The following is a 72089-nucleotide window of genomic DNA, read 5'->3' on the forward strand; positions in this document are numbered from 1 at the left end:
TTACACACATGCGTGCATGCTGAGAATCAAATTCCCTGGCCTGCTAGGGGGGCTGAGTTGCATGGTCGCCCTGTGTCAGTGGGAGGCCCCCTTGAGTGCCACTGGTTGTGTGGGCCCTATGCCTCTGCAGCAAGCTGGCTGGGAGAGGGATGTGGTCTGTGATTCACAGACATCTGTAGCTGGGATGTCTGGAGTCTCGGTGTTCGTGGGTCTGCAGCTATGGTAGCAGGTCTTTGTCCAGAGTGGCTGTAGGGTTCCAGTTTGCATCTGAGGCCAGTCAGGGTGGTGGTGAGCCTCAGTGTATTTTTTACAAAGTATGTTACTGAGAAGAAGGCTGTATATTTTTTCTTATCTGCCTCCATCAATTAAAAGCACTAGGCTTGGGTATCTTGCAGGTGCCAGCAACCTGGGAACATGTCCTGCCTTGGCAAAGGGCCATCACCAGACACAGGAGAGTGGATCGAATCACCAACAAGTGCGCAAAGACTGATTTTTTAACTCTTGTGACAAGCCTAGTAGAACACTAGGAGCCAATATCTGAATATATGTAGGTTAAGAAGTAAATTGAAGGTGACGAATTGGAGACATCAAATATTAACTGTCTTAAAGAAGTGTAGTTACACAGGTCTATACTGAATGTTCAAAATGTTTACTGATAGCCTGAGTTATTAAAACTCAATATGGAAGTTCCTGAAAAAATTACCATAAGATCCAGTAATCACACTTCTGAATATATATATCCAAAATAGTTGAAATTAGAAACTCTAAGAGCTATCTGCAAGCCCATGTTCATTGTAGCATTATTCACAATAGCCAAAACAGGGAAGCAACCTAAATGTTCATTAATGGATGAATAGATTTTTTAAGTGTTGTATATAAATACAATGTAATGTTATTAACCCTTTAAAAGAAGGAAATTCTGCCACTTACAACAATATGGATGAACCTGGAGGACATTATGTTAAGTTAAATAAACCATTCATAGAAGGACAAATACTGCATAATTCTACTTACATGAAAAATAGAATATAGTGAAACTCAGAAACAGAGAGTAGATAATGATTGTCAGGGACTGGGGAAGGGGGGAACAGAGAATATTAGTCAAAGGGTAGAAAGTTTTGGTTATACAAGATGAGTAAGTCCTAGAGATCTACTGTAGACCATTTAGAGCTCTAGTTAACAATACTTTATTGTATACTTAACAATTTGCTATGAGGGTAAATCTTTTGTTAAATTTTCTTATACAAAATAATAATGATTATAATAAAAAGAGCAGGAGAAAACTTTTGGATGTAATGATATGTTTATGACAGATTATGATAATGGTTTCACAAGTATATGCTTATCTCTAAACTCATCAATTTGTATACATTAAATATGTAAAATTTTATGTCAATAACTAGTAGCCCTGTGCATGAATCCGTGTGCCAGTAGCTCTCTGTGGGGCCTGGCCACTCCGTGTCTGCTGCCCAGAGGCTCTCCGTGGCCCAGAGGCCCATCTGCAGCCAGGCATGTAATGCTTGCCTCATTGCCAGGGCAACAACGCAAGCATTCCCCCCCACCCCAGCCGTTCCGTGCCCGCTGTCCAGAGACCCTCCACGGACGGGGTAGAACACTTGCCTCATCACCACAGCAACGAAGCAAGCATTCCACCAGGCTGTTCACACTGCCCACTCTCAGTGGCCGCCTCCCCAGAACTGGGGGACTCCGGTGGGGCTGAGAGGACTGGGCACCACCATCTTGTGGCTATGGGCGCCACTATCTTTGTGACGAAGTGATGGTTAATTTGCATATCACCCTTTTATTAGATAGGATACCTCAATAAAGTGGTTTTAAAACTCTAAAAACTAAAAAGAAGTGTGGTTATAAAATAATGAAGCAATTATAGCTTAAGGAGTAAAGAGGAAAAATACAAAGTTTGGTGTCTGTCAAACAGTCAGACTGGAAAACATTTGCAAACTGTAAGAAAAGGTAAGAAGAGATAAAATTGAGTTCAGTGATACAGGAGAGGAGAAGAAAAAGGATGAATGACCACAGAGACATTGGATGAGGAAAAAGGAGAGAACTGTTACTTGGTAGCATTTTTTAGTGAAATAGAAAAGTAGCTCATCTGCTCAAAGAGAGAAAGCCAAAAGTGGGACTTGAGAAGAGAAATTAAGTTTTGAAACAGCTGTAGTGGGAAATGAAAGTAGGAGCCAACTACAGATGAGAAAAAGATTAAGGATGAGAGTTGAAGGTCCAGCTGAAGTTGAAAAGCACACATTTGCAGTGGAGCCAATGTGCATGGACATACAATTTTCCCCAGATGGCTCTTCAACACTCTGGGAACTATAACAGGCAGAGGGGGACACTGAACTGAGCCAGGACTGAGTAAGGATTGTCCAATTTATGAGATAGAAGGTGAAGGGGTCGAAGAATGGAAAATGCTTGTGCAAGTGTTATTGAAATGGTATCCAGAATAAGAAGAAAGGAAGGGAAGTGACAGGATGTGGTAGCTAGCCAAAGAGAATAAGAGAGAAGGGAATGGAGGTCACAATAAAGAACAATTTTATTAATCCAACAAGGCCATTCCTCAGTGTTTCACATACAAGTTTGGGTAACTACTGCCTCTGTGACCAAATCTTTGAACCCTTTTATTTGGACAGCTATTGATTTTCCAACAACTATGGCATAAATGAAACTCAAATGACTGTTTCCACCATGAGTTACTTCACTATGGTGATCTTTATTCCAGTCTTCCAGTTGTTTTTCAGGTATTTTTTTCAACTAATCTTAATCAATTCAGGGTGGATGGGGGAGGGGCTCAGGCACAATGAGGTGGCATATATCTTTAATAATGTTCTTTTGTGTGTAGCTGTAGGTTTAGCTTTGCTTCAGAGATGTTTATTGTAGGAAATGCAAAGAACATTTGGAAGTTATCAATTTTCTGAAGGTCCCTAAGTGTGGCCTGCAATAAACAGAAATCCTGGTTAATCACGTTTTCAGTCCTCCTCTAGAGGGCAGCTACTTCCCTTATCATTTTGAAAGCACATCTCCTTGCTCATAAAGCTGTTTACCATTTGCAGGTCCTAATTTTATAGTAGTAGGGAAGTGGGGTGTTGGAGGTGGTGTTTGTTCACCATAAAATGCAGAGAACTAAAGACCTATCAATTCCCAACCCATGAATCCTCCTCCAGCCTTCTGGACTATGTTACCAGAATTTCCAAAACAAAAACAAAAACAAAAAACCCTTTTATTTTTACCCACAAAGCTGTGGAGGATTCATACATATTTGCATTATTAGTAATTGCCCCCAGACTAGTAAAAAGAGTAGGAGTGACTTGTTCAACCTTCCTCTAGTTATAAGAAAGTATCTCATACACATACCCATGACTCTATTTCTTCATTATTAAATTGTTTACGTAAAATAAATATTTTTTGGAGAAAAATGCTTTTAATTATTTTAAGATCACTACAACTGTGGTGTATGGTGACACAATATTTAATAAATGTACTTTACATTTATTGAGACAAAAGTTTATGCTCATAAAATCTATAACATAATTACAGTCCACCATATTGTTCTCCTGCTCCTTAGTATTAGAAAACAGGAACTTACTAGGGTTACTCAAATAGCTACTAGATTATCTGTGTTACTGAACATCATTTGTCAAATTAAAATCTCCACAAATTGATACTCTATCATTTCCCTCAGCACAATCCTGCTCTGTTTTTATGCACAAAGACATAAAAACGCTAAATGTCTGTCTAGCTATTCAATTCCCATTGAAGACTTCTTATTAGTTCTAAATATTGCAGTGTGATCATTATTCTATCTAATAATAGAGTAACATGTAAATTACTATCACTCCGCTATGCCCACGATTGGGCGGCGGGAGGCTGGGGGGCGGGACTCGGGGTGGCCTATCCAGCCATTGAGAGGCACGGATCTGCTGCCACTGAGGGGGGCTACCCTGCTGTTGAGAGGCGCAGGGGGCGGGACTCCCACCCCCTGTGCCTCTCAACGGCCAGATCCGCGGCCGCGGAGGGGTCCTGCCGTGGACACCCAGCTGCGCCTCTCAACGGCAGGGTAGGCAGGTGTCCGCGGCAGCCCCCCTCAGCGGCTGTTGAGAGGCACAGGGGGCGCCTCTCAAAAGCAGGGTAGCCCCCTTCAGCGGCTGCGGACCATCAAAAGTGGAGGAGCTGGGTGCCTGTCTGCCGGAGGCTTCTGGAAGGCCTGGTGCACCAGCGGACAGGCACCAAGCTTCACCGCAAAAAGCGAAAGCGTGTAGGGGACCCTACACGTGCATGATTCAATCATGCACTGGGCCTCTAGTCAAATTATAAATAAAATCCAATGAGAGAGACTTAAAAGGCCAATTTCAATTGTTCATAGAACATATGGTCAAGAGCTGTATAAAAGTATTGTTAAAGAAACAGGCAGGCTAACATAGCTTTGACTATAATTCTTCTCCATCTTTGGAATACAAAGAGCCAATTTTGGGAGAAGCGAGGGAAAAAGATGGCGACCGGCAGGAAGGTAGGGAGAGAGAGAGTGTGAGTGAGGAACCCATAGAGGAGAGTGTAGATGTGTGGTGTGTGTGTGTGTGTGTGTATGAGATAGGGTCAGTTAGATTCTGCAGGTCTTCCAAGGGGCTCCCGAACAGGGCAGCCCTAGACTGCGGAGCCCCGCGCACAAAGCGGACACTTCTCGGCGGCTGGTGCGGACGCAGAGACCACGCCATCTTGGGAAACAGAGCTGCCCGAGACTCGGATCCTGGCTTCTGACACAAACCAGGACCCTGAAGCCACTGGGGACAGAGAACTGCTATCACAGCTTCAGACAAACAAACAAGAATCCAGACTTCCCGGCAGATTTCCGTGAGTCAAAGAGCCTATCCCCCTCCTCGCAGGCGCGCGAGCTCCATAGTAACTGATAGACCCGCCCCTCCCCCAAGCTGCTGAGCGCCCACAGGCGTGCGGAAAGCGCCATAGTAACTGATAGACGCGCCCCTCGCCCAAGCTGCTCACAGGCGCGCGCACAGACAGCGTCATAGTAACTGATAGACCCGCCCCTGGCCCAAGCTGCCGAGCTTTGCACAGGGACTCGCTCCCTCTTAGGGAATTTGGCGCGCGCTCGCGCACGGGACAGAAGCAGCTCCCCGTCGGGGAAATCTGTCAGTGCGCACAGAGGGCTCCCCTTCGGGGAATTTGGGGGAATTTGGCTCGCGGGGCACAGCTCCCCCTTCGGAGATTCTTAAAAGCGTGCACAGAGGGGCTTCCCTTTGGGGAATTTGGCGTGCAGGACGGACTCCGCCCCCCTTCTGGGACTTTGGGAGAGTGCACTGAGCCGGCTCACCTTCAGGTTTTTAAGAATGTGCGCTCTAGCCGGTTTGGCTCAGTAGAGAGAGCACACACAGGACGCAGCCCCACTTCAGGGAATTTGGCACGCCGGACACAGCTGCCTGGGATCCCTGACTCACAGAGCATTCACACTAAGAGCCAGCGACCCCAATTGTTGGTGCGTGCACACACAGGGACCCTGATTCTCAACGAGAAACCGCACAAGGCAACAGAGACTTTGACACTCGAGTCTTGGTGCAGACACAGGGAAACTCTGACTCCTGGCACATGCTAAGGATCTCATTCTCGGCACATACCAACAGTGTGGTGCAGACAGGGCCCCTGATTCTAAATGTGCACACGAGACCACACGGAACACTGGGGACACTGATCCTGGGCAAGTTTGGTTCCCACCAACCAAAGACAGTCACACGTCCTAGTGTCAGAGCACTTCAGTGAAACTAGGGTGGAGCGAAGTCCCCACAGCACACGACCCAGTTCCACGCAAACAGAAGCTTGAGCTTTCTGGTAATAGCCAGAATGGGGAAACGAAATAACTCACAGAGGAAAGAAAATGTGGAGTCGCCAAGAAAGGAAATTAGTGAAAATGAAGCTTGCAACATGACCGAAAAGGAGTTCAGAGTAATGGTCATGGAATTTATACATCGGATGGATGAGAAAATCAACAACTTATGCAAGAATCAGGAAGAAATGAAAAGTGATATAGCTACAATCAAAAACACCATGGAAAGTTTCAACAGTAGATTACAAGAAGCAGAGGACCGAATTAGTGAGTTAGAAGATCAGGTACAGAAACAAGCTCAAGCTGAACAGCAATTGGAGAAAAAAATTAAAAAGCAGGAGGAAAGCCTAAGGGAGCTTCGGGACAACATGAAACGAAGTAACATGCGTATAATAGGGCTGCCAGAAGGACAAGAAGAGCAGCAGGGATTAGAAAATCTATTTGAAGAAATAATGACAGAAAACTTCCCGGATATGGGAAAGATAAAAGTTACGCAAGTAAAGAGAGTCCCAAGCAGGATCAACCCCAAAAGACCCACACCAAGACATGTCATAATTTCAATGGCAAATATAAATGATAAAGAGAGAATCCTAAAGGCGGCAAGAGAGAGACAGAGAGTTACCTACAAAGGAACACCCATCAGATTGTCAAATGATTACTCATCAGAAACACAACAAGCTAGAAGTGAATGGAAGGAGGTATACAAAGTGTTGCAAAGCAAAGGACTGAATCCAAGAATACTATATCCAGCAAGACTATCAATCAAAATTGAAGGGGAAATCAGGAGCTTTGCAGACAAAAAAAGCCTCAGAGAGTTTATCACCACCAAACCAGCAATGCAAGAATTGCTAAAGGGAATACTGTAAAAAGAAGAAATAAACAGGTAAGAAGGAATACAGACACAAAAATAGATATGACTGCAAACAAATACCTTTCAGTAATAACTTTAAATGTAAACGGACTAAATGCTCCAATCAAAAGACATCGAGTAGCTGAATGGATAAAAAAACACGACCCATATATATGCTGTCTACAAGAGACCCACCTCAGAACAAGAGACTCACACAGATTGAAAGTGAAGGGATGGAAAAATATCTTTCAGGCAAATGGAAATGAAAAAAAAGCTGGGGTAGCAATACTTATATCTGACAAAATAGACCTCAAAGTAAATGCCATAACAAGAGATAAGGAAGGCCACTTCATAATACTAAAGGGAGAAATCCAACAAGAAGAAATAATTCTGGTAAACATATACGCTCCCAATATAGGAGCACCCAAATACATAAAAAAACTCCTGGAGGATATCAAGGGAGAGATTAATAGCAACACAATCATAGTAGGAGACTTTAATACCCCACTATCACCACTGAACAAATCCTCTAAACAAAAAATCAGCAAAGAAACAGCAATCCTAAATGACTCACTAGACCAGATGGAATTAATTGACATCTTCAGAACATTTCACCCCAAAGCCACAGAATATACATTCTTCTCAAGTGCACATGGGTCATTTTCAAAGATAGACCATATGCTGGGTCACAGGCAAAGTCTCTTCAAATTCAAGAAGATAGAAATTATATCAAGCATCTTCTCAGATCACAGTGGCATAAAACTGGAAATCAACTACAATAAAAACAATCCAAAGAAATCAAACACATGGAGACTAAACAGCATGCTATTAAACAAGGACTGGGTCACCAGAGAGATCAAGGAAGAAATAAAAAACATCATGGCAACAAATGACAATGAAAACACAACAATCCAAAGTCTATGGGACACAGCGAAAGCAGTCTTGAGAGGGAAGTTCATAGCTCTACAGGCCTATTGCAAAAAACAAGAAACAATGGTAATAAATTACTTAACCCTACAACTCAAAGAGCTAGAAAAAGAGCAGCAAGAAAAGCCCAGTGTAACCAGAAGGAAGGAAATAACAAAGATCAGAGCAGAGATAAATGACATAGAGACCAAAGAAACAATACATAAGATCAACAAAACCAAGAGCTGGTTCTTTGAAAGGATAAACAAGATTGATGGACCTCTAGCCAGGCTCACCAAGAAGCAAAGAGAGAGGACCCAAATAAACAAAATCAGAAATGAAAGAGGTGAAATAACAACAGACCCCGCTGAGATACAAAGGATTGTTACAAAATACTACGAACAACTCTATTCCAACAAACTGGACAATCTGGAGGAAATGGACATATTCCTAGAAAAATATAACCTTCCAAAAATCAATCAAGAAGAATCTAAACAGCTCAATAGGCCAATAACTATGGACGAAATTGAAGCAGTCATCAAAAAGCTTCCGGCAAACAAAAGCCCGGGGCCAGTTGGCTTCACAGGAGAGTTTTACCAAACATTCAAGGAAGAACTAAAACCTATCCTCCTCAGACTATTCCAAAAAATTCAAGTGGAAGGAACACTTCCAAGCTCCTTCTATGAAGCCAGCATCACCCTAATACCAAAACCAGATAAAGACAACACAATGAAAGAGAATTACAGACCAATATCCCTCATGAACATAGATGCCAAAATCCTCAACAAAATTCTAGCAAATCGGCTCCAGCAGTACATCAGAAAGATCATACACCATGACCAAGTAGGATTTATCCCAGGAATGCAAGGATGGTACAATATCCGCAAATCAATAAACGTGATACATCACATAAACAAATTGAAAGATAAAAATCACATAGTCATATCAATTGATGCAGAAAAAGCATTTGACAAAATCCAACACCCTTTCTTGATAAAAGCTCTCAACAAGGTGGGAATAGATGGCTCATACCTCAACATAATAAAAGCTATATATGATAAACCCACAGCAAACATCATACTCAATGGACAAAAACTAAAGACATTTCCCCTAAGAACAGGAACAAGACAGGGATGCCCACTCTCACCACTCCTGTTTGACATAGTACTGGAAGTATTAGCCATTGCAATTAGACAAGAAGAAGAAATAAAAGGCATCCAGATTGGAAAAGAACAAGTAAAGCTGTCTTTATTTGCAGACGACATGATATTGTACATAAAAAATCCGAAAGACTCCGTCAAAAAACTCATAGACTTAATAAATGAATTCGGCAATGTAGCAGGATACAAAATTAACGCCAAGAAATCTATGGCCTTTCTATACACCAATAGTGAACTTACAGACAGAGAGACTAAAAAGGCAATCCCATTTACCATCGCACCAAAAAAATTAAGATACCTAGGAATAAACTTAACTAAGGAGGTAAAAGACCTATACACGGAAAACTACAGGACACTGAAAAAAGAGATAGAGGAAGACGTAAACAGATGGAAGAACATACCATGTTCATGGATTGGTAGAATCAACATCATTAAAATGTCCATACTACCCAAAGCAATCTATAGATTCAATGCACTCCCCATTAAAATACCAACGGCATATTTCACAGACCTTGAAAGAACTCTCCAAAAATTCATCTGGAATAAAAAAAGACCCCGAATAGCCACAGCAATCCTGAGAAAGAAGAATAAAGTAGGAGGGATCTCAATACCAGATTTCAAGCTGTATTACAAAGCCACTGTTCTCAAAACAGCCTGGTACTGGCACAAGAACAGACATATAGATCAATGGAACAGAATAGAGAATCCAGATATTGACCCAAACCACTATGCTCAATTAATATTTGACAAAGGAGGCATGAACATACAATGGAATAAAGACAGTCTCTTCAATAAATGGTGTTGGGAAAATTGGACAGATACATGCAAAAAAATGAAGCTTGATCACCAACTTACGCCATACACAAAAATAAACTCAAAATGGATACAGGACTTAAACATAAGACGGGAAACCATAAAAATACTAGAGCAATCCACAGGCAGCAAAATGTCAGACATATGCCAAAAGAAATTCTTCACTGACACTGCCCCTAGGGCAATGGAAGCTAAAGAGAAAATTAACAAATGGGACTACATCAAAATAAAAAGCTTTTTCACAGCAAAAGAAACCATCAACAAAACAACAAGAAGGCCCACTGCATGGGAGAACATATTTGCAAATGGCATCACTGATAAAGGTTTAATCTCCAACATCTACAGGCAGCTTATACAACTTAATAAAAGGAAGATAAATGATCCAATAAAAAAATGGGCAACAGACCTAAACAGAATCTTTTCAAAAGAAGACAGAAGGAAGGCCAAGAGACACATGAAAACATGCTCAACGTCACTAATTATCCGAGAGATGCAAATCAAAACAACAATGCGGTACCATCTCACACCTGTCAGAATGGCTATCATCAACAAATCAACAAACGACAAGTGTTGGCGAGGATGCGGAGAAAAAGGAACCCTCGTGCACTGCTGGTGGGATTGCAGACTGGTGCAGCCACTGTGGAGAACAGTATGGAGTTTCCTCAAAAAACTGAAAATGGAACTCCCATTTGACCCAGTAATCCCACTCCTGGGAATATATCCGAAGAAACTAGAAACACCAATTAGAAAGGATATATGCACCCCTATGTTCATAGCAGCGCAATTCACCATAGCTAAGATTTGGAAACAGCCTAGGTGCCCGTCAGCAGATGACTGGATCAGAAAACTGTGGTACATCTACACAATGGAATACTATGCTGCCATAAAAAAGAAGGAATTCTCATCATTTGCAGCAACCTGGGAGGAATTGGAGAACATTATGTTAAGTGAAATAAGTCAGTCAATGAAAGAAAAATACCACATGATCTCACTCATTTATGGATAATAAAGAACATTATAAACTTGAACAAAAAGATAGATACAGAGACAGTAAAGCATCAAACAGACTGTCAAATTACAAGGGGAAGGTTAGGGAGAGGTGGGGGAGATAAGAGATCAATCAAAGGACTTGTATGCATGCATATAAGCATAACCAATGGATGCAAAACTCTGGGGGGTGGGGGCATATATGGGAGTGGGGTGTGGGGAGGGCAATGGTAAGATATGTACACATATAATACCTTAATAAAAAAATTGAAAAAAATAAAAAATAAAAAATAAAAAAATAAAAAAAAAACAAAAAACAAAGAGCCAATTTTGGTACCAATACATCAGTTTTATTGGTGGAGAAAACTATCATGGAAAATTCTGTAAGAGTAATGTAGCTGTCATCCATAGATTGTCTAGGCATTTTTAAGAATCTGTAATTAAAGGAGCAGAGAATTGCATGGGGGTAATTTCTCTTATGCTAATGAGAGTGAGGTTCTTATGTATCTTGAAAAAAATAATTTTCTAAGACTCACATGGGAGAATGAGATGTAGTAAAAAGGTTTATTAATGTGAAATTAAATTCCTTGGTTTATAAAATCCCATTACCCTTAAATCAGTCCTGGAAAAGGTGCAGCTGGGTGTTCAGCAAAGCTAAAAGCAAAGACAGTGTCCAGAGTTACCATTCCATGGTGGATCTGGGTCCATCACAGCATCAGGCTAATTTTAGTCCATCAGTTCATTATGTGTGTGGTCCACATGGTTGTGAATCATGTGGCGAATGTAGGAGACATACTCCCTGCAACAAGAGACCCAGGAGTGCAAGAGAGCCAAAAGAGAGAACTCCCTTTGTTCAGGAGTTTATGTATCTCAGATTTTGCCCCCTTGCAGTGGCCACCCCTATTCTAGACAATGCCCTGTTCCCAGGTATGACTGACAGGCAAGAACCTTCTTTACATTACCCAGACTTTACTGGGCATGCCTGTAATATTCAGCCTTTCCTTTTCACCTTTCCAGTTAATTAATAACTGGGTTAATTACAACAATATCATAAATATGCATAAAAGTGGCAATATTTGAAGTTTTATAAGTTCAAACAAAACCAAAATAATCTAGTTTTGTATAAAATGAAAAAGGTCTTTAGTTTACCTTGGAACTAAATTTTTTCTTGCTGAAAAAGCCCTTTAAAGATCTAATTGAATATTTCCTCAGGAGAGAAATCAAGACTACATTTACACTTTTATTCAAAATGTGTAAAGAACTCATGCATCTCAATAGCAAGAAATCCCAATTTTTTTAATTTAAAAATTAGCATTTCTGAAAAGACGTTTTCAGATGGCCAACAGGATCATGAAAAGATGCTCAACATCACTAATCATCAGATAAATGCAAATCAAAACCACAATGAGATATCAACTCACAGATGTTAGAAAGACTATTGTCATAAATACAAAAAAAAAGTGTTGGCAAGGATATAAGAAGACAGAAAACCTTAGTACACTGATGGTGGGAATGTAAATTGGTGTAGCCACTATGGAAAACAGTTATAAAAGTTCTTCAAAAATTACAAATAGAACTACCATGTAATCCAACTATTCCACTGCTGGGCATTTATTCCAAGAAACTGAGAACATTAATTCAAAAAGATATATGCACTCTATGTTCATTGCAGCATTATTTAAGGTAGCCAAGATATTTCAACATCCTAAGTGTCCAACAATGGATAAATGGATAAAGAAGCTGTAGTATATATATACACAATAGAATACTATTTGGCTATAAAAGAGAATTAAATATTGTTATTTGCAACAACATTAATGGATCTTGAGGGCCTTATGTTAAGTGAAATAAGTCAGACAGAGAAAGATAAATACCAAATGTGGAATTTTTTTAAAAAATCAAGCTCATAGATACAGAGAACAAATTGGTGGTTGCCAGAGGAGTGGGGGTGAGGGGTTGAAAGGTTGGCAAAATGGGTGAAAGGGGTCAAAGAATACAAACTTACTGTTATAACATAAATATGTTATAGGAATGTAATATGCAGCATGTGGCTATAGTTAATAATACTGTATTGCATATTTGAAAGTTGCTAGGAGTCAATTATAAAAGTCCTTATTGCAAGAAAATAGTTTTTGTAATTATGTACGGTAACAAATAGTAACTACACTTATTGTGATGATCATTTTTGCAATGTATGCAAATATTGAATCATGTATTACACCTGAAACTAATATAATGTTATATGTCAAATATATTTCAATTCAAATACATTATATATGCAAATGACTTAGCCTGTTAGCTATATATTTGCTAATTTTAAATTTGTATTCATTTTGTAACCTCACTCTCACTGTGTAAGAAATGATTGCGCAAACTATGTTTGATTAAGCTGCACTGCATGTTGTTTTCCTTTAGGTTTGAGATGGAGGAAAAACATGTGCTTTTGCAATCCCTCTGGAATATTCTGGCTCAGACTTTAAATGAACTCAGCCCACTAAAACTATTCACAGCAACTTTCATTTCACTTTTGACTCTTATATCCTGTTACTTCTTTCAGGTAAATGTTTGTGACCTTGGCATCTCTTTTCATACCAGAACCTTTGGTTTATTGACTTTTATTCTTCAAAGTACAGGACACCAAGAAGAAAAAGATCTTTCAAAATCTGATGCTTACTGTTTGACCAGAGAGAGACACATTCTAGGACACAGAAATTTTTAAAAAATCTTCTCTTGCAATTAACCACAATATATTCTCAGTTGGTGATGGGTGGGAGAATCTACTCAGATGCAATTTTTTATAACTGAAGAAAAAGAGATTGCAGTCACTTTCAGACACATTTGTGTATGTCACAGTTTTTGTCAGGCTGACTTGGCAGCTCAAAAGTTAAACAATTCTAATACGTTAGGGGGGAGTTACAAGACTACTATATTTTAAAATGTTTATAAGTTAGTTTTGAAGAAAGAAAGAACAGCTTCATATAATGGATCAAAGACATTTATTGCAAAGGAAGCCAAGAAATCTGTTTCTCAAAAATATTTGCCATAGGAAAAAGTACCCAAAAGACAGCCCTTTTGGTATAAAGGCTGGAAACCTTTTCTGGGTCATTTAAACAGCTCTCCAGTGAAACATGGCCAATTTATGATTAAAACCAGAAATAAAAACTAAAATATAACTGCAAACTGTCCTTTGGGTAGGGTTCTCTTTTTCAGAAATCTATAATAGGTCTGATTAATGTCTTATCCAGATTCAATATGCTGGTAAGTAACTAAAATTTTCTTTAAAGAGGCAAATTATTATTAAGGATTCAGGCCCTAACTATGAGACCACAGTAAACATGAATACAAAATAACAGCCAGTACAGTTGATAGCAGGCCATTTTAATAACTTGAAATTAGAGAAAACAGTGTATTTTTTTCTCTTTTTTAATCTTTATTGTTGAAAGTATTATAGTTGTCCCATTTTTTCTCCCCATTGACCACCCTCCATACTGCTCTTGCCCCTTCCCCAAGCCTACTCCACACTATTGTTTGTCTTGGGGCTATGCATATATATATATATATATATATATATATATATATATATATATATGCCTAAGCGACCATTATGACTGAATGACTGGAATGACTGGAATGACCAGTCGACCAGTTGCTATTATGAGCACTGACCACCAGGGGATGGATGCTCAATGCAGGAGCCGCCCCCTGGTTATCAGTGCGCTCCCACAGGGGGAGTGCTGCTCAGCTAGAAGCCAGGCTCATGGCTGGCAAGCACAGCTGCATTGTCAGGAGCCTCTCCCGAATCTGCAGCAGCACTACTGAGCAGTGGTGGCAGGCGCAGTAGGCCAGGATGAGCATGGCCAGCGCAATGCCTCTGCTCCGGCTCGAGCTCCTCCCTGGCCACCTGCAGCTTGGTGCACTGCTACGTCCCTTGGGAGCTGTCTGACTGTCAGTTTAGGCCTGATCCCCACCTGGCCTACAGGGATCAGGCCTAAACTGGCAGTCAGACATCCCCCAAGGGGTCTCAGATTACAAGAGGGTGCAGGCCAGGCTGAGGGACACCCACACACACACACACAAATGCATCCACCAGGCCTCAAGTATGTATATAAGTTCTTTGTTTAATCTCTTCCCACTCCCCCACAAGTGTATCTTAACAAAGGGCAACTCATTCCTTCAGGCAAGTAAGTACTCATACACATGGTATGCTTTAGAGAAACCTAAAAAGATCATGCTTCCCTCAGAAGCCTGATTTGTTTATTGAAATTTATCCCATGACAGTTTCCTTTTATGTTACAGATGCTATCACAGTAGGTCTATGCTTGAGAGGTAACATACAAATTACCGTGAACAAATTAATGTGGCTTCATTATCTATTTCCTAGCATAGTCAAGAGCTCTGGAAATGATGGAGAAAGACTAAGGATGTGCATGTAAAATAAAAGAATGGATAAGAGAAAGGTCTGAGTTTGTTGTTGGATTCCACTTGGAAGGGGAGCCTGAGGATTGAAGAGACTCTAAAAGTAAACATGGAACACCATAAACACCATTATGTGATGAAAAGACCACTGGCCTATCAGTTGAAACATGCAGTTCTAGTGTATTTGCTAAAAATTATATCCTATGACCTTGGATAAATCCTTTTCCTCCCTAGATTCAAATTACTCCCTCCATCAAAAGGGGATAAGGATTATGAATTAACTAGAGGCTTGGTGCATGAAAATTTATGCACTCGGGAGGGGGGATCCCTCAGCCTGGCCTGCACCCTCTCACAGTCCAGGAGCCCTGAGGGGATGTCCTACTGATGGCTTAGGCCTGCTTCCTGTGGGGAATAGGCCTAAGCTGCAGTCTGGCCTCCGTCTGTGAGAGGTGACCAGGCCTGTCGATCAGGGGATGGCGTTGCCCCCATCACCCTGCTACTGCCACCGCTGCTGGCCTCCTTCTGTGGGAGGCAACCAGGCGGCTGATCAGGGGACAGCACCGGTGGGCATGGCCCTGCCCCCTCCCCCATCACCCCTCTGCAGCTGCTGGTCACTTTCACCTTTGCCCCCCTCATCACCGTCCCCTCCCTCTGCCCGCTGGCACATGCCTTGGCTGGCCTGGCACTGCCTCCTTGCCAGCCCCGCCCCCTGTCGACTGGTCATTCTGCAGTTTGGTCAATTTACATATTATGCTTTTATTATATAGGATAATTTCTGAAGTCCTATTTAGCACTCTTCAAATGAGAAAAGGTGTGGACAGGATGCTGCTGAAGGCAAACTGGTTATTTAACTATTTTGCCTAGCCCCACTCTTAATTTCTGGGATCCAAATAAACTTCTGTGGAGACACTTTAGAAACAATAAGAAGCAAAATGGATTACTCTTTAAAGGAACACAGTCCAATGAGTAACAACAGTCCTATTAAATAAATAATTATTTTTCTCCCCTTGCACATTCTATTCTGTCATTGTTTTAATTACTAAAACGAATTGGTTTTCTATTAACAAAGCCCATGCCAGTTTTCTCTATCTGACACAACAAATTCATGACACATTTTTTTCCTATCTTTATTTTACCACATTTAATTTACTGAAGACCTAAGGCTTACCAATCCAAAATCTCCTGTTTTCCAACCTGGCCTTTCAAATATGTGTTATAGAAAAACAATATAAAAACATAAAAGTGATCATAGAGTAAAACACCAAATGGAGAGATATGAAACATTTAGAGCTTCTTGCCAGTATAAGATTGCTTTGTATAATTAGCCTTCAAAAGTATTGCACAATACATGTTGAAGTGCCCTGAGGCTGTCACATCTCCCTGGATACTATGCCTTAGTCTAAAAAGATTTTACTAACAATAAAATTTTATCTGGTACTAAGCCCAAACCCTCCTCTAACTTTTTCTCCTGTGCTTTCTCATTAAACTTCAGGCAAAAGGGAAAAGGAAGTCCCCCACCTTATTTTCAATAATTTCCACAGTTCTCAATCAAAACATCACAGTTAAACCTACTTTATTTAGCCTATATTCTTCCAGTTCTTAACATAATTTTATATGGACCAACTTGCTCTTCTTAAATGTGCTTGGGCCTCTTCTCACAAGGATAATAAGGGATTTCTGGGTTCATCCACACTCATTACTAGTTCCTTTTGCCAATAGAAACTGTAGCTTGGTTTCAGCAAAGGCTTTCCTAAGGTGAAACTGCTAACTACTGCATTCTAATTGACCAAATTACATAGGAAAGGCACCTATAATGTTCCCTTTATCAGAATAGAGGTGCAATGTTTATGAAAAGACACATCTTTTAAAATTGTTCCACCCTTGAAATCTTACTGTCCATTTAATGCAGTGGTACTTTTAGCTAATTTGAAATATTGATTAATTGCTCAATTTGGTCTAGTTACATCTGCTCAACAAACTAGAAAATTGTGTTGAAAGTGGTATTTGTATGAAGTGCAAAACACTTACAAAATGTTTGTTCTACTAAATGTGGAGTCATAAGAAAAGTATTTACCAAGGATTCTGGCTGTGTTTGATACAGTGACCCTCGTGTATATTCTGAAAATAATAAATTTGGAACAAGGAAAATTGGGAAGTTCTGGAGATTCTCAAGGGTCTCAGGGAACATTAAAATTTATGTGCCAAGAAAAATAACAAAAAATGGCTTCCAAATAGGCAGATGTGTCCTGCTCCTTGTCAGAGAGCAGAGAAAAGGAAGAACTAAATTGAATAACATCCACCTGGAATTGGCAAATTGGACACAGCTGGTGAGACTATCTGCAGCCAGAAAAGGCAGAGGCCACCTGGAGAACAAGTTATATTTTGTGCTGTTTGGTCAACATGGTAGAGAGCAAGCCACATAACCATACCCCCTGAGAGGAGACTCCATCCACAAATAGGACAATAACACTCAAGACCCAACTTCACCAAGAGAACTCAAATATCACATGTAGGGGGCATTCCTAGAATACCCAGCCCAGAAGACCTGAGAGATGGCACCACTGGGTCCCACAAAATATCTAATATACAAAAAAAAATTAAAAATATCTGGATGACATAGAAGTTTGATCAAATACATAGAAACAATCACAAAGAAACAGCAAAAATGGGGAGGCAGAGAAACAACTCCCATATGAAAGAAAAGGAAGAATCACCAGAAAAGGAAATAAACAACATAGAGGCAAGAAATTTTCAGAGAAAGACTTCAAAGCAATGGTTATAAGGACACTGAAAAGGATGGAAGACAAATTCAATATGTGTACAAATCAAGAGGAAATGAAGAATGACATAGGTTCAATAAAGAACACAATGGGAAGTTTCAACAGTAGACTAGAAGAAGCTGAGGACCACATCAGTGAGTTAGAAGACAAGGTACAAAAAAAGACACAAGCGGAGCAGCAACTGGGCCAGGGGGGGGGGGACTTAAAAAGGAGGAGGAGAGCCTAAGGGAGCTTTGGGACAACACAAAATGAAAGAACATCCACATAATAGAGGTTCCAGAAGGAGAGGAAACTGAGCAAGGAATAGAACATCTGTTTGAAGAAATAATGACAAAAAAACTTTCCTGATATTGGGAAGAAAAAATTCACACAAGGCCAAGAAGCACACAGAGTCCCAAACAAGAGGAAACAAAAAAGAACAACACCAAGACACATCATAATTAAATGGGCAAACATCAAGACAAAGTAAGAATCTTAAAGGCTGTCAGAGAGAGACAGAAAGTTACCTACAAGGGAACTCCTATTAGACTATTAACTGATTTCTCAACATAAACACATCAGGCCAGAAGGGAATGGAATGAAATACAGAAAGTGATGCAAAGCAAGGGACTGAATCCAAGTATACTATACCCAGCAAGGATATCATTCAAAATTGAAGGTGAAATGAGGATCTTCACAGACATAAAAATGGCTAAGGGAGCTCATTACCACCAAGCCAGCAATGCAAGAAATGCTAAAGGGACTGCTATAAAAAGAAGAAACAGAAAGGCAAGAAGAAACACAAACATTAGGAATAAAAATGATGACAAACAAGTACATTAAACATAAATGGATTAAATGCTCTAATCAAAAGACAGGATAGCTGAATGGATAATAAAACATGACCTGCCGGAAGCCAATTCCAGCATGTCAGCAGGGCTGAATCATCTGGAAATGGCTGAGGGCATTTCCCCAAACCTGAAAAGGATGCAAAAAATGATTGCTTGCTGCCAGACAGCTAAGGGCATCTTAATCTACATGTTATTGTCTCCTACTGGCCAAATACCTGAACAGCCATAGGCAATTCACTAATCTGACAATGGATTCCGTGTACTAAACCCTGGCATTTGAAGTATATATCAACCTTGCCTTAGGACAATTTGTGTTAATAAAAAGCAAGGGGTCCTGAGACAAGGAAGAACTTATTTCCTTTAGCTAAGTCTTCTCTGGCCCCCCGAAATGCCTTCCAAAATTATGTTTCATCTCTGGACTCTAATTTACACACAGCACTTCTACAGATTCCTGAACCCTTCTAGATGCTGGATCAAGAACCCAAGCAGGTGGGGGAAGGGAGTAACGTGGTGATCCTATATAGATGCTCACTCCCCAAAAAAGCTATTTAAAAAGTCTCCTTCTCACAATGAAAAGTTTTAAAAAATTTAGAAATGTGTCTGGGATTTCTGTGCATGTGTAAAGAGAAAAGTTAGCTTAAAAACAAATGCACACATTATCCGATTTCAGATTTTAGAGTTTTTAGCTAAACTTGACTCTCTTTATGGATGCTACAGAATAAAACCTAAGACTGTTTTTTCCTCAGAAAGAAAAGTAATTAATTTGTGTTTTTGCATCCTTTTCAGGTTTGGGGAAATGCCCTCTGCCATTTCCAGATGATTCAGCCTTACTGACATGCTGGAATTGGCTTCCAGCAATGACCCATATATTTTCTGTCTAAAAGAGAACCATGTAAGAACAAAGGACTCACACAGACTGATAGTTAAAGGATGGAAAAAATTTTCAGGCAAATGGAAATGAAAAAAAGGCTGGGGTAGCAATACTTATATCTGACAAAATAGACCTCAAAGTGAAGGCTGTAACAAGAGATAAGGAGTGCCACTTCATAATACTAAAGGAATTGATACAACAAGAGGATATAACTCTGGTTAACATATGCACTCAATACAAGAGCATCCAAATAAAAAAAAAAAACTTCTGGAAGATAACAAGGGAGAGAAAGAAAGCAATACGATCATAGTAGAGGACTTTAATACCCCATTGACACCAGTGGATAAATCCTCTAAACAAAAATCAGCAAAGAAACAGCAATCCTAAATGACTCACTAGATCAGAAGGAATTAATTGACATCTTCAGAACATTCCACCCCAAAGCCACAGAATATACACTCTTCTCAAGTGCACATGGGTCATTTTCAAATATAGACCACATATTGGAACACAGGTAAAGTCTCTTCAAATTCAAGAATATAGAAATCATATCAAGCATCTTCTCAGATCACAATGGCATAAAATTAGAAATCAACTACAATAATAAATGAAAAAAATCAAGCACTTGGAGGCTAAATAGCATGCTATTAACCAATGACTGGGTTACCAAAGAGATAAAAGAAGACAAAAAAAAGCATCCTGGAAATAAATGACAATGAAAACACAATAACCCAAAATCTATGTGACACTGTGAAAGCAGTCCTGAGAGGGAAGTACATAGTTCTACAGGTCTACTTCAAAATAACAAGAAAAATGGTAATAAATCATCTAACACTACAACTTAAATAATTACAGAGAGAGAACAAGAAAATTCCAGAGTAAACAGAAGGGAGGAAATAATGAAGATCAGAGAGGAAACAAATGACATAAAGACAAAAAAAATACAAACAATCAATAAAAACCAAGAACTAGTTTTTTGCAAGGATAAGCAAGATTGATGAACCTCTAGCCAGGCTTACCAAGAAACAAAGGGAGAGTACCCAAATAAACAATATCAGAAATGAAAGAGGTGAGGACATACAAAGTATTGAAAAAAAATACTAAGAACAACTCTACTCCAAAAAACTAGACAACTTAGAAGAAATGGATAATAATTAGAAAAATACAAGCTTCCAAAACTCAATCAGGAAGAATAAAAAACCTGAATAGGCTGATTACTACAAATTAAAATGAACCAGGAATCACAAAACTTCCAGAAACAAAAGCCTGGCCTGGATGGCTTCACAGGGGAGTTTTATCAAACATTCAAAGAAGAACTAAAACCTATCCTCCTCAGACTATTCCAAAAAATTCAAGAGGAAGGAACACTTCCAAGCTCTTTCTATGAAGCCAGCATTACCTCAATCCCAAAACCAGATAAAGACACTACAAAGAAAGAGAATTACAGGCCAATATCCATTATGAACATAAATGCCAAAATCCTCAACAAAATTCTAGCAAATCAGATCCAGCATAACATTAGAAAGATCATATAACATGACCAAGTGGGATGTATTGTGGGGATGCAAGCCTGGTACGATATCCACAAATCAGTAAACGTTATACATCATGTAAACAAATTGAGAGACAAAAATCACATAATCATATCAATTGATGCAGAAAAAGCATTTGACAAAATCCAACACCCATCTATACAATAAAAGGATAATATGCAAATTGGTCACAACGCCCTCACAGTAACAACTGAACAGCAGGCTGTGTAGGGCGACAAGGCCAGCAGGGGCGTTAGCGAGGGACAACCAAATGACTGACCAACAGGCTGTGTGGGGTGACCAGGCCGGCAGGGGGGTTAGCGAGGGATGACCAAACAACTGACCAGCAGGCTGTGTGGGGTGACCAGGCCAGCAGGGGGGACAGTAAGGGGCTACCAGGTCAAAAGGGGGGGCAGTGAGGAGCGACCAGGCCAGCAGGGGGGACAGTGAGGGGCAACCAGGCTGGCGGAGGGGGCAGTGAGGAGCAACTAGGCTGGCGGGGGGGGGGGGGTAGTGAGGGGCAACCAGGCTGGCGGGGGGGCAGTTAGGGGTGACAAACCAGCAGAGGGGGGCAGTGAGGGGCGACCAGGCTGGTGGGGGACAATTGGGGGCAACCAGGCCAGTGTGGGGGGAAGTTGGGGCGACCAGGCTGGCAGAGGGGGCAGTTAGGGGGTGACCAGGCCAGCAGGGGGGCAATTAGGAGCTATCAGGGTGGCAGGCAGAGGCGGTTATGGGTGAACAGGCTGGCGGGGGGGGCAGTTAGGGGCAATCTGTCAGGTAGACAGGTGAGCAGTTAGGAGCCATCAGTCCTGGATTGTCAGAGGGATGTCCGATGGCCCAGGGATTGGGCCAAAACTGGCAGTCGGACATTCCAAAAGGTCCCAGATAACAGAGGGTCCAGGTTGGGGTGAGGGGACCCCCTGCCCTGTGCACGAAATTCGTGCACCAGGCCTCTAGTTTCAGATAAAAACTCTCAGCAAAGTGGAAATCGAGGGATCATACCTCAACATAATAAAAGCCTTATATGAAAAACCTACAGTCAACATCATACTCAATGGGCAAAAACTAAACCATTTCCCCTAAGAACAGGAACAAGACAGGGATTCCCACTTTCACCACTCTTGTTTGACATAGTACTGGAAGTGCTAGCCATAACTATCATACAAGAAAAAGAAATAAAAGGCATCCAAACTGGAAAAGAAGTAAAACTGTCATTATTCGCAGATGACATGATATTGTACATTGAAAACCCTAAAGACTCCATCAAAAAACTACTAGACTTAATAAATGAATTTGGCAATATAGCAGAATATAAAATTAACACCCAGAAATCTATGGCTTTTTTATACACCAATAATGAACTCAGAGAAAGAGAAACAAACAAATAAACAAAAATCCCATTGACCATTGCACACAAAAAATTAAGATACCTAGAAATAAACTTATCTAAGGAAGTAAAAGACCTGTACTCAGAAAACTACAGGAAGTTGAAAAAAGAGATAGAGGAAGACATAATAAATAGAAGAATATACTGTATTCATGAATTGGTAGAATGAACATCATTAAAATGGCCATACTATCCAAAGCAATTTATAGATTCAATGCAATCTCCATTAAAATACCAACCGCATATTTCACAAACCTAGAACAAACTCTCCAAAAGTTCATTTGGAATAAAAAAAGACTCTGAATAGCCACAGCAATCCTGAGATAGAAGAACAAAGTTGGAGGTATCATGATACCAGATATCAAGCGATATTACAAAGCCACTGTTCTCAAAACTGCCTGATACTGGCACAAAAACAGACATAAGACCAATGGAACAGGACAGAGAACACAGAAATCGACCAAAGAATTATGCTCAATTAATATTTGACAAAGAAGACAAGAGCAAACTATGGAGTCAAGACAGTCTCTTCAATAAATGGTATTGGGGAAATTGGACAGATGCATGCAAATAAATGAAGAAAAAAAAACATCAACTGACACCGTACACAAAAATAAACTCAAAATGGATAAAGGACTTAAACGTAAGATGGGAAACAATAAAAATCTTAGAAGAATCCATAGGCAGCTAAATATCTGACATATGTCATAGCAATATTGTTACTGATACAGCTCCTAGGGCAATGGAAACTAAGGAGAAAATAAACAAATGGGACTACATAAAAATAAAAAGATTCTGCACAGCAAAAGAAGCCATCAACAAAGCAACAAGAAAGCCCTTTGAATGGGAGAATTTATTTGCCAATGTTTTATCTGACAAGGGTTTAATCTCTAAAACTTATAGGGAACTCATACAACTTAGCAAAAGGAAGATAAACAATCCAATCCAAAAAATGGACAAAGGACCTAAATAGACACTTTTTGAATGAGGACATACAGAAGGCCAAAGACATTTGAAAACATGCTCAAAGTCTCTAATCATCAAAGAGATGAAAATCAAAACAACAATGAGGTATCATCTCACACCTGTCAGAATGGCTATCATCAACACATCAACAAACAACTAGTGCTGGCGAGGATGCGGAGAAAAAGGACCCCTCGTGCACTGCTGGTGGGAATGCAGACTGATGCAGCCACTGTGGAAACAGTATGGGGTTTCCTCAAAAAAATTAAAAATGGAACTGCCATTTGACCTATTAATCCCACTTTTAGGAATATATCTCAAGAAATCAGAAACACCAATCAGAAAAAATATATGCACCCCTATGTTCATAGCTGCACAATTTTCAGTAGCTAAGATTTGGAAACAGCCTAAGTGCACTTCAGCAGATGAGTGGATTAAAAAATGGTTGTACATCTGCACAATGGAGTACTAAGCTGCTATGAGAAAGAAGGAACTCTTACCATTTGCGACAGCATGGATGGACCTGGAGACCATTATGCTAAGTGAAATAAGCCAGTTGGAGAAAGAAAAGTATCACATGATGTCACTCATTTGTGGAATATCATGAATAATATAAACTGATGAACAAAAATAGATCCAGAGTCATAGAAGCATCAAACAGACTGTCCAACTTCAGAGGGAAGGTGGAGGGGTGGTGGTAAGAGAGCAACCAAAGGACTTGTATGCATGCATGTAAGCATAACCCATAGACACAGATAGTAGACAGGTGATGGCAAGTGCTGGGGGGTGGAAATGGCCATGGAGAGGTCAATGGGGGGGAAAGGAGACATATTTAATACTTTAAACAATAAAGAAATAAAATAAATAATGCATAAATAAATAATAGGTGCCAAATATATTCAGGTCATTGTGAAGTATATAAAGATAAGTATGCATGGTTTCTGTCTTCAATGTGTTTAAGAAAAATAACTTATTTATCATAAAAATCATAGTCCAAATATGCTAAATGCCATATATAGGCTATAAACAAATTGCTAAAATGATTTAGAGATTATAGATTGCTGTCAGCTGTTTAAATTTATAATAAATAATTCAATAACAAAAATTAAATCTTTGTTGACTGAGTAGGTGAATGAATGGTTGCATGTAGAGGATATGGCAGGTACTTGAGCTGAACCTTGATAAATATATAGTATTCAGATGTAATGATATTGTGTGGTACTTTGCAAAGAAAGGAAAACCACAAAGCTTCCTGAAGGGAAGCTTGGGATTATATTATGGAGATATTAAAATGCAAATTTAAATTAATGAATGCATATTCTTTCACACCAGCCTCCTCTCTGACACATATTTCCAGTCCTACTTATTGTCAGAAACTCTTTTGCCTACTTGAATTTCTCTTAGAAACAACAAAGTCCTCAGCTCTGACCTTGAAGCAGTGTAGTCACCAAAGGAAAGAGCATGCTTTTACCCTCACCTCTTGATACCTGATACATATTCCCACCACAAATGTTTGGTGTGGTGCACTTAGACCTTAATTATGTCCTTATTAGAGGTCTGGTGTATGAAATTCATGCATGGGTGGGGTCCCTATGCCTGGCTGGTGATCAGGGCCTATCAGGGCCTTCCAGCTGCTGGCCGGGGCCTTCCTTGTTCCACGCCGCCCCCTGGTGGTCAGCACATGTTATAGCGAGTGGTCGAACTCCCAAGGGGCCAATTTGCATATTAGCCTTTTATTATGTAGGATTACCAGGATAATATGAAAATGGCTAGTCCAGGCGTCCTCAAACTACGGCCCGCGGACCACATGCGGGTGTTTTTGCCGTTTTGTTTTTTTACTTCAAAATGAGATATGTGCAGTGTGCATAGGAATTTGTTCATAGTTGTTGTTTTTTTAAACTATACTCTGGCCCTCCAACAGTCTGAGGGACAGTGAACTGGCCCCCTGTTTAAAAAGTTTGAGGACCCCTGGGCTAGTCCCTGCTATAGCATGCTTGACTCCCATAATATCCCTAAAATTGGCCACCCCAGCATGCCTTTTTTCCCCCACACATGATATATTTCTCCATTTGCTTCTTCATATAAAGTCAAATAATAAGTTTCTACCTTCATAGAAAGTTAAGTATAGTCTGGACTTAACAGCCCATGAAGTTAGATGTGCCACATAAAATCGCCATTGGACTCATTGGGTGGCAGCAAAAGAGTGTTGATATTATGATGAGTGATGTGATTTTGTTGCCAACATTCAAAACATACAAGGCAATGGGTCTTGTTAATCATGTCTTAAGACAATTTAAAAGAAATCATATAGTTCAAATATTGAAATTGGGCATATATAATACACTACTATATGAAACTGTACTGGAGAATTATCAAACACTTCATAGGAAAATAGTTGTGGCATACCTGTTGATTGGTACATGTTTACACAATAAAAAAAGCATTTGTTTCATGGTATTGATCCTGTTTACCCAGTTACTGGTCTATACACCTCCTCAAGAAAGAGGTAAAAGCACAGAATGAGTGGCAAGGACTAAAAACTTAGTACAGAGATCATCCATTGTATAGTCCCTATTTACCACTCACAAAGATGCTAATTGTATATGTTATTTTATTCTGTAACTAACATAAGTGCAAAAGGAAAATTAAAAACTTACAAAAACAGAACTTACAAAAGAAGAAGGGTGGATAATGATTTCAGAATCTTGTAGCTTTTATCTATTGGTACAATGTTTTGTCATAAAGTTTTACCTACAGAAATTATGAAAATACTCAGACATTATATCTAAACTCTTGATATTGATTAAAGGCTCAAGGAAACCCATTGGCTCTTTTTATCTTTAAACATGATTATTTTGCAAAGTCAAATGACACGTTTGAGGACCAAATAGTAAGATATCATTGTGGTCAGCACCTGGCAACTTAAGCACCCGTAAACAGCATTTGTTGAGCACTGTTCCTGAATTTGCTATGCCTTCTGCTCTTGGTTAATCAGGCAAATGTGGACTTACACATGTGAAAGTGCTGTGTAAAAGCTGGTATCTCAGAAAAGCTTTCATTTAGCCAATATGAAATAAAGAAAATTTGGTGTTCAGAAATAAAATTTTATAGTATTGTCAGACAACTTTAAAGGCGAAATAATTGTTCCTATAGATGATTCATTTGTAAGAAACAATACCATTCCATCCACGATAAAATTTTTCAAAGATCACATTTGAGTAGCTTTATCACCAATAAGATTTCCATTCTTCATGAGAATAAATATTCCCACAGAAGAGCTTATTGCTAATACATTTGATCTTCTTGCAGAATATCCAGGGTCAAACAGTGCCATATATCTGTCAGTAGAAGTACTGATTTCATCTGTATGGAAAGGAAAACAATTATTTAAAAATCATAAAATGAAAAAGCAAAAGATCATGATTCAAGAAAATGAAAATAGTCTGAAAAGTTTTGAAAATAATGGTAGTTGTACAGCTTGCCTCACTGGAGAATACCCTGTAGAGTTGGAATAATAAACTTATAATTTATTATTAAATACATACAGTTGGTTTAAAAGTAATAGCCTTATTAAAGAGTGACTGTTATTCAGATGGTACAATGTAAAAATCGGCCCACATGCATGCATTTTACTTTTGTATAGAATATTTTTGAAAAGTGTACCTAAGTGATTTGTTTAATTTAATAATCCTAGACAAATATTTAGGAATTTAGTTAGCCCTATCAGTTTTAGTTAACTTTGAGGCTACCAATTTTGAGATAATATATAGTTGTTTTCAGATCATCAGCAGTATATATTTGTCTGTGATGCATTTTGAGTTAACTTTTGTATAAGGTGTAAGACTTAGATGAAAATTTTCTTTTTTTTCTTCTTTGCCTGAAGTATCCAGTTGCTTCAGAACTATTTGTTGGAAAAGGCTATATTTCCTCAATTGAATTATTTTTGTCCCTCATGAAAGTTAATTAAATACTGATTTATGTCACAACATGAATGACCCTTGAACACATTATGCTGAATAAAAGAAGTCAGATACAAAAGACCATACATTGTTTGATTTCATTTATATGAAATGCCCAAAATATGAAAACCTATAATTACAAAGTAGATCAGTGGTTGTCTATGGTGAATGGGATGGGGGTTTGTTTTTGGGTGATTAAAATATTTTGGAATTAGTGGTGATGGTTGAACAACTTTGTGAATATACTAAGAAACACTGAATTGTATACATTAAAGGATGAATTATATGGCATGTGAATTATATATTTAAAAAAGTATACTTCGAAAAATCAATTGGTCTATTTTTGTGTTAGCTATTCTGTTACATTGATTTATGTGTCTAACAGTCACACCAGACAGTGGTATAACTGCATCAGCTAGACCACACCTCTATTAAACAATATCTAAAACTCAAGAAGAAAATAAAAACCTATTGTTTTATCCATATTTTCTCTTATTCTGTTTTTTTTTTTTCTTCCTGATATTCTAAAGCTTCTTATTTTATCATTACACTAATGGCCTGGTGCATAGAATTTGTGCATGGGTGGTGTCCCTCAGCCCGGCCTGCACCCTCTCCAATCTGAGACCCCTCGGGGGATATCGAACTGCTGGTTTAGGCCCACAGGGATTGGGCCTAACCTGGCAGTCGGACATACCTCTCACAATCCGGGACTGCTGGCTCCTAACCACTCACCTGCCTGCTTGCCTGCCTGATTGCCCCTAACCACTTCTGCCTGCCAGCCTGATCACCCCCTAACTGCTCTCTTGTCAGCCTGATTGATGCCTAACTGCTCCCCTGCCAACCTGATCGCTCCCAACTGCCCTCCCCTGCTGGCCTGATTGCCCCCAACTGCCCTCCCCTGCCAACCTGATTGCCAACAACTGCCCTCCCCTGCCGTGACCCACCTCCTCCTCCAGAACTCACCTCCTCCACACAAGGTGGCAGAGACACCAGGACCAGCCTCCTCCATGCCACTTGGAGCCACAGGATCTCCAGGCCTCACCATATGCAGCAGCTGCTGGGCCCTGCCTCTGCTGTGCATGTGGCAATCTTGAGGTGGCCATCTTGTGGTGGTCATCATTGTGGCGGCCATCTTGTGACAACATTGCATGTGAGGGCCACCTAGGCTTTTAGTAGTATAGATTTCTGTGCAGTGAACTTCCTCTAGCCATTGTTTTAGGGTAGGACTGCAGATGACAAATCTCTCAGTTTTTCTTCATCTGAGACTTTCTTGATTTCTCCTGAAACTTTTTCCTGAGATTTTCTTGATTTATTCCTGAAGGATATTTTAACTGGCTAAAGGTTTTGGATTTGGCAGCTTTATATTTTCATTAAGCACCTGAAAAATATTGTGCCACTTCCTTCTGCCTTTGATGGTTTCTAATGAGAAATCATTATCATTTGAGGTTTACCTCTATATGGTAAGGTGTTGGTTTTCTCTGGTTGTTTTCAAGGCTTTTTCACTGGTTTTTTAATTATGATATGTCCTGGCATGCACTTATTTGTCTTTATTCTGTTTTGGAAGTTACTCAACTTCCTGAATACATATTCAGGAAGATTTTATGTCTTTCCTCAATTTGGGAAAATTTCAATCAACATTTCCTTGAATACTCTTCATAGGTCTCTCTCTCTCCCTCTCTCTCTCTCTCTCTCTCTCTCTCTCTCTCTCTCTCTCTCTCTCTCTTTCTCTCTCCCTCCCTCCCTTCCTCCCTCCCTCTGTTCTTCCCTCCCTCTCTTCTTCCTTCTCTCCTTCTCTCTCTCCACCCTATACCTCTGTGATACCAATGATACCAGTGTTGGATGCATTGTTTCTATTCCACAGGTCCCTGTGAGGTCTGTTAGTTTTTATTTTGTTGTTTATTTTTCAGTATATTTTCTCTCTGTTTTCAGCTTGGGTAATTTCTATGATCTTCCTTCTAGTACACTGATCCTTTAATCTGCCTCCTCCATCCTGTTCTCTACTTCATTCACTGAGGTTTTTATTTTAGTTACTGTACTTTTCAATTATAAAAATATCATTTAGTTCTTATTTATATCTTCTTTGCTGAGACTTTATATTTTTAATTTGTTTAAAGTGTGTTTATAATTGCTCATTGAAATATTTTTATCATAGCTGCATCAAAATCTTTGTCAGATAATTTTTAGCATCTCTGTCATCTCAATGTTGGCATTTACTGAATTTATTTCTTCATTCATTTTGAAAACATATTGGTCCTTGTTATGACAAATAATTTTCTATCAATAACTGAGAATGTTCTAATTTTGTTATAAGACTTTGTTATAGCCGAAACCGGTTTGGCTCAGTGGATAGAGCGTTGGCCTGCGGACTCAAGGGTCCCAGGTTCGATTCCGGTCAGGGGCATGTACCTTGGTGTGGGCACATCCCCAGTGGGGGGTGTGCAGGAGGCAGCTGATCGATGTTTCTCTCTCATCGATGTTTCTAACTCTCTATCCCTCTCTCTCTTCCTCTCTGTAAAAAATCAATAAAATATTTTTAAAAAGACTTTGTTATAAGACTATTTAAATCTTCTATTTTAACTGGCTTCCTCTGACTCCAACTGGCAGGGGAAGGGGTATACTTTGTTACTGTCAGGTAGAGGGAGAAGTCTTGGTTTCCTACTTGGCCTTTGACACCTGATGTGTGTGGGAGTGAGGGGTAATTTTTACTGCAAAGTTGGGATGGGAGTTCTGGTTTTGCATTAGTCTTGCACACCAAGACCAAGTGGAGGTGGCATTATTACTATAGCTATGGTGAAAGTTCTGGCTGTCCACTAAAACTCAGTTGACATCACCTGAGCAGGGAGGTCAAACAATATCTCCAGCTGCCAAGTAGAGATGGAAATCTAGTATCCCCAAGTAGTCTCCACTAACACTGTAGTAGGAGCATTTTCTTACTAGCCAGTAGGAACAAAAGTCTTTACTTTACATGGCCTTCTCTTACATCATCCTAGATGAAGTATTGGGACACCTCATTATAGGCCCACATGTGTGTAAGTTTAGGCTACCCACTTGGCCTTAGGCGATATGAGTGGAATTATAGTAATTTTTGCCACTAGAGTTTGGTTAGAGAGATTATTGACTAAAATGTTTCCATCTTATTAAGCTTCCCCTTTACTGGTCCTTTGACTAGAGAAAGTAGGCCCTTATAGTGGTATTACTTTGTCTGTACTGATTGGCATTCCAAAGTCACCAGTTTCTCCAAGTTCAGGAATATGAGGCAAAAACAAAACAAAACAAAAAATAAAACACACACACACAAAAAAAAACCCACACAAAACAAAACAAAAAAAAAACAGGGAACTTATTACCATGATGTTTTTCAAGCCCTGAAGTCACTCACTGGTCAGCTGTCTCCTCTCCACTTTCCAGAGTCTTCTTATATTTGTTTTATATATAATGTCCATGGCTTTTAGTTGCATGAAAAATTGTAAACAGTGCATTTACTCCATCATCCTGGAAGCATATTTTTTTGCATTTGCTAGGCATTTATTAAAGCACTTCTATATCTAACAAAGTTTATATCAGATCTTTTTCAATACCACCCATCCCTTCCCTATATTTAAACATTATTTTAGTAATAAAGATAAAGTAAACATATATATAGGTGAAGTTTTTACCTACCAAGCAAAAATATTAGACCTTGCAGCTTAAATTCTGTTTCACTATTAAAACTTTAAGTATAAATGGTAACTATTTTTATTTATTTATATTTTTATTTTATTGTTTAAAGTATTACAAATAGTAGTACATATGTCTCCTTTTTTCCCCATTGACCTCCCTGCAGCCTCCCCTACCCCCCAGCACATGTCCTCACCTCGCCCCCAGTGGCTTGTGTCCATTGGTTATGCCTGGAAGCATATTTGATTATTTAAAATAGGAGACCTGAGGAAAGTACTAAACCAACATTTTTAATTTGATATTTGTGCTTTGCATTGTTTCATTGAGATGCTTTTAAGTGGAAAATAGTATTCTGATGGCTTGGTAATTTTTTAACATTTCTACACATGGCCTTTTATGTCATAAGTTTCTAAAGACTGAATTAAGTTACAATTTTGGGAACAGAAAAAGGCTAATATTCAGAAATATGTGGAGATTAAACAACATGTTACTGAACAACCAATGGGTCAATGAAGAAACCAAAAGAAAAAGAAAAAAATACCTTGAAAGAAATGAAAATGGAAATAAAACATACTAAAATTTATGGAATGCATCAACAACATTTCTAAGTCTAAAGTTCATAATGACAAATGTCTACCTAGAAAAATAAGAAAAATCTCAAACAACCTAACTTTGTACCCCAAACAATTAGAAAAATAGAACAATGTGGTGAAAGCTGGAGGGGGTTGATGGAAGGGAGAAAAATGGGGGGTGGATGGGGAGACATCTGTAATAGTATCAAAAAAGAAAAAAGGTAGTAAAATGAAGAAAACAACAAAGATAAGAATAGAAATAAATAAAATAGAAACTAAAAGACAATAGAAAAGACCAATGAGACCAAGAACTAGTTCTTCAATAAATTCAATAAATAGGAAAAAAGGTGAAAAACAATTTGACAAACAAACCTTTAGCTAGACCCCTCAAGAAAAAAAAAAAAAAGAGAAGACTCAAATAATCAGAATGACAGAGAAGATATTAGAATGGATACTATGGAAATACAAAGGATCACAAGAGACTACTAAAATTATATACTAATAAATTGAACAACCTAGAGAAAATTAATAAGATCCTAGAAACATAAAATATTCCAAGATTGACTCATTAAAAAATAGAAAATCTGAGCTGACCAATTTCTGATAAGTAGAGGGTATTATTGTAAGGGAAATAAGTCAGACAGAAAAAATCAAATACCATATAATTTCATTTATATGTGGAATCTAAAAAACAAAATGAATAAATAACAAAAATAGAAAACAAACTTACAGATTCAGAGAACAAATTCATGGTTACCAGAAGGAAGTGGATTTGAAGGTATGGGTGAAAAAGGTAAAAGGGATTAAGAAATAGAAACTGCCAATCATGAAAATAGTCACAGGTATCCCTATATAAAAAAGTCGTAGGTATCCTATATAATAAAGAGGTAATATGCAAATTGACCATCACACCCTCACAAGATGGCTGCCCATGACCAGGCCGGCATCGGGGTTAGTGAGGGATGACCAAACAACTGAACAAGCAGGCAGCATGGGGCAACTAGGCCGGTGTGGGAGGTGCAGTTAGGGGCAACCAGGCTAGCAGAGGGGGGCAGTTGGGGTGAACAGGCTGGCAGTGGGGTGCAGTTGGGGGCAACCAGGCTGGCAGAGGGGGGCAGTTAGGAGCCAGCAGTCCAGAATTGTGAGAGGAATATCCCTAGGATTGGTCCTAAACCAGCAGCTGGACATCCCCTGAGGGGTCCCAGATTGGAGAGGGTGCAGGCTGGGCTGAGGGGGTGAGCCTCTAGTATAGTATAATACAATATGGAACATAGTCAATGCTATTACAGTAATAACTATGTATAGTGTCAAATGGGTACTAGACTTATTGCGGTAATCATTTTGTAAGTTATATAAATGTCCAACCACAATGTTGTAAATCTGAAATTAATATAATATTGTATATCTACTATAATTAAAAATAAATTTAAAAAACCAAACCTGCCAACAAACAATAGTCTTATACTGGACAGTTTTGCTAGCAAATTCTACCAAACATTCAAAGAACAATTACTTCCATTTTTCTCCAACTTCTAAAAAAAAAAAAAGAAGAAGAAAAGAAAGGAACACTTGGAAGCTCATTTTACAAGGCCAATGTTACCATGATCCCAAAACTAGACAAAGACTCAACAGGAAAGAAAATTATAGACCAATATCCCTAATTAATATTGATGAAAAATCTTCAACATAATATTAACAAACCAACTTCAGTAATAAATTTTAAAAATGATACACCACACTCAAGTGGGATTTATTCCAAGGATGCAAGATATAGTTCAACAACTGCAAATCAATTAATGTGATGCACCTCATTAATAAAATAAAGGATAAAAATTATATGATAATCTCAATAAATGTAGAGAAATCATTTTATAAAATTCAACATATATTTATGATAAAAACTCTCAAAAAATTGAGTATAGAGGAAACATACCTCAACATGATAAAGTCATATACGACAAGCCAAGAGCTAACATTATACTCATGAAAATCTGAAAGCTTTTCCTCTAAGATATAGAATAATACAAGGATGCAACTCTTGCAAATTTTATTTAACATACTATTGGAAGACCTATCCATAACAATTAAGCAAGAAATAGAAATAAATGGCATATAAATTGGAAAGGAAGAAGTAAAACTCACAATTTGCAGATGATATACTTTATATACATACTAGAGGCCTGGTGCATGAATTCGTGCACAGGTGGGGTCCTGAGGAGCGTATGAGGGGGAGGGGCGGTGGGACGCGATTAGCCCTTTGGGTGGGTGGTGGGACACCCTTGCCGGACCAGGATCCGGATCCATCCCAGGATCCGGATCCGGCCCTCTGACATTCGCGCCGGTTGTCGGGAGCCACCTGGTGGCTGCTTTTATATTGTTTCTTCCTTGCAGAGTGTTTAGGGAGGGGAAGTGGCAGCAGTGCCCGAGGCCGACTTCCAGGAGGCCAGTGGCACTGTTGCAATCATGCCAGCAGCGCTGGTCCATCAGTCCCTGGCCCGTTCTCCAGAGATTGGACCTACAAGACTATTGAGGGAGGGAGTGGCTGCCACCAGTCTGGTGGGCCACTGGGATGGGTCGTCATCTGAGTGGTGCACCTGCTGTGGAAGCACTCTGACCACCAGAGGACAGCTCCTACATTGATCATCTGCACCCTGGTGGTCAGTGCGCATCATAGTGACCGGTCATTCTGATCATTCGGTTATTCAGTTGCCTAGGCTTTTATATATATCTAGACAAGTAAAATAACTTAGAACTAACAAATTAATTCAGTAAAGTTGCGGCATACAAGAGCAATATACAGAAATCTTTTGCATTTCTAAATACTAATAGCAAATTATCAGAAATAGAAATTACTAAAACAATCTCATTTAAAATTGCATAAAAAGACTAAAAAATATAAAATAAATTTAAACAAGGAGTTAAAAACTGTACACTGAAAACTATAAAACATTGATAAAAATTTGAAGAAGACATTTATAAATGAAAAGATACTCCATGCTCATGGATTTGATAAAGTAGTATTGTTAAAATGTCTATATTTCACAAAGAAATCTTCAGATTCAATAAAATTTCTATCAAAATTCCAATGACATTTTTCACAGAAATAGAACAAACAATCCTAAAATTTCTATGAAATCACAAGAGGCTCTAAGTAGAGTCTTCTTTGAGAAAGAAGAAAAAACTTGAGATATCAGATTCCCCAATTTCAAACTATATTACAAAGCTATAGTAATAAAAACAGTATGAGATTGGCATAAAAAGGGACACATAAATCAATGGAAAAGAATAGAGAGCCAATAAATGACACACACATACACACATGTATAGTCAATTAATTTACAACAAAGGAACCAAGAATATGCAATGGGGAAATGACATTCCACCATTCTTCTATAAATGGTGTTTGAAAAACTGGAAAGCCACATGTGAAAGAATGACATTGGATAGATATCTTAAATCATAACACATAAATTCACTAAAAATGCATTAAAGACTTGAATATGAGATATGAAACCATAAAACGCATAGAAAAAAATGCAGGCAGAAAGCTATTTGAGATGAGTCTTGGTCATGAATTTTTGGATTAGACACCAAAATCAAAGGCAACCAAAGCAAAAATAAACAAGTGGGACTACATAAAACTAAAAAGCTTCTGCACAGCACAGGAAACCATTAACAAAATGAAAGATGATACACAGAATGGAAGTAAGTATTTGCAGGATATATATATATACACACACACACACATATATATATATATATATATATATATATATATATATATATATATATATATGAGGCCCTGTGCACAAAATTTGTGCATGGGGGTTGTCTCTCAGCTTAGCCTGCACCCTCTCCAATCTGGGACCCCTCAAGGGATGTCTAACTGCTCGTTTAGGCCCGATCCTGGTGGGATCGGGCCTAAACGGGCAGTCAGACATCCCTCTCACAATCCAGGACTGCTGGCTCCCAACTGCTCACCTGCCTGCCTGCCTGATTGCCCCTAACCACTTCTGCCTGCCAGCCTGATCACCCCCTAACCACTCTCCTGCTAGCCTGATCAACGCCTAACTGCTCCCCTGCCGGCCCGATTGCCCCTAACTGCCCTCCCCTGCCGGCCTGGTTGCCCCCAACTGCCCTCCCCTGCTGGCCTGGTCACCCCTAACTTCCCTTCCTTGCCAGCCTGGTCACCCCTAACTGCCCTCCCCTGCCAGCCTGATTTCCCCTAACTGTCCTCCCCTGCCGGCCTGGTCGCCCCAACTGCCCTCCTCTGCTGGCCCGGTCACCTCTAACTGCCCTCCCCTGCAGGCCTAATAGACCCCAACTGATCTCCCTTGCAGGCCTGGTCTCTCCCAACTGCCCTCCCCTGCTGGCCTGATCACCCACAACTGCCCACCCCTACCAGCCATCTTGTAGTGGCCATCTTGTGTCCACATGGGGGTGGCCATCTTGTGTGTTGGAGTGATGGTCAATTTGCATATTACCTCTTTATTATATAGGATATACACACACACACACACACACATATACTATACACACACACACACACACACACATACTAGTGACCCGGTGCACAAAATTCATGCACATTAAAAGGGGATTAATTAGAGGAAATAATTTAATATTGCTACTTGCCCTTTCTCTATAATAGAAGTGTCAGAGATGAAAGAAAATTAGTAAAATGTATATGAAAACCTTCCTTCTGTCAGAGTCTGGGGCACACCATGGGACCCAGAGTCAAGTCCCCGCCCACCCACATGCACCTCAAAATCACATGAGACTCAGACCCGGTCACCCCCCCCTCCCCATTGGGCTAGATCCAGACCCGGCCAGACCGACCCTTGTCAAGCCCTGCTGGGCAGGAGGCATAGCCTCAGGTCCCCTGGCCCAGCGCCAGGATGGGGGGGCATGGCCTGAAGTCCCCCAGCCCAGACCAGGGCGGGGGGTGTGCCTTTAGGTCCTTCATCAAGGCCTGCCAGGTGGGGGACACAGGCTGAGATCCCCTGTCAAGTCCCATTGGGTGGGGGGCATGGCCTGAGGTCCCCTGTCAAGCAGCACCAGGCAGGGGGGCTCAGCCTCAGGTCCCCCAGCCCAGCACCGGGAGGGGGGCGCAGCCTCAGGTCCCCGGTAAAGCCCCGCTGGGTGGGGGCCACAGCCTGAGGTCCCCTGTCAAGCCCAGCCAGGCAGGGGGGTGCAGCCTCAGGTCCCCTGGCCTGGTGCTGGGGTGGGGGGCATGGCCTGAGGTCCCCTGTCAAGCCCCGCTGGGCAGGGGGTTCAGTTTGAGGTCCCCCGGCTTGGTGCCAGGGTGGGGGGTGTGGCCTGAAGTCCCCTGTCAAGCCCCACCTGGTGGGGGGCGTGGCCTGAGGTTCCCTGGCCTGGCGCTGGGGTGGAGGGGAGCAGCCTGAGGTCCCCCAGCCTGACGCCAGGGCGGGTGGCATGGCCTGAGGTCCCCTGTCAAGCCCTGCCAGGTGGGGGACGTGGCCTGAGGTCCACTGTCAAGCCCCACGGGGGCGGGGTAGGGCGTAGCCTCAGGTCCCTGCTGATTGCTCGTTAAGGCTCCTTATGGGAACTTGGCCTCAGCTGTGGGTGCAGCCATATTTGTGATGGACTGATGGTCAATTAGCATATTCCCTCTTTATTAGATAGGATATATATACTAAAGGCCCGATGCATGAAATTTGTGCAAGAGTAGGCCTTCCTTCCCCCGGCTGCTGGCACTGACTTCCTTCTGGCACCCAGGACCCAGGCTTCCCTCCAGCTGCAGCAGGCACCTGGGACCCAGGCTTCCCTCGCAGCCCCGGCTTGGTCTGGAAGGATGGAAAGACGTCCAGGAGGATGTCCAGTCTAATTAGCATATTACACTTTTAATATATATATATGTATATATATGTGTGTGTGTGTGTGTGTGTGTGTGTGTGTGTATACACACACACAGTATAGCTAGATAGAAGATTCATTATCTGAGGTATTTCCAAAGACAGAGTGCTTTTGATGGCTTTGAGTTCCTTCTTTCCTCATCACAACTACACACCAACAAAAAAACTCATTCAGAATGGGATTTGAAAGTGCCAGACACAGAAAAGGAACAAGAATCCCCATATATGGCTTCTTCTTAGACTTTTCAGTACTTTAAAATATAGATGACAAGGTTCTACCTCTATAGATTCTGGAACAGTAGGTATTCGCTGGGTCTTGGAAATCTGCTCAGATTACTCTGATGCCACCTTTTGAAGTCTAGCATTCGAGAACCACTGAACACAATTGTTTTATTAATATAATTCACACACTGTACAGTGCACAAATCTTCAGTTTACATATGCATATACCCATGTGACAGCCACACAGAAAAACATATATAGTATACTTCTATCACTCTTACTCAGAAAGTTTCCTTATGGTACTTCCCATTCAATACTCTCAATCCCCAGAGGTAACTACTATCCAGAATTGTAGCACTATTGACTGAATTTGCCTGCTCTTGAACTTTAGAATATGGCATAACTTACTCTTTTGATTCTAGCTTTTTTCACTCAACAGATCCTTGAGATCTATTCATGCTCTTATGTATATCAGTAACAACTACAATGGTTTTCTCACTTCACATAGAATCATTGCATGTTGAAGTTTGAAGGTACTTTAAGGATTATATATAAGAGATTAGAGCTCTGGCTCAAGTGTCTACATGGAACAATATAAAGAAAGTTTAAAAGTAAAGCAGGTAGATGTGATGCAATAAGGAGTGGTAGGAACTGCAGATAACTAGAGAGCATTCTCCAGTTAAAGGAAGCAGTTGATATTTATTCAGTTTCCATTAATTGTTGCTATGTGGATATGTAGACCTAGCATAGATTTATCAATTTTTACGAGACGTTGGAAATCTGTATTATTTTGTAAAATCTCCTGATTTTTATTCAACTTTAAAATAAGTACTGACCAATGAAAACATAACTGCTGGCCACCTCTAGCCCAGAGATGGCTAGTTTATAATCTCAGACTAATTTTGCCTCCCTATTTTCAGATAGAGAAATAAGGCTCAGAAAGGAGGGGACTTGTCCATGGACACATACAAAATTGGAGCTGAACCAGCCTAGTTTAATAGTTCAAATAGTTTAGAACACAGAATATTAAGACAGACTGCTTAAGATGAAACATCATCTCTTTCATTTACCAGTTTCTTGGGCCCTTGGCACATTATTTAGCCTTTTTGAGCTTCAGATTTCAAATCTGTGAAATAGAGGGGGAAATGCCTTTCTTACAAGGTTGTTGTAGAAATAATGAATTTATATAAATACTAGAAGCCTGGTGCACGAAATTCGTGCACGGCGGGGGGTTGTCCCTCAGCCCAGCCTGTACCCTCTCCAATCTGGGACTCCTGGAGGGATGGCCGACTGCCCGTTTAGGCCCGATCCCACCAGGATAAACGGGCAGTCGGACATCCCTCTCACAATCCAGGACTGCTGGCTCCCAACTGCTTGCCTGCCTCCCTTCCTGATTGCCCCTAACCGCTTCTGCCTGCCAGCCTGATCACCCCCTAACCACTCTGCTGCCAGCCTGTTTGCCCCCAACTTCCCTCTTTTGTCGGCCTGGTCACCCCTAACTGCCCTCTCCTGCAGGGTTGATCACCTCCAACTGCCCTCCCTTGCAAGCCTGGTCCCTCTCAACTGCCCTCCCTTGCAGGCTTGGTCCCTCTCAACTGCCCTCCCTTGCAGGCTGGATGCCTCCCAACTGCCCTCTCCTGCTGGCCATCTTGTGGTGGCCATCTTGTGTCCACATGGGGGCAGGATCTTTGACCACATGGGGGCAGCTATATTGTGTGTTGCAGTGATGATCAATCTGTATATTACTCTTTTATTAGATAGGATAGAGGCCTGGTACAGGGGTGGGGGCCAGCTGGTTTGCCCTGAAGGGTGTCACAGATAAGGGTGGGGGTTCCCTTGGGGTGTGGGGCGGCCTGAGCGAGGGGCTTGTGGTGGTTTGCAGGCCGGCCATGCCCCCTGGCAACCCAAGGGGAGGCCCTGGTATCTGCAATTTATTTTCCTTCTACAATTGAAACTTTGTAGCCTGGAGCGGAGCCAAGCCTGGGGCTCCGGCAGCCATTTCTGTGGCAGTTAATTCACCTTTTACAATTGAAACTTTGTTGCCTTAAGTGAATGGGCTCGGCCAGGGTGTGCAGAAAGCTTTGCTTCCCCTGTTGCCGCCGGCAACCCTGGCCTGCTCTCTCAAGCTCCATTCTGCTGCCATTTGTTTGAATTTGTTTACCTTCTATAATTGAAACTTTGTAGCTTGAGTGGAGGCTTAGGCCTGCAACGGCTATGGAAAGCTTTGCTTACTCTGTTACCTGGGAAACCTTGCTTTCTGTGGCTGTAGCCATCTTGGATTGGGGTTAATTTGCATACTCGTCCTGATTGGCTGATGGGCGTGGCTTGGCTGGTGGGCATGGCTTATGTAGCGGAGTGATGGTTAATTTGCATGTTACCATTTTATTAGAGAGGATAAGTAAAGAGCTATTATTGTGCCTAATGAATAGTAAGTGCTATAGAACTGTTAGGTTGTTGCTGTTGTTGTTGGCAGTGGTGGTGGTGGTGGCGGTGGTGCTGGTAGTGTTATTCTGAAGAATAATGAGTGGTAAAACTAATATAATGTCATTTCTGAGTAGTTTGTTTCTCCAGGACGAATTATTCAGGACATTCGTAAGTTGTTAAGCTTGATGAAAACAGAGCATTTAAATGGATTATTAATGCCTAATCCACATTTAATCATAATACATTCAGGTGACTTTTAGCTCAAAAATAGAAGGTGCCCAGGAGGCTGCAATATGGCAGCAGAAGGAGAGGGCCTGGAGTCTAGCTGAGTAAAACCACCAATCCTTGCAACCACCAGGAGGACTGGGGATACATAATTGGCTTCTGTGATCAGACCAACAAAAGAGTTTGAAGAGCCACCGATAGCTGTCCTACTGCTAGCCCATAAAATCCAGTCTCTGCAGAAATGGGAGGCAGTTCAGGCCCCAGTGGTTCTGGAGGCAGGTATGAAGAACTGTGGGAAGAGATTTCATAATGAAATGGGAAAGTTCCAAGTTTTTTAATGTGTTTATCAAAGTCATCTCTTCAAAGTACTTGAGGTTACAGGGTGTCTGAGAAAGTGAATACCAAGGTTACCGAGCTACTTTATAGCTGGACGTTGGCCCTTCCAGAAGAAATTAAGATCAAGGATGTCTACCACGTGTTTCAGATGCAGGGCATAGTGCAGTCTGATTCACTGATCCCCTCTTTACCACTTCTTCCCCCCCAAAAAACATTTTTATGATAAGGAGAAATCCAAACTTTTAGCCAAGTTTTTGAAAAGCACAAACCCAGCTGACCTGCAATAGGCTAACAAGCTCCTCAAGTCCATGGTGAAGAAAGATGAGGTGCGCATCCAGAAGATGAACAAGCATCTGCAAACTATAGAGAAGGTTAATAATAATGTGAGACTTCTCAGTGAGATACTGCTTTATTACAGCAAAGAGGATTCATCAGAGGCAGATAAAGAGCACATGAAGGAGCTGTTTGATCAGTGTGAGAATAAGAAGCGGATGTCTTCAAACTACCCAGGGAGACAGAGGACTATAGTTTGGGGGACATCCTGCGGCTCAGTGACAAGCAGGTCATAAACTCAGATAAAACAATTGTTGAAGGGCAGGTCATCAATGGTGAGGTGGCTACCTCAAAATGTCTGACTGTGAAGGAAACTACCACTCCAGTAACCAAGGCACATTCATTGATCTTGTGGAGTTGGCTACAGCACGCAGCTCATCTCCAGTGTGGTCTCAACCCCGATCCTGGCTTCTCCAGGCATTCCTTTCTCCCTCCACTTCCCTAGACCTCAGGCCCTGGGTGTAGCAACTAGTCCAGCCAGGCCAAGCCCCCTCCCCTCAGGGGCTAACAACACAAGCAAACCTTCTGCTTGCTGGATGAGGAGCTGCTCTGTTTGAGCCTCACTGACCCAGCCCCTAGGGCTCCTCCCAAAGAGTCAGCTGGAAACAGCCAGTAGCCCCTGTTCCAGAATGAAGAGTCAAACTTGGACTTCTTCAGCCCTAAACCTGGGACTGCTGCCTATAGCCTGTTAGACAGGCCTGTCCTCCAGCCCTTAGCAACCCCTACAGGCAACTCCCAAGCTCTACTGCCACCCACCTTCCCAGTTCCTGTGGTCCCAGTGAGCATTTCTGCTCCAAAAGCAGGCTTTTTGTTCCCCACTGGACTGACCTCAGCTTTGGCCCCAAAGACTAACCCCACAGTCCCTGGGTACCATGTCTCAGCTTTGGGTGACAGCACCCTATACCAGCTGGATGGCCTTGATTAGTTTCTAGAAGAAGCCAAAGCAACCTCAGGCCTGGTGAAACCCATGTCCTCCAGCTTCTTACCCAGGGCCACCACCTCTCATCTGATCCCCACCAGCACCTCAGCTAGGCTTTTCCTGCCATTCTCATGGGTCCTCACAGTCCTCTCTTTCAGCTACCTGTCTTCCTGTCCCAAGGGAGCCCCATGAAGGGGCCTGAGCTTCTTTGGGCAGTGTCCATGTCTCCCTGGAATCTGTCAAGCCTAGCAATGCCCTTCCTGTTACAGCCTATGATAAAAAGAGCTTCTACATCCTCTTTCACTTTGCCAAAGTATGTCAGTCAGGAAAGGCTGATGTGCTGGTGGTGGTTGTGTCCATGCTGAATATGGCTCCTGTGCCTATCAACAGCATTGTGCTGCAGGCCACACATCAATGAAAGTGAAATTGCCGCCACCCTATGGGACGAAACTCCCTCCATTTAGCCCCTTCCAGTACCTACAGCCATCACCCAGGTCATGCTGCTAGCTAATCTACCAAAGGTAAAGACAAACTTTCAGTATAAGCTGACCTTCACCCTGGGGGGGGAAGCTGAGCATGGAGGTGGGTGAGGTGGTCCAGTTCTGTTCTGTGGAGCAGTAGGGGAACCAATGAGCCTGGAGGATGCTGTCATCTCCACTTTGAAACCCAAGGAGGTTGTCCTGAGACTGGCAGGCTCTCCGGGTCCAGTCATTCTCCATATCCTGACCACAATGCTTAGAGCTTTGGTATTGAGTGGGAGCCCTGGGAATTGCTGCCAGGAGTTGAGCTGCTGCTGTGATGGGTTCTCATCCTTTGGTCCCTTAAAATTACCTGTTTTTATGTACCTGTGTGACTTGAAATGGTCATGTACTATTGGGTGGGATCTGGCCTCAGACTCTGCACTATCCCCCTGAGTACAAAGACCCAAGGCTTTAGTAGGTTTTCCCCCTCATGCTGGTATCCCCTGATGCCACAAGGAAGGAGGTATCTAAAGAGACTTTGGGTCTCTCCTCAAGGACAAGGTCCTCACTACCCCCAGAGGCCTCAGCTCTCCCACCCCGACACCTGCCATGCTACTCTGTGCTTCCCCTGCTGGAAGGATCCTATTCTTACCACCAAGAAGGTGGGCAAAATCCAATGATCCCAAATAGACCTGGGCACAGAGAAAGGAGTTTGTGTGCTGCCTTCCATGGGCAGCATCAGCATGGAATGGCCACTGGATGATAAGTATGTGCTTGTCCCTGGTGGTAGCAGGCTGTGTCCTATGGACATCTCAGCAGGGCATTAGAAATAGAACTTACCCTCAAAGCAGCCCAAACTAAGGATAGAAAAGAAAATGGAAGAGAACCAGTGTTTCCCCTTCTCCAGAATCAGGTATTTGGAGCTTTTTTTGGGAAAGTGTGCCTCCCACACGGGAACAGGCCAGCCTACTCACTACCTCTTACTTGGCATAAAATAGATTGCTGTCTTGCCCTTCGAGTCTCTGAATAGAGGACAGCTGCCCCCCTCTGCATCCTTCTGCCTTGACTTCCAGATGGCCTGTCATATAGCATACAGTCAGGAACAAAAGGCCTCAGGGCCAGATACATTGCACTAGACTTACTTGCTGCCCAGAAACTCTGACTTTCCTCAGCTGCTGAGGGATACTATCAGCGAGATGTTGGGTCTGGAAGTGGTGAGATCGGGGGCCATGCTTGAATTGAGTCACAAGACCCTGTTGCTTCAACAGTGCTCAGCCCCAGCTAACTTGTGCCAGACTCTATGAAGAGACTCACAGAGCTAGTGGGACATAGGCAAAAGAAAAGGAAAGTACTGCTGGAGAAGTAGCATAGAATGGCATCCTAGAGGGTTTTAAATGCCAAATCAAGAAACTTGGACATGAGGCTATGGCCAGGCAGCAAAACTCCTTTATTTAATAAAAGAAATGTATGCTCTCATGTTAAGTGTTCTTCACACACACACACACACACACACACACACACACACACACACACGACACAAGGAAACTCTGGGAGGTGTTGGATATATCTATTACCTTGATTGTAATAAAGGTATTACAGGTGTTTGCATATTTCTAAATTCATCAAATCTTATAAAAAAAACAAGTGCAGTTTTAGTGTATGAATTATGGCTCAATAAAGCTGTTTTTAAGAAGAAATGTAGGCTTATTTTTTAAAAATAATGCAAATGCTACAGAAAAGTATAAAATGAAAACTAAAATTATCCTCCATCTACACTATCCAGAGTCACTTATAGTTAACAGTTCTTGTGCAACTTGCAAGAAATGTCTCTCATGGAATTTTTTAAAGTCTTTATTTGCTATGTACTGTATGTACTACAGTCACCCTGATGTAACACAGCGACTACATTGCACCATGTCTGGGTTACACAAGTGCTGAAAGCAAAAAGTGCCCCACAAGTACCACCTGACCTTCTTGAAAGGCAACTGAAAAAGAAATCACCAAGCTCTATTTAAAAACTAAGAAAATGGAAATTCCCTTTCTGCCTTTGACAAATATTTATCAGTGTAATGTTTTTCATTTGCACATGCTGGCAGACCCTGCTCCACTGGCATGGACCAAAAAAAAGCAAATGTCTTAGGAATCTGATGCAACTCCTCACTAATTATATTATCTGCTTCAGCCTTTTAGCCAAGAAATAGTCAGTGAATAAGAGGGGACCTATTTTTTTTGTCAGAGATATATACAAATAACTCAATTTCAGATAATACAGCTGCACTAAAAAATGTAGTAGTGACAAGAAAAAAATCATAGCATAAATGTAATAGAAGGAAATGAGAAAATGGAATTTGGTCATGTAAATAAGCTCCAAGTGGAAATAACTGAGATGAAATAGCTAAACCAAGAGGTCCACGCTGGGATAACATGAGACAGTCTAGCTTGTTTAATACTTGGCTTGGAGGAGGGGGGGTGTTTAACCACTCTGAGCATGGAATAAATCACAGGCAGCATTACAGAGTGTTAAGAAAACACACATAAGAAAGTTCTTGAAAATGTTGAGAGATAAAATCAGTTGATAAAGCATATTTAAGGTCTATTAAGCATTCTTGGGAGGGGAGCCTAATAGATGCCAGTAATTTGGTAAATTAACAAAATATATAGGGCAGGTAGAAATTGTCAGGATCATATATTTGTTGACTATATATCTAAATATATAGAGACAGATTGGTTTTTTGACATACAAATATTTGCTTTTTCTGTTATCTCCCTAAATTTCAACTTTCTCTTTGAGTAGCTATATGTAACATTATATGCGTGTGAACTTAAACATTCTTTTCACATACCCTAAGCTTCATCCAAACTGAATTGCTGCTTGTCCATTAATAATAGTAGTCTGCAGTACCTAAGGTCTGTGCCTTTATTTTTGCTGTTTCCTTCATTATGAATGTCCTTTTCTTTAATCCATCTAATTGCACCCCCCTAGTGGGATAACTAAATATTACTCTCCTGTCAAAGCCCAACTCAAAATCTAGCTTAAAATTCACCTCTTTTACCTAAGTCTTCCCAATTTCCACCCTCACTCCTCTTCACCCATCCCACCACATTCACAAGCTCTCTCTCTTCTAACACCGTCATAGGACTCCATCTGTATCTCTTTTTTAACTTTATTGCTGAAAATGTGACAGATGTACCCTTTTTTTTTTTACCATTTACCCCCTCCGTCCCGCACTCACCCCTCCCAATCCTTCACCATGTGTCCATGGGATATGCATATATGCATATAAGTTCCCCAATAATATCTCCTCACCCACCCCCATCCCCACCTTCCCTCTGAGTTTCCTCAGTCTGTTCCCCGCATCTATGTCTCTGGATTGTTTTGTTCATCAGTTTATTTTGTTTATTACATCCCACATATGAGTGAAATCATGCGACACTTATCTTTCGCTGACTGGCTTATTTTACTTAACGTAATACTCTCCAGGTCCCTCCATGCTGTCTCAAAGGGTAAGAGATCCTTCTTTGTTACAGCTGCATAGTATTCCATGGTATAAATGTACGACAGCATTTTATCCATTCATCTATTGATGGGTACTTGGGCTGTTTCCAGATCTTAGCTATTGTAAATCGTGCTGCTATGAACATAGGGGTGCATATATTCTTTCTGATTGGTATTTCAGGCTTCTTAGGATAAATTCTTAGAAGTGGGATCACTGGGTCAAATGGGAGTTCCATTTTTAATTTTTTGAAGACAATACTGTTTTCATAGTGGCTACCAGGACTGCATTCCCACCAGTGTACTAGGATTCCCTTTTCTGCACATCCTTTCCAGCCCTTGTCATTTGTTGATGATAGCCATTCTGACAGGTGTAAGGTGTTACCTCAATGTTGTTTTAATTTGAATCTCTGATAATTAGTGACTGAGTGCTTTTTTATATGTCTCTTAGCCTTCTGTATATCCACTTTGGAGAAGTGTCTATTTAGGTCCTTTGTCCATGTTTTAATTGGATTGTTTGTCTTCCTTTTGTTAAGTTGTATAAGTTCCTTATATATTTTGGAAATTAACCCCTTATTAGATGTATCATTGGCAAATATGTTCTCCCATTCAGTGAGCTCCCTTTTCAATTTGTTAATGTTTTCTTTTGCTATGCAGAAGATTTTTTTTTATGTAGTCCCATTTGTTTATTTTCTTCTTAGTTTTCCTTGCCCTAGGAGATGTACTGGCAAACATATTTGCCATGAGAGATGTCTGAGATTTTGCTGCCTTTGATTTCTTATACGACATTTGCCAATAGTAGGTTTCTGCATGATGAAAAGATGTACATATTTTGCCTGCGTTATGGGCCAGTAAACTATTTGATAAAAAGCTCTGAATAGATTCATCTTTGTATTCCTCACCTAGCAAACATACCCCAAACACACACACACAACAACAACAACAAAAAAAAAAACAAACTTTAGCACAGTGCCTTTAACCACTTCAATGCTCATATTTACAGAGAAGTTGTATTATTTATGGTGGATTTATACACAAAAAATTGAAGTAAATTTTGTTTGGATGCAATAGGTAAGTTGACATGAAAATCAGTAGCAATAATTTTTACCATCATGATTTTTATCATCAGCTACAACTCAGCAAATGCTCATTGTTAGGTATTAACATTATTTCCAATATGCACAGCAATTGAGCAATGACCTATTATTATCCTCTATACTCTATTTTCTAGATGAGGAAAAGTGAGTCTCAGAGAATTTAGGTAACTTGGCCAAGATCACACAACTAAAGTTATATGCATTCTGTATATATTTTGGAAATTGACCCCTTATCAGATGTGTCATTGGAAAATACGTTCTCCCATGCAGTGAGCTCCATTTTCATTTTGTTGATGATTTCTTTTGATGTGCAAAATTTTTATTTTTATATAGTCCCATTTGTTTACTATGGGGCTAGGAATTAAAAAGCAGAGCTAGGAATTGAACCTAGGCCTGGCTTACTTCAAAGTCTGTGCTCTTTTCATTAGCACATTTTTTTTCCGAAGCACTTTCACAACTATTATCTTATTTGAATCACCCAGCAAAAATGTGAAGTTGGCAGGGCTGGGTATGCTCTCTAATCAGCACCCCATTTATTGCTGCATCTCCCTTCAGTACACTCCAACATTCCTCTCCAGACCCACCGAGGGTCTACCACAACCCCCTTTAGCAATCTACAATCCTATAAAGACAATACTACCCCAAAATGCCTGATTAAGACCTTTAGAGGTGAGCTTAAGCATTAAGATAGTCTCCTATTCTGTAATTTTTAAAATGCTAACCCATAAAATTAAATTGTATCTTTCACTGACCAAAATATACATATACTGAGTTTTTAAAGCTTATTTCTAGATTTTCTAATGCCATCTTTCCTTCTCCCCCTTCTTCCCTTTCCTCCCTACAATCTACTTTCCCCCTCTTTCTTCCTGATCTTCCCCCTCTCCCTTTCCCTCTCTCCCTTCTGCCATGCGGATGCCATCAGCTTGGACTTAGTCTGCTTTCTGGGTAAACCAACATGGAAAAACCCCAGGAAGTAGGGGTCTAAGAAATAGAATAGAAGCCCAGATCCTTATAAAAAGTACATCCCACAGGGGTGGGATTATAGCAAGACCCTCTATTCCCCTATTAGGTTGTGATGGTGGTTGTTTAAGCAATCAGCTAGGTCAGCAGGGCCAGCACATTACCTGGGTTCAATGAAATGATTAAGAAAATCTGCTAACACTAGAAGCTATACTGGGACAGCCTTACAAGGAAACAAAATATAGGACCACCTGAATGGTGTGATTTGAAGGATGTCAAAATTGTACCTCTGTCCTAGAATATCTCTACCCACAGAAAGACCTTGAGGTGGTTACAGCCTTTCCGAATAATCTATGAAAACGAAAACACCGCAAAAGTTCCTTCTAGAACTCTGTGAGGTAGTATTTCAATAGGAATTAATTTTCCCAGAGTGACAGCTAATCAAGGGGAAAGGTGACCTTAGTATGCATTGGCCAAGAAATAAAATAATATGTTTTGTTGAGTTGTACAATTGAAAACTGTATGGTTTTATTAACCAGTATCACTCAGTAAATTCAATAAAATAAAATAAAACAAAATAAGAAAATGGTAAATGTGGTAAAGGGAGATAAAAGGGTGACAAATTTTGATTCTTTCAGAGTTGTACTGGGGTAGACAATGTTTCTATTCCATTACCTGGTGCTCTGGATCTATCATATGAGTAAAGGAAATTCTTGGAAAGTTTTTCAACTTCTAAAGGAATTTGAATTTATGCTGTCCCATTACTATATGGTGTTAATGACAATAAAAAGTTTCGATCTGTGCTAAGCACATTATGGGTTAAACTTAAGAAAGAGCTCTAACACAACCATCAGAATTATCCTTAAAATTTTTCAAAAAGGCCCTGGCCCATAGCTCAGTTGGTCAGAGCATCATCCTCATACGCCAAGGTTTTGGGTTCGATCTCCAGTCAGTGCACATGCAATTGCACCTCAGTTCTTGAGTTCGGTAAAAAAATATTTCAGAGCAAGGAACTCAAATTATAAGAGAAAAATTTATTTAGAAAGTTACAGAGGTAGTAGAAGTGAGCCAGCTGGGCTGCATAGGTTCAGGAAACAAGTTACAGAAGCAAAATAAGGGCCCTTTAGCAATCCTGAGGAAAAAAAGAACAAAGTAGGAGGGATCTCAATACCAGATATCAAGCTATATTACAAAGCCACTGTTCTCAAAATTGCCTGGTACTGGCACAAGAACAGGCATATAGACCAATGGAATAGGATAGAGAACCCAGAAATCGACCCAAACCACTATGTTCAATTAATATTTGACAAAGGAGGCAAGAGCATACAATGAAGTCAAGACAGTTTCTTTAATAAATGGTGTTGGGAAAATTGGACAGATACATGCAAAAAAATGAAACTACACCACCAACTTACACCATACACAAAAATAAACTCAAAATGAATAAAGGACTTAAACATAAGACGGGAAACCATAAAAACCTTAGAGGAATCCACAAGCAGCAAAATCTCAGACATATGCCAAAGCAATATCTTCATCGATACAGCTCCTAGGGCAATGGAAACTAAAGAGAAAATATACAAATGGGACTACATCAAAATAAAATGCTTTTACACACCAAAAGAAACCATCAACAAAACAAGAAAACCCACTGCATGGGAGAACGTATTTGCCAATGCTATATCCCATAAGGGTTTAATCTCCAACATTTACAGGGAACTCATACAACTTAACAAAAGGAAGATAAACAATCCAATCAAAAAATGGGCAAAGGACCTATATAGACACTTTTTGAAAGAGGACATACAGAAGGTCAAGAGACATATGAAAACATGCTCAAAGTCACTAATCATCTGAGAGATGCAAATCAAAACGACAATGGGGACCATCTCACACCTGTCAGAATGGCTATCATCAACAAATCAACAAATGACAAGGGCTAGCGAAGATTCGGAGAAAGGGGAACCCTCGTGCACTGCTGGTGGGAATGCAGACTGGTGCAACCACTGTGGAGAAAAGTATGGAATTTCCTCAAAAAAAACTAAAGATGAGACTCCAATTTGACCAATGATCCCACTTCTGGGAAGAAAACAGAAATACCAATCAGTAAGGATATATGCAACCCTATGTTCATAGCGGCACAATTTACAATAGCTAAGATTTGGAAACAGCCTAAGTGCCCATCAGCAGATGAGTGGATTAAAAATGGTGGTATATCTACACAATGGAATACTGCTGTAAAAAGGAAGGAACAGCATGGATAGACCTGGAGAGCATTATACTAAGCGAAATAAGTCAGTCAGAGAAAGATAAATATCACATGGTCTCACTTATTTGTGGAATATAATGAACAACATAAACTGATGAACAAAAACAGATCCAGAGACAGAGAAGCATAGATCAGACCACAAACCTGAGAGGGAAGGCAGGGGATGTTGGGGGAAAGGGGGAGAGATCAACCAAAGGAAAAAACAAAACGAAAACAAAATAAGGGCCCTTGGAGCTTAGGAGAGAGAAGAGCAAAGGTAAGGCCCCTGGGGGAAAAAAGAGGGGGAGGTAAAGGCAGGGTTGTGTTCCTGAGAGAGAGTCCCATCAGCATTGTTTCTACTTAACATATTGCTCCTTTAAAAAAATAAATAAAAATTTCAAATCTTAAAAAAAAGAAAGTGCTGCAAGTCTAACATAATCATAAGGATAACATGTTGAGCAAAGCACACACTAGGATGGGACTTCCCCTAAGGGGTAGTTGGGCATTGTGCCAGGGACCTGTGAGACTAACTTTACTTTTGGCTTTTTTCCTGGTTGGGAAGAGGGAAGAGCAGGAGCTTGAAGATGCAGCCCAGCCAGCTCTGGGGAGAAAGACCCAGGCAAAGACCAAAATGTTTCACATTGTACATTTGCTGAAAAAATAAAATTATTATTCTTTCTGGAGTGTACAATGTAGAATTTAATCTTATTTAGCCTTTCCTTTCTCTTTCCCCCTAAGCTAACAATCAACATGTGTAACTTATTAACACAACTGAGCATGATTGTGTAGTCTTTTTATATCTGTTAATTGAAAATGTTTGTCTTCTCTTTTACCCTAAAAAATGTATTTGCCCAGTTAACAAAACCTCATTTACTTACATTTTTTTTTCATATCCATTCTAAAGGATCCATAAATTTTATTGTGTTGCGAGTGTAAGAAGACGGATTAAAGTATAGGGGAAACATGAGAGATTGGATGTGATTACTTTCCTATTCTTACTTGACTAATTCAGGATATCAAAACAACATTAGGCATTTTGACAAAAAGTCAGTGTATCTCTTTATTTCCACTCAGAAGATACTAATTCTCTATGCTTGGGCATTTTTTAACTTGTACTTATGAACATTGAATTTGATATTTGCTCTTTTTCAGGGTGTGGGAGGGGATGTGTGGGCGAGGCATTGTTCAGTGCTTTAGTCCTGGACTTTTTAAACATCTACCTTGGCTGCTCCACAATCCCTTTGTTAATTATTTTATCTTCCTGCTTAAGTGCCTCCAGTTCTGATTCTAGAGTATTATTTGGTAAATTAAATCATCCATAACACAGAGAGGAAGGGGGCGGGGGGGGGGGGGGGAAGAATGCCCTGAGTGGTGAAAAGTCAATGCAGTGAAATCTATGCCTTGTAGGTTTCTTAATATGAAAGCCTCTGCTCAGCCCCTACACAATTCTAGCAATTTCATCTATCCAGTTTCCCAATTCACAGGTAATTAGAAAATAACAAAGTGAAGTGACTGTGGCTACAGCTTATTATTGTTATTAACATTTATTGAGTGCTATTAGCTGCTAGAAACTGTACTAAATCTTTTCCATGCATTATTTCACTAAATCTTTGCAACAACTCTATAAAGTTAAGTACAATTAGTAGCTCCATTGTACAATTTCATAAGCTGAGTTTTAGACTTAGGTTTTAGGGCTAATTTGCCAAATTTGTCTATACTTACTGTAGACAGGCATACAGGTAACAGTGTGATAACCTGATAGCAAAAGAATAAGCAAAATACAAAAGAAAAATAAATTGCAAGAAGTTGGAAAGCAGAGTAATTTGGAGGTGTTGCATTTGGAGACAGGCCAACTTTATACCTCTCAGTAGCTTTCAGAAGGCAACAGTAAAGGAACTGGTGTGTATAAGTATGACCTCAAACCATTACATTATGTTCAAAATCACCTACTTAAGAATGGAGAAAGAAGTGTAATACTCACTATAAATATTTCTCTTATTTTTTTTTAAATTGGTAAGATAAATATCAACGTGTGTTCTAGATTCTTAAAGGGAAGGCTTTAGATATCTGAAGAATTCACATAAACAGAACACATTTTTCTCTGATGATGGTGGCATTTTTATTTGTGGTATTTTTCTAAAGAATAAAACATTAAAAGGGGATATAACTTGATTTGCAAAATATTTTCATTTCTTTTTCAAAGCCTCTTCATTCAGCTTCAGCTAGTCCATTTGTCAATTTTCGGTGGTTTGGGCATATTCCATCACCAGGGTTTATCCTATAATACTGACTAATGTGGAATTGACCATTTTAAAAGGAGACCTGGGAGCATGACTGAATTGATCTGTGGTTTGAAGTGGCCAAAGAAAATCCTCAATCCCACTCCTTACTAGGATTATAATAGTTGCCCCAGAGCCTTACCCAAAATAGCCACATGGTCCATGCCTAGGGTTTGACTGTGATTTGTCATGAGAAGAGAAGGTGAGATCTTGAACAAGGTCATTTCTCAAGTGACCTGTCCTTAGTGGACACCTGAGTATGGCCTAGAGCACCTGAGAGGCTCTAGGAAAGATGAGAACCCTGGGCCAAGATATTTAAAAAGAGCCAGGGATCCTGCAATCGGCTACAAGTACCCTTCAACAAAATTGGCCTTGTCCACAGTCTTACCCTATTATATTTTGCCTAGATCTGTCTATAGCAAAGTTTCCAAGAAAAAATTGCAAGGAGGGACCCTAGGGACTGAATAGGTGGCAGGGAAAGAGGCTGAGGGGCTTCAGGCTGCTCTCTGAGTGAGAATTAAACAAACAGCCCAGTGTGGATAGAGTGAGGGGAGGTTATATGAGACAGACATAAAAAATTAAAGTCCCAAACCACAGTGGTCATTCAGAAATGTTTGCATCTTTTCATAAGGCAGTGGTATTACTCCAAATTTCCTAGCCAAATATTTATTAATGCAACTGAGGATTGAGTATATGAGGTTGTCTCACATCGACCCAGCATCCTACTTTTCTTGCAGTTCTAAACTGTGAGGTACTGTAAAAAAAAAACTCTTCTACACTCAAAATAGCTACGTTACAGAGGAGAGTTGGAACGTGTTCTGGGAGTGGGTGTGTTTGAGTTCAGTGTGTGCAGAAAAGGCAAGCCTCCAAAGCAATTCACACACTTCCCTCCTCGGCGATGGGTACACAGACAGCAGAGCTCCTGGACTGTCTCTGAACGGTAACGTACATTTACAGAGATTATTTTCTTAACTATTTTGAGCCATTTTATAAATAATATGCATGTGTCTACTAACGCATATACATATATATATTTAGTCAACTATTGCTTGTTTTCTCCTGTGGCTGATCTTGTGGTTGCTTATGAGGTTTGATTTCTGAGTGTCAGAAAGAGCTCCCCCTTACCTCCTACCCCAGCCACCCAAAAATATCTCTTGGGTTGGCCCACCACAGATGAGTTCAAATCTCCACATTGCTCAAATGAGTTAGTCATTGAACGTAGAAAAAAAAAAAAAAGAAAAAGAAAGTAGCTGTTAAAATTCAAGTGTCACATTGGGATATTAAGTAGATATTATAAATTAAAGACTATGTAAAACAGAAAAGAATATGGAGAAATTACTTCTAATATAATGTTAAGTTTCAAAGGAAGAATGCAAAATGACATACCCAGTCTGGTTCAGATGCTGTTTATAAAATATCATGGGGTCAGAGCCAGCATATATAACCTAGTTCATGAATATGAGCCTGAAGTAAAAGAAACCTAGCACTGTTGGGCAAGTTTTGTTCTGATTTATTTTAATAAGTGCTTTCCACAGTTTCTGATCCTCAGATCCTACTTTCTTTACAGTGTATCATCAGATACCTCTCTTTGCTGATCCCTGGAGGCTCCCAGTGACCTCCTGTTAATCGATCTTGGCGGGGCCCAAAACCCCACCTCCTGGAAAACTTAAGGAGTCTGACATCTGCCTGTGGGGAGCTTTTAGAAAAACCTCACAAAAGCCCACCCAGTTTCTCTTGGCAGCAAACTGCAAAACCAAGCCCATTTCCTCAAAAGATGGCGGAGGGCTTAGCAGCCTCCTATATTGCTCTGAAATTGGAGAATGAAATTCTCCAGGCCCAAGTGCAGAGGCTGATGGAAGAAAATGCTGCCCTGCAGGCCCAGATCCCAGAGCTCCAGAAGCCCCAAACAGCCAAGGAGGATGAATTAGTCCAGAAGCCCACAGAGGCCCAGGAGCTCCCAAAACCCTCAGGGCCCCTGGAAACCCCAGCAGCCTGGGATCATACAAATCCCCCAGAGTTTGAAGTGCCCCAGAAGCCCAGAGAGCCCCATTCACTTCCAATTGACCATGGACTCTCAGCAACCTGTGTGTCCCAAAAGTCTCCAGAGGCTAAGGATCTGGAGAAATTCCCAATGGCCCTGGAGGTCCACAAGCCCCTTCAAGTGAAGGAGGCCCAAGAGTCCCCTGATACCAAGGATGCCCTAGAAGCCCAGGAGGCCCAGAATTTAGAGCTCCAGAATTTTTCAAATGCCCAAGATCCCCAGGAGACACCAGAATGCCAGGAGACCTCAACACACCTGGAGCCCCTGGAGCTTCGGGCTCCCCATGAACCGCTGCAGTCTTGCATGCCTCAGGCCCCCCCGGATCCATCAGATGCCCAGGAGTTCCTAGAGCTCTCAGCACTTCAGGAGTCCCTGGAGGGCCTAATGGCTGTTGAGACATCCGCTGCTTCAGAGTTTCCACAATCCCCTAGTGGGTTAGAGGCTGAAGCTTTCCCCTTAGAACACCCTTTAGCCTTCAATGGGAACTCCCAGAAGTTTCCTGAATTCCTGGTTCAATTGAATAGTTACATGAGAGTCAGAGGGCACCTGTATCCCACTGAAGCAGCCTTAGTGAGCTTTGTCAGTAACTGCTTCTCAGGTGAGGCAGGAAAGTGGTTCCAGCCCTTAGTGTATATCCAAAGACCCCTGCTGGAGCAATTTGAAAGTTTCATACAGGTGCTCCAGGATACTTTTAACAATCCAGAAAACATGGAAGATGCCAACCACCACATCCATCGGGTTTGCCAAGGGGAGGATCCTGTCCACCAGGATGTGACCCACTTCCACCTCATTGCTCAAGAGCTAAACTGGGATGAAAGTATTCTCTGCAACCAATTTCAAGAAAGCCTTGCTAGTTCTATCCGAGATGAACTGTCTCCCACAAGCTCAGCCACTAACCTATCTGATCTGATCACCCAGTGCATCAGCCTAGAAGAGAAGCTAAATGTTAAGCCTGATCCAAATCCACAAGATACAAGTCCCTCTGAGGAGAGAGGTAGGCCTGAGAATCAACCAGGTGAAAACTGGCCTGTGCAGGCTGCAAGCAATCACCCACACCTCAGTAAAGCTGAACGGGCTCGGCGCCGTGAAGGCCACTTGTGCCTCTACTGTGCTCATCCTGGTCATTTTGCCAGAGATTGCCCTGTCAAGCCTCATCGTGCCCAGCAGGCGGGAAACATCCAGGCCCGGCGGTAAGGGGGAACCCGGGCGGGCCAATCTACAAATATGCATCCCCCTCACTTCCAATATCCATGTCCCGAACCCTATGGCTTACTGTTGAAATTAGACTTGGAAGACGACAGTTCTTTGAGCAAGCAATGGTGGATTCAGGCTCCTACAGAAACAGCATTGACCGTTCTGTGGTACTTCGAGAGAAGCTGCCCATCCGCAATAACATCTTCCCTCTGATGCTCGAAACAGTAGACGGCCGTCCACTGATTAATGGACCCATAACTAAGGAAACACCACCTGTCGAAGTTAAAATTGGAAACCATGTTGAAGAGCTCCAGTTTGATATTATTCATGCACCACGATACCCTCTGATTCTTGGAATCCACTGGCTTGAAACACATGACCCAAACATAGAGTGGAGTACACGTACTGTGTCCTTTCCATCTCGTTATTGTCACTATAATTGCTTCAGGCACAGATGGAATAGAAGACATTGTGATGAAATAATTGCTGGGTAGATCCTGTGTCCTAGTGACTGCTTCTGGCAACATGTCTTCTATTACCTCAATTGTCATCAGAATCTATAACAATAAATAAGAGCTACCTGGACAACAACACTGCCTCTTGGATCATGGACTGAACCTGGCAATTTTTAGCTGCTTTTTTTCATCAACCCTGCATGCCCATTTCTTTGAACCCTGCATTACTGTGGGGAAGTTTTAATTACAATTTATACTAACAATATGCATGAGAATAGATATTAGAAACTAACTTTGAAAAGTGTAGCTGTTAGACTGACTTGATTTTTTTCTTGTCAACATTTTTCTCTATCACAACAATTGCAGTATCTTTTCAATAAAAAATAAATTTGCAAGTGATGTTTTTAAAAAATCAATAAACATTGGCAATTTCTACTGGTATTTGAATTATTTCTTGGCCTAACTGAGGGAAGAGGATAAGGGATAAATAAGTTGGGAGGAAGAGAGGGGATTGGAAAAGGCTAAAAGTTTTGGTGAGGTCCTAAATATTCCAGGGGTAGTGACGGGTCAGTGGGTGATGGGGTGGGGTTATGGAGAAAGTAGGGGAAGAGTTGGGGCAGAGGAATATTGGATGAGGTATGGAGGGGTTAGGGAAGGGTAGAGGGAAGGTTGAGAAGAGGTACTGGGGGAATAATTGAGTTCAGTGGAGAGCTGGGAGTTCTGAGGGCAAGGGTGAAGGGAGGGGAAATTTCTACAAATATAAAGAGAGCACTAACAGAGACATTGAGCAGCTTTGAAAGCAAACTTCTGGGACTTTATAAATTAACCAAAGAAAGTCACTGGAGAGGGTAATGAGACGACTCAATGACGCAACTTTCCCATAAAGTAACTATGTTATTCCTTGCACTTGGGAAATTTGCCCTAGAGCTCATGCCTGTTAATTGGCTCTTGCCAGTGCACAAGAGTTAGATAGAAGGAATCAGCTTTCAAAACATGCAGATCATTAATAGCCAACTATACCTCTCCTACATGTACAGGTTGCCATACTGTTTGCATGACACACCATAAAAGCCAAGGAAAGGAATTTGTATCCTCATAGACTTGAGAGGGGCTGCTAGTGTAGTGTTGTGATTTAAACCTTTAAACCTCTCTCTCTCTCTCTCTCTCTCTCTCTCTCTCTCTCTCTCTCTCTCTCTCCAGGGTGGGGGGAATGAAGAAGAGGCTGAAATCTCCAGGTGAGATATGAGCAGCGATCAAAGCGGGTGCTAGTGCATTTCTTCTGTGTTTCCAACTCTCCTTTAGGAGTCTCTTTCTGAGACCACTTGAAGGAGAGTAGACAAATAATCAAATACATGGTCATTACCCTAGAAGGAGATATGTGAGGAACTTACTAGTCACTGAGCCACTAATATTTTCCAGCTACAATGTCAGGCATGTTATACACATTAATTATCTCATTATTCCTCAGAACAACCCAGTGAAGTAGGTATGTTGCTCCTATTTTAGCAATGAGCACAGAGAATGCCAACAAGGTTAGTTCACTTGTCCAAAGTCACAACGCAAATGAGTGGTGGAGACATATTTGGCCTCCAAAACCTGTGCCCTTTCCTCTACATCATGCCAATGTCTCTAATGCAGTGGTGAGGGTCAAGTAATATTGTGGTAGCAGAGAGATAACCCTAAAAAGGATAGAAAATTCAAAAGACAAAGTGTAGGGACCATTTGGATTGTAATTCTGTTTCCCCAGTTACCTTCATATCAACCCCATCCCCCCTCACTGGCTCATTCACCCCCCTAAACTTACCTTTTTATTTCTTGGAATATTTCCTTTTGTTTAACCAGTAGCATGCAGGGTTTAGATTCCATGGTATTTTTTCATGAGTTGGAGGTATATTAATAATGAGTTACCTGTAGGACCTATGCATTATTATCTAGCAGTATGTGTATCACCTCTTGGACTGTCTGCCTATCCTCTTCAATAGCCAATACACTATGATGTACACCTGAAATAAATATAAAATAATATTGAATATAACCTGTAATTGAAAAAATATAAAAATAAACATACAGAAATAAAAAATAACCTATCCAAATCCTATAGAGCCTTAAATTCTACCTCTTCCAGTCCTCATTGGACTGCTATTTCTTCCCTGAACAATCTAAGATATTTTTCCATTATACACCACCTTGTGGTATGTGGGTACATTTCCCTAGGTAGATAGCCTACATCCTCCCTACCTTCCCCCCCGCCACACACACACACACACACACACACACACACACACACACACAATTACTTAGCCTGGGTTCAGAGATAGAACCTTCTACATCCCTAATCTTGACAACATAGCCTAACATAGTGTCTGTTACATAAAAGTTCTCTACAGTGACTGATTCAATGATAGTGAATTATTCTTACCCAGAGAAGGGTGCTTATATGTATACTAGTGGCCCGGTGCATGAAATTCATGCATGGCAAGGGGGTTCCTCAGCTCGGCCTGCACTCTCTCCAATCTGGGACCCCTCGGGACCTCTAGCTCCTAACCACTCACCTGCCTGCCAGCCTGATCCCCCTAACTGCTCTCCCCTGCTGGCCTGATCCCCCTAATTGCTCTCCCCTGCTTGCCTAATCTCCCTAACTTCTCTCCCCTGACAGCCTGTTCACCCTAACTGCTCTCCCCTGCTGGCCTGATCCCCCTAACTGTTCTCCCCTGCCTGCCTGATCACCTCTAACCTCCTCTGCCTTGGCCCCACCAACATGGCTTTGTCCAGAAGGACATCTAGAAGGAAGTCCGGAAGGTCGTCCAGAAGATGTTCAGTCTAATTAGCATATTACCCTTTAATTAGTATAGATGCCACCTTCTCCTAAAAATGCAGGTTGTTCCCAGGTTTTTCTATCGTGGAAGGGGAGCCCGCAGTAGCATCCTGGGTTCTGACCAGGGCTTATGTGCTTGTACTTTATCTCAGCAGATGTGATTCCTAGAAGAAGACTCTTGGATGTGCCTTGAACATTTCTATCGAATTTGCCAAATCATCCTCCAAAAATGTTGAACCACTTTAAACTCCCACCAGCAACCATGCGTGTGCGCTCCACCCCACTTTGATGCCAATATCATTGATTTCTCCCTAGAAGCTTCCCTCCTGTCAGCTGAGACTGCTTGGTACTTGAGCCAACCTCATTGTTCAGCTGGGGACTTGATTTCCCAAGATAGAATTATGGAGGAGGAAAAATAGTTTTCCTCTACCTTTCTGAGTTCTTAGTGGAGGCCCTTGTAATGAAAGACAGATCACCAAGAGAAAAACAAAAGTTCATTAACATGTGTACCTTGTGTATATGTGGGAGATTCCAGGGAAAAATGAGTAACTCCCCAAGGTGGCTTAGAATGCAGATTTAAATACCTTCTTCCTAGGGAAAGGGGACGGGAGATGTAGGCCTCTTAGAGGAGAGTAAATGATTTTTAGGAAAGATGAATGGGGGTGAGGGGAAATAGTTTGTAACAAAGTTTGGGTGTGATGTCAACTTCTACTCTCCTGTCCTGTGACAGGAGTCAGTCTTCTCTGCCTGATGACACTTCTCCCATCAAGGGACCTATGACATTTAAGCTCCTTTTGGGGAGTTCGATTTTAGGAAGATCAGGAGACTTCAGTGAAAGCCTCTGCATGCATTTGCTGTTTTTCAAGCATCTGCAGCTCAAGATTACCAATATAACAACACAGCATATGTTGGGGTGGCATGTTCTCTGAACTTCAGAATAAACCCAACAAAAGCTTGTTTCTTCTCTTAGATGATTTGCCACACTAGCATTATTCCCTGGAGACGGTCTGACCAGACCTTCCTGGGAGTGGTCATAACATACCCTGTGCTTGTAGAAAGGTGTAGGCCACATCACTAAATAAACCAGGGTCAGTTTTCTCATCTTGTGGAAAGGGAGATAAAGTTATGATAGTTTATCTCCCTTTCCACAGGTTTCTTGTGGGTTTGTGTCTCTGCTGCCCCCCCACCCAGCAGCCCCAGCACCTCGGCCATGGGGCTTGGGGCTGCTGGGTGCCGGGACTGTGGTTTTGTGTCTCGGATCTGGCCCCCAGCAGCCCCAGCATCACCTGGCCACTATGGGCATTGCCATCTTTGTTGGGTTAACTTGCATATTCACTCCTGATTGGCTGGTATCGTATCGGAGTGACAGTCATTTTGCATGTTTCTCTTTTATTAGTGTAGCTTATGGGCTCTTCTTATTTTTCTCTCCTGTTAAATTGCTCATCTCTACCCTCAAAACCAAGCACTATTTGTCAATGTGGAATTCAAGACAACAAAAGATTTCAGTAGCTACAAAGAAAAAATTATTTTATTTGTCAAAATACTTGGAGCTAGGAAGATCAACTGTGTTGATTTCTCCTGGACTGAAAAGATTCATGTGTTAACTTCCTCTGTTAACACTGGGATACTTCTGGGGAAACTGGGATGCTTAGTCAACATACCTGGTCCCTATATTTTTCTACCTGGCTATAGAAAATTATTTAGCTACAAGAGGCTTGGTGCATGAAATTTGTGCACAGGGGGGTGGTGTCCCTCAGCCCAGCCTGCACCCTGTCCAATCTGGGACCCCTTGAGGGATGTCCGACTTCCCATTTAGGCCCGATCTTATCAGGATCGGGCCTAAACAGGCAGTCAGACATCCCTCACACAATCCAGGACTGCTGGCTCCCAACTGCTCGCCTGCCTGCCTTCCTGATTGCCCCTAACCACTTCTGCCTGCCAGCCTGATCACCCCCTAACCACTCCCCTGCCAGCCTGATTGATGCCTAACTGCTCCTCTGCCAGCCTGTTTGCTCCTAACTACCCTCCCCTGCAGGCCTGGTCACCACCAACTGCTCTCCCCTGCAGGCCTGGGTGCCCCCCCAACTGCCCTTCCCTGCAGGCCTGGTCACCACCAACTGCTCTCCCCTGCAGGCCTGGGTCTCCCCCCCCCCCCCGGCAACTTCCCTTCTCTGCAGGCCCGGTTGCCCCTAACTACCCTCCTCTGCTGGCCTGGTCCCTCCCAACTGCCCTCCCCTGCTGGCCTGATTGCCCACAACTACCCTCCCTTGCAGACCTGGTCCCTACCAACTGCCCTCCCCTGCTAGCCATCTTGTGGTAGCCATCTTGTGTCCACACGGAGGCAGTCATCTTTGACCACATGGAGGCAGCCATCTTGTGTGTTGGAGTGACAGTCAATTTGCATATTATTCTTTTACTAGAGGCCTGGTGCACAAAATTCGTGCAGGGGGGGTGTCCCTCAGTCCAGCCTGCACCCTCTCCAATCTGGGACCCCTCGAGTGATGTCCGACTGCCCTGGCAGTCAGACATCCCTCTCACAATCCAGGACTGCTGGCTCCCAACTGCTCGCCTGCCTGCCTTCCTGATTGCCCCTAACTGCTTCTGCTTGCCAGCCTGATCACCCCCTAACCACTCCCCTGCCAGCCTGATTGATGCTTAACTGCTCTTCTGCCAGCCTGTTTGCCCCTAACTGCCCTCCCCTGCAGGCCTGGTCACCCCTAACTGCCCTCCCTTGCAGGCCTGGTCCCTCCCAACTGCCCTCCCCTGCTGGCCATCTTGTGGTGGCCATCTTGTGCCTACATGGGGGCAGGATCTTTGACCACATGGGAGCAGCCATTTTGTGTGTTGGAGTGATGGTCAATCTGCATATTAATCTTTTATTATATAGGATAGAGGCCTGTTGCACAGGTGGGGGCCAGCTGGTTTGCCCTGAAGGGTGTCCCAGATTAGGTGGGAGTTCCCCTGGAGTACGGGGCAGCCTGGGTGAGGGGCCTGTCGTGGTTTGCAGGCTGGCCATGCCCCCCGGGGGCCCAAGCAGAGGCCCTGGGATCTGGTATTTATTTATCTTCTATAATTGAAACTTTGTAGCCTTCAGCAGAGCCAAGCCTCCTGCTCGCTCCATGGCCACAGCCAATTTTGTTGGGATTTATTTATCTTCTATAATTGAAACTTTGTAGCCTTAAGCAGAGGCCAAGGCAGGCCAGGGTTACGGAAACTTGGCTTCCTCCATCGCCGGGGGCAACTCAAGCCTCCTGCTCTCTCCAGCTCCGTGGCTGCCGCTATTTTTGTTGGGATTTATTTATCTTCTGTAATTAAAACTTTGTAGCCTTAAGCGGAGACCAAGGCAGGCAGGGCATGCGGAAAGCTTGGCTTCCTCCATTGCTGGGGAAACCCAAGCCTCCTGCTCTCTCTATGGCCGTAGCCATCTTGGTTGGGTTAATTTGCATACTTGCTCCTGATTGGCTGGTGGGTGTGGCTGGTGGGTGTAGTGGAGGTATGGTAAATTTGCATATTACTCTTTTATTAGATAGGATAGTAAAAGTTCTTATTGCATAAAAAGAATCAATTATCTCATCATAGAGTAACATAATTTGTGAGTTTTAATCCACTCAAAAAGTCTATTTCTTTATTTCACAAATGAAGGAGCTGAGGAGGCCCAGAAAAAGGAAAGCAACTTAATGTAGGGTTATGCTAATCTCCTGACTCCAGATCTAGTATTTTTTTTTTCAACATAAGCTATATTTCTAATTCAGTAGTTAAAAAATCAAGTATGTGGCCAGCATTGAGCTAGGTAATATAGACAGTGTCTAAAATATAATGAGATATTTACAATGTGCACCAAGAGAAAAATTAGCAAGAAATAGACAGCTAGCATATATAATCAAATATGTGGCAGTAACAAATATATCAAACTGAAACATTGTGCAAGATGATAGAACTAACAGTAATAACTACCATTTAATGAGCACCTGGGTTTTGCCAGATACTGGGCTATGTGATTCAGGTATTTTCAACTGACTGCAAAGTAGATATTATTAGCTCCATTATATAAATCAAAGAAGTGAAGCCCACTGAGGTGAGGTCACTTGCCAAAGGTCACACTGGTAGAAATTGGTGAGTGCTAAAAATATGATCTATCTCATTTCAAAGCTGGAGTTCAATCCACTGGTTCTCAGGCTGAATTTCTTTTACTCTTTGTTAACTATTTAAACAATATTTATTCACTGCACATGAGTTCTATTACCTTAGAAAAAGATATTTATTTGTTAATGCATTTATTTATTCATTCTACAGATATTTATTGAATGCCTTCTATGTGTCAGACATAGGCATAGGGAAAAGAGGAAGAAAAAGGGAGACAAAGAGGTACAAAGATATCTGAATTATGATTTATGCATGGTTCTTGCTCTGACCACAATGTAATAGGAGAAGTTGTGTTTAACACAGGGCTGTGGTATACAGAGGACGGAGCACTAATTTTGCTATGTACTGAAAAAGCATGTTTTGAGCTGGATCGTGAAGGAATTTCATTGGAAACAACAGGCAGGGCTTTACAAATTGAGTAAAGTGTACACAAAATAGAAGTTAGAGAGGGAAATCGTTGTGTCTTTAGAAAAGATAGTTCTATTTCACTGGAGAGTAGAAGTGTATGTGCATGTGTGTGGAGGGTAGAGGGTTGTTAGTGGAAGATTAAGTTTAAGAAGGAAGTTGGAAATCTCATATTTAAAACCCTATCTATCAGGCTAAGGTGTTCAAACTTTGTCCTGTGGGCAATTTAGACTGGAATCTTTGTCTTTGCTTTTTCCCCCCCTATTTTTGATATTTGGGTGTGTATTTTCTCTCTTGCTACAAGATAATGTACAGTCATTGCAACAAACTCATATACTAGTACAGTGGTCGGCAAACCACGGCTCGTGAGCCACATGCAGCTCTTTGGCCCCTTGAGTGTGGCTCTTCCACAAAATACCACTTGCTGGTGCGCACGTACAGTGTGATTGAAACTTTGTGGCCCATGCGCAGAAGTCAGTTTACGGCCTGGGCAAGTCTATTTTGAAGAAGTGGTTCTAACGCCGAGTCACACTCAAGGGGCAAAAGAGCCGCATGTGGCTCTCGAGCCGCGGTTTGCCGAACACTGGTATTAGAAGTTTATAACATAAATATAAAAGGTTTCCTTAGCTCTCTGCCCCTTATTTCACAAATTAGGAGGTTTTAAGTAGGAAAGAAATATGATTAGTTTATAGTTTAGAAACTTTTTTTTAGAACAAGGTGAAGGTGTTGTTTTTTTCTTTATTAAGGTATTACATAAGTGTCCTTATCACCCCATTGCCCCCCATCCTCCCAATTATGCCCTCACCCTCCTCGTGTCTGTGTCCATTGGTTAGGCTTATATGAATGCATACAAGTCCTTTGGTTGATCTCTCCCCCTTACCCCCACCCTTCCCTACCTTCCCTCTGAGGTTTGACGGTCTGATCAATGCTTCTCTGTCTCTGGATCTGTTTTTGTTCATCAGTTTATGTTGTTCATTATTTTCCACAAATGAGTGAGATCATGTGATATTTATCTTTCTCTGACTGGCTTATTTCTCTTAGCATAATGCTCTCCAGTTTCATCCATGTAGTTGCAAATGGTAACAATTCCTTCTTTTTTAGCACAGCATAGTGTTCCATTGTGAAGATGCACCACAGTTTTTTAATCCATTCATCTGCTGATGGGCACTTAGACTGTTTCCAAATCTTAGCTATGGTAAATTGTGCCGCTATGAACATAGGGGTGCATACTAGTATATCCTTTCTGACTGGTGTTTCTAGTTTCTTGGGATATATTCCTAGAAGTGGGATCACTAGGTCAAATGGGAGTTCCATCTTTAGTTTTTTAAGTTTTTTTTTATTAAAATAAGATTGAGTTGCCTTTTCTTTCCAAAGGAAATAAACATTCAAAAAGTAAGACTTTATTAACAAAATTATTTGATACATCTCAAACACACATGACACTGCAGTAACTAGTATCAATATAGCAGCCAAAATTGATGTATTATTATGTTTTTAATTCTTTATTGTTTAAAGTATTACATATGTCTTCTTTTTTCCCCATTGACCTCTCCCCAGCCACCCCCACCCCCCAGCACATGCCCTAACCCCCCTAGTGTCTGTGTCCATTGGTTATGCTTATATGCATGAATACAAGTCCTTTGGTTGATCTCTTACCCCGCCCCTCCCCTGCCTTCCATCTGAAGTTTGATGGTCTGTTTGATGCTTCTATGTCTCTGGCTCTATTTTTGTTAATCAGTTTATTTTGTTCATTATATTCCACAAATGAGTGAGATCATGTGATATTTATCTGTTTCCAACTGGCTTATTTCATTTAGCATAATGCTCTCCAAGTCCATCCATGCTGTTGCAAATGGTAAGAGTTCTTTTCTTTTTTTTACAGCAGTGTAGTATTCCATTGTGTAGATGTACCACAGTTTTTTAATCCACTCATCTGCTGATGGGCACTTAGGCTGTTTCCAAATCTTAGCTATTGTAAATTGTGCTGCTATGAACATAGGGCTGCATATATCCTTTCTGATATGTGTTTCTGTTTTCTTGGGATATATTCCTAGAAGTGGGATTACTGGGTCAAATGGGAGTTCCATTTTTAGTTTTTTGAGGAAACTCCACACTGTTTTCTACAATGGCTGCACCAGTCTGCATTTCCACCAGCAGTGCATGAGGATACCTTTTTCTCCACATCCTTGCCAGTACTTGTCATTTGTTGATTTGTTGATGATAGCCATTCTGACAGGTGTGAAATGGAATGTCATTGTTGTTTTGATTTGCATTTCTCAAATGATTAGTAATTTTGAGCATGTTTTCATATGTCTCATGGCCTTCTGTATGTCCACTTTTGAAAAGTGTCTATTTACTAGTAAGTCCTTTGCCCATTTTTGATTGGATTGTTTATTTTCCTTTTGTTAAGAAGTATGAGTTCCCTATAAATTTTGGAGACTAAACCCTTATCAAATATAACATTGGCAAATATGTCCTCCCATGTAGTGGGCTTTCTTGTTGTTTTGTTGATGGTTTCTTTTGCTGTGCAGAAGCTTTTTATTTTGATGTAGTCCCATTTGTTTATTTCCTCTTTAGTTTTCATTGCCCTAGGAGCTGTATCTAGAAAAATGTCTGCTATTTTGCTTCCTATGGATTCTTCTAAGATTTTTTGGTTTCCTGACTTGTGTTTAAATCCTTTATCCATTTTGAGTTTATTTTTGTGAATGGTGTAAGTTGGTGGTCTAGTTTCTTTTTTTTTCATGCATCTGTCCAATTTTCCCAACACCATTTATTGAATAGACTGTCTTGACTCCATTGTATGCTCTTGACTCCTTTGGCAAATATTAATTGAGCATCATGGCTTGGGTTAATTTCTAGGTTCTCTATTCTGTTCCATTGGTCAATATGTCTGTTCTTATGCCAGTACCAGGCAGTTTTGAGAATAGTGGCTTTGTAATATAGTTTGATATCTGGTATTGTGATCCTCCAGCTTTGTTCTTCTTTCTCAAGATTGCTGCAACTATTTGGGGTCTTTTTTAATTCCTTATGAATTTTTGGAGAGTTTGTTCTAGATCTGTGAAATATGCCATTGGTATTTTAATGGGTATTTTAGAAATTTTTACTGTGATGTGGAAATTGAGAGAAAGCCACAAAAGTACCCTCATATTTTTTATCTTTTTAGGTTTTATGAAGATGGGTTCAAACCATCAAAGATAAAGAATTAAAAAATCAATTAAGCCTCACTTTTCTCAAATGTTTGAGTTCTTACTATGAACAAGACACTGAAGTACGCACAAATATATACAGGATAATGTCCCTACCATAAAAAAATTTTACTATTTGATAATGGATAAAGGCTCATGAATTATAAGAAATGACCTTTCCATTTAGGCCTCTTCAGTTTCAAATTTTAAATTCTAAACAAAAAGATTTTCTTAAAATACATATTCTGTAATATTTGGCACAATTAAAAGGAAAACAGTTCCCTCATTATGTTTTCTAAGTTTAAACCTCACATGAAAAAAAAATGATCTCTATATATTTTGATAGTCTCCCTTTCTGGTTTGTTTCCTTAACAAATATTTCATATTTTATTTTATTAAAGTATCCTTGGAGTAGTCATGATCATCCCATTGAAGGATTTATATATGTGCTCCAGTTCTTTAAGTACCTGTGTATTTCTAAAAGTATGTTTTATAAAGGTTTTGTAGGGATCAATGATTTTAAAAATTCTAAAGGCGATGAACTTTAATATCTAGCATATTGTGAAATATCAAATATTAAATGACAAGAGCAATATAGGCATCAGAGCACTAGGGTCAGGAGATTAGGACTAAACTCTTTAGTTTGTCACTTACTAGCTGTACAACCTATTTCACTTATGAAATGAGGATAATAATACTTGCTTTACCTACCCAACAAAGTGAGAGGAAGCATAAAATGAAAAAGAAATCTCATGTTAAAAAATACTGTCAACAATAAATTTACATATATCTATTTAAAAAAATCATTATGAAATTTGAAAATGTTGTATAAATAAAAGGTATTATAATAACTTATGTTTGTAATAATAACCCCAAGGACCTACATGATACTAAAATACCCATTTAAATTAATTTTAATTTCACAGATTTCTAGTAAGTATTTAATATGTATCAGTTATTCTATATTGTTAATCAAAGCAAGATTCAATTAGATTGATATCATTATTATATTAAATTGTTTTTGGTAATATTATAATCAAGTCATTTGATAATAAGAATAACATTTTGGCATATATAACAGCACTCTATTTACCAAAATATTATATTATTTAAATTGCCAATTCCATTCCAGGGGCATGTCAACTAAATGATCACTTACTATAATTGGTCTAAGCTTATTTCTTCATCTACTTAGCCTAACTTAGAGAAAAAAGTCAGAAGAGACTAATCTTCATGTCCCCAACAAAAGAAAATTAAAACAAATACGACTATTATGTTTTCCATTTCTAATTTATATGATTTCCAGATAAACACAATTGAAAGTTGAAAACCAAACTGGCCCTAACTGGTTTGGCTCAGTGGATAGAGCGTCAGCCTGTGGACTCAAGGGTCCCGGGTTCAATTCCAGTCAAGGGCATGTATCTTGGTTGCAGGCACATCTCCAGTGGGGGGTATACGGGAGGCAGCTGATGATGTTTCTCTCTCATCGATGTTTCTGACTCTCTCTCCCCCTCTCCTTTCTTCTCTGTAAAAAAATCAATAAAATATATTTTAAAAAATAAAATGACAAACTGTGCTGGCCTCTAAGCAAGTCATAAGTCTGTAGGAAACAGCTGCCAGAATCATTTATTATGACTAAGTTCTCACCTCATTTATTATTCTGCCTCGCAGTGATTCAAATATGTGAGAAAGTTTTGTGAAGGTTTTTAGTTTGGAGAATGTGGGACATATTTCTATCAGGTTGGTGGGAGTGAGGGGAAGGAACAAATGCCAACAGTAGTCAATTAACTATGTCTGACTTGGTTCAAATGGGAGAATCATTATGTATTCTGATACAGATGAAAATGGGATATGGCACAGAAGCACAGAACAGTCATATGTATACAGGATATCTGGCAGCCTAAAATTCACATGAGAAAAAGAAAGCATGAAATTTTACAACCATACAGAACAAAATGTCTGAAATTCTATAGTGGAGCTCACTGTTTTTCTTAGCCATTCTCATTGTTGTTTTTTCCTGTCAGTTATACCACAGATAACCACATAATATGCAACAAGTGAACCAGCTGCATTGGCAGTGAAGCTCTTATGAAGCTTAAAAGAAAATGCAGCCTAACACCAATATTATTAAATGCATTCCCAAAAAGATGAAAACCACAGGAAATTTCTATATTTCTTTTTTTAATTTAGCTTTATTCTTGAAAGTATTACAGATGTGTCCCTTTTTTTGCCCATTGATCCCTTCCCTCATACACCCGTCTCTCCCAGGCCTTCACCAAACTATAATTTGTGACCATGGGTTATTCATATATGCATACAAGTTCTTTGGTTAATTTATTTCTCTTCATTCCCTCTGAAATTCATCAGTCTGTTCATGCTTCTATGTCTCTGAATCTTTTTTGTTCATGAGTTTATTTTGTTCATTAGATTACACATATGAGTGAGATCATGTGATTCTTATCTTTCTCTGACTGGCTTATTTCACTTAGCATGCTATTCTTCAGACCCCTCAATGTTATCTCAAAGGGTAAGAGATCCTTCCTTTTTACAGAAGCATAGTATTCCGTGCTATAAATATGCCACAGCATTTTGTACACTCATCTACTGATGGGAACTTGGGATGATTCCAGAACTTAGCTATTGTAAATTGCTCTGCTATGAACATAGGGGCGCATATATTCTTTGTGATTGGTGTTGCAGGTTTCTTAGTATATATTCCTAGAAGTAGGATCACTGAGCCAAATGACAGTTCCATTTTTAATTTTTTGAGGAAACTCCACAATGTTTTCCATAGTGGCTGCAACAGTCTGCATTCTCACTAGCAGTGTATTAGTGTTCCTTTTTTTCCACAACCTTGTCAGCACTTGTCATTTGTTGATTTGCTGATGGTAGTCATTCTGACAGGTGTGAGGTGATACCTCATTGTTTTTTTAATTTCCATCTCTCAGATGATTAGTGGCTTTGAGCATTTTTTCATATGTCTCTTGGCCAACTCTATGTCCACTTTGGAGAAGTGTCTATTTAGGTCCTTTGCTCATTTTTAACTAGATTGTTTGTCTTCCATTTGTTAAGTTGTATGAGTTCCTTATATATTTTGGAAATTAACCCCTTATCAGATGTATCATTGGCAAATACGTTCTCTCATACAATGGGTTCCCTTATCATATTGTTGATGGTTTCTTTGCTATGCAGAAGCATTTTATTTTGACATAGTCCCATTTGTTTATTTTTCCCGTTGTTTCCCTTGCCCTAGGACAGTGGTCGGCAAACTCATTAGTCAACAGAGCCAAATATCAACAGTACAACGATTGAAATTTCTTTTAAGAGCCAATTTTTTTAAACTTAAACTATATAGGTAGGTACATTGTTATTAACTTAATTAGGGTACTCCTAAGCTGGCCTTTGCTAAAAACTCAAGGGGCCAAAGAGCCGCGTGTGGCTCGCAAGCCACAGTTTGCCAACCACTGCCCTAGGAGATGTATCAAGGAAAATTATGCTACATGAGATGTCTGAGATTTTACTGCCAGCTATTTCTTTTAAGACTTTTATGGTTTCCCGACTTATATTTGTCTTTTATACATTTTGGGTTTATAGTTGTATATGGTGTAAGTTGGTGGTCTAGTTTCATTTTTTTGCATGTACCTGTCCAATTTTCCCAACACCGTTTATTGAAGAGACTGCCTTTATTTCCATTGTATGCTCTTACCTCCTTTGTCAATTTTAATTGAGCATAATGGCTTGGGTCAATTTCTGGGTTTGATTACAGTGCCTTTATAATTTGATACCTGGTATTGTGATCCTTCCAACTTTGTACTTCTTTCTCAAGATTGCTGCAGCTATTCTGGGTCTTTTTTATTCCATATAAATTTTTGGAGTGTTTGTTCTATATCTGTGAAATATGCCATTGGTGTTTTAATAGGGATTGTATTGAATCTATAGATTGCTTTGGAAAGTGTAGACATTTGATGATGCTGATTCTACCAATCCATGAACACAGTATATTCTTCCACTTGTTTTTATATTCCTCTATCTTTTTTCAATGCCCAATAGTTTCCAAGTACAATTACTTTACCTCCTTGGTTACCTTTATTCCTAATTATCTTAATTTTTCTTTTGCAATGGTAACTGGGATTGTTGATTTTTTAGTTTCTCTTTCTGAGAGTTCAGTATTGGTGTATTAAAATGCCATCAATTTCTGTGATCTTATGTAAGTCAATTGACCTCTCTTCTGAGGCTGTTTTTACATTGGGAAACTATGATGATGATGATGTTTATGCTGCTTACCATTGTAAAATATTACAAAGAGTAACATTTATTCAAAAAGCATTTTAAATATATATCATGTGTCAGGCACTGAGTTAGCATCAAATGATATATATCAAAACAGCAAGCTCAGATATAACTGAAAGTGTTATTGTTGTTCTAAACACAAAAGATTAAAGGATACAATTTGACTCTTTCTTTTGTATTTTATACTCCATAAAATTTCCATTATTTCATTATAGCTGTCTAGCCTGTAAAAATTAGCAGAAGTACACAAGAATTTATGCTTTTATTTCCTACAAGATGTGAAAGCTTGTGTGCTAGTTATCAATTAAAAGAATGTTAATGTGGACGCTGCATAGCTTCTGTCATTATTCCTAATACTTCTAATCAGTCTCTTAATTGATTACTCATAAAAAATAGAATATAGAACATTTAATGAGCACCTATTTTTTTGTCCATACTCTGTGCGAGCTACTTTACCTATGAAATCTCATTTAATCCTAATAATTGTTTGACAAGATATATGTTATTCTCCCCATTTTATAGTTCCAGTAACAAAGTCTAAGTAAGATGAAGGTCACTTAGGAGAAACTGGGGAAGTTACAAGATGACCTCAAGTCTCTCTAAAATCCCATGTTTTTACTGACCCATAGAAAGAATACTGTAGCTAGAATAGTTCATATTTACAGATAAAGACACATTCTTCATAAACCATATACCAGGCCATGAAATAACCATCAGTAAACATAAAAGGATTAATATCCAAAAAAGAATGTTCTCCAACTATAATATAATGAAATTAATAAGCAAAAACAGAAAGAGATTAGGAAAAATCGAATACAGACAGTGCTCAGAGAGAGAGAGCCATCGCTCGCCCACCACTCAGCAGAGGGTGCTGTGCTTATAAAGAGGAACTAAAAACAGGAGAGCAAGTTTCCTTTAAAATAGAGTTCAAGATGAATTCAAGGGAAAAAAAGATGGCGACCAGCAGGAAGGTAGGGAGAGAGAGAGTGTGAGTGAGGAACCCATAGAGGAGAGTGTAGACGTGTGAGGTGTGTGTGTGTGTATGAGCTAGGGTCAGTTAGATTCTGCAGGTCTTCCAAGGGGCTCCCTAACTGGGCAGTCCTAGACGGTGGAGCCCCGCGCACAAAGAGGAAACTTCTCAGTGGCTGGTGCGGACGCGC

The 72089-nt window shown here is 40.6% G+C and overlaps 1 protein-coding gene and 1 pseudogene across 2 annotated transcripts; both read left to right on the forward strand.

Annotated features, from left to right (window-relative positions):
* Window positions 1–40343: 40343 nt before the first annotated feature.
* Window positions 40344–42484, forward strand: LOC307096317 (ADP-ribosylation factor-binding protein GGA3-like; annotated as a pseudogene). The gene has a single exon. The product of its transcript is annotated as an ADP-ribosylation factor-binding protein GGA3-like (transcript).
* An 11691-nt stretch (window positions 42485–54175) lies between these two features.
* On the forward strand, window positions 54176–55636 carry RTL3 (retrotransposon Gag like 3; the record flags this gene model as incomplete). The annotated part of the gene is made up of 1 exon (XM_079765203.1): window positions 54176–55636. The coding sequence occupies one exon, from the start codon at window positions 54176–54178 to the stop codon at window positions 55634–55636; it is 1461 nt and encodes a 486-aa protein (XP_079621329.1).
* Window positions 55637–72089: the final 16453 nt, after the last annotated feature.

The sequence above is a fragment of the Cnephaeus nilssonii genome (assembly GCF_951640355.1).
Source record: "Cnephaeus nilssonii genome assembly, chromosome: X".
Lineage (NCBI taxonomy): Eukaryota > Metazoa > Chordata > Mammalia > Chiroptera > Vespertilionidae > Cnephaeus > Cnephaeus nilssonii.